This window comes from Strigops habroptila, chromosome W, assembly GCF_004027225.2.
Source record: "Strigops habroptila isolate Jane chromosome W, bStrHab1.2.pri, whole genome shotgun sequence".
NCBI classification, from domain to species: Eukaryota; Metazoa; Chordata; class Aves; order Psittaciformes; family Psittacidae; genus Strigops; species Strigops habroptila.
Window position 1 is genome coordinate 27,535,010 of NC_044301.2, and position 72,089 is coordinate 27,607,098.

Here is a 72,089-nt window from a genome sequence, read left to right on the forward strand (position 1 = left end):
CCCTTCCACTGCCTGGCCACAGTAGAGCAACTTCTGCAGCCCTGAGGCACTGAGGGTTGAGGGTTCTGCTCTTCCCACAGGGGCCAAGTGAGGCCCACAGAAAGGAGCCACTACGAGAGCTTCTGGCCTCAGGGGAAAGCCCTCCTCACCATCACAACAGGTCCACAGCCATTTGCTTCCCACCACAGGCAGAATATAGGGAAACCCCATCCCCCATGCCTCAGCTGGCACCAGCCTGCAACTGCTGCGGAAGGAGCAGCCCAGAAGAGCGGAGCGCAACAGCAAGGAGGCAAGCAGGCGAGGGGGCAAGTAGGTGCGGCCTACAAGACGCTCACTCTAGCTGCCTCAGCAGTGAGAGAAGGATAATAGACCAGCCACCACCCCTTGGCAAGTGTTTATAACAGTCCACAGGGCAACTTGAGACAGTGGAGACAGGAAAAACACTGTAGCACTGCTACAGTTTATTTATTTACCTCACCTACTGGTTGTCTGGGTCCTGAGCATGAGGGCGTATGCACTGTTGCAGCTGCATCACAAGGATGTTGCAAGCTGAGTCACAGTCAGTCAATATAAACTCCTGCCTAGATCATAATAACTAACGGAGTAAACTGGATGGAGGTGAGCCATCTTCACCCTCAGACGTCCATTTCCCAGCATGCACCAAGAGAGTTGCTGCTCTGATCCTGGTGAGCCGTTTCAGAAGTTGAGGCAGAACCAGTGCATCTGCCACTCACTGAACTGGGAAGCACCTTACAACTCATGGATTAAAGTGAGCAGTATACAATGTAAACTATCTCTTGTAGGGCTATAATACTATCTGAGGTTTCATTAATGGCTTTTTCTAATTCTTTTTACATATTTGCAATAGTTCTTTCTAGTTTTTCAATGCCTAACCATGGGAGAAAAGCTCTTACAAACATGTAAAACTTAGTGCCACGCTCTATCAGAGGGTTGTAACGCTTTTTCTCATATATACCAGTAGTTACGAGCTACAGAGGCAGAAAAGATACTGGTTCTAAGCTATGTGGATGGTATTAATGCATTTAGAATACATTTTTCAGCTCAGGTTGAGAGTAAATACTCAAATGTCCTTTCTCCAAATATCCAATATTGCCCTGGTAGTTGTGTCAATACAGTAGTATAATCTTCAAATAAATCTGAATTATGTAAACTATTTCCTGCAAAATGGTTAACGTGCCGGATTTGGTTGTTTAGGTAAACCAGTAAGGCTCAGACCCAGATTAGATGACTCAGAGGGATCAGGATCCTATAGGCTCATAGTGGAAACCAAAATTTTATAATTATCTTTAGTTTAATTATGGCTTCCTACAGAATACCAATTTAATCTATCTGCAACTATCTGCATTGTCTCAGAATCTGCAGAGCCCGATAAACTTCCAGGAACAAATCTACAGTGTGATGGCTTATTATAACAGGTTTTATGCAAAGGCTTTTGGAGAATCTCCCTTTCACACTCGGTGGATATAGTATATAGTAAGATTTTGGAAGAATCTGTGGAGGAATACAGATTGCCTTTAGGCATAGAAATAGATCTATGGAACATTCTAGACATAAGAATCCCCTTTTCATCTATATGGTCCCAAGATCCAAATTTTCCATTTCCATTAATTCTATTAATTTTAAAGATATATTGGCATTTCCAATTCCCAGCCCCTACATAAGGAGTATGCTTGTCAATGGGTTTGCTCTCTAAGCATACCCAGGGGTGTCCTTTCAAACTAGTGACAAACACTTCATGGTGGTATCCTTCCTTTCTTTAGTGAAAATCCATAACATATATGCCCATCCTTGTACCACTTAGAATTCAATGGGACAGATACCCAGGAGAGTAGATTTCTAGTAGAGAATAGGCTTTTAGCACATATCCAACAGTTGGGCCTATTTGCCACTGCTGCTATAGTTTGGACTGTTGCTATGGCCAAATTATGGAATGAATACATATAATCAGTATTCCACCACAGGCTTATAAAAAAGACTATCATATTAAAATCTACGCTTCCAAACCAGTATTAACAGAAAAAACAGACACAAATAGCAAAAATAATTATAACTTGGTTGTATTCTAATTCTAAGTAAGGGTATGGTTCAGTCCATGTGCAACTCATAAGTATCAGATTCCTTTCCACTTTCCTGTTGTTGAATTCTTATGCAAGATCAGTGGTTTCACAGACAATCTACTGGCTTTGTATAAGTTCCCAGCTGCGGGTGAATCAGTCTCTGCAGTGGTGTATGTTCCCTTAGTGGCAGGAGAATTTCCTGCTTCCACTTCCACACCAGCTGCAGCTTTTAGGTGGGAGTGATGGATTCAAGTTGATTTTTCTTCCACCTTTCCTTCTGAGAAAGGTTAGCAATACCAAAAATGGTCCCTCCCACTGAGGAGATGTTATCCTTTCTTTTGTCTACTTTTACCCAAATGTAATTCCCTAGATTGAAGGGGTGCAGAGCCCTCTAGAAAGAGGTACTGGTTGCATTAGCTGTGTCTAGGCCTGATTGTATTTTAATAATTTATGAAACTGTAAAATATACTGGGTCACATTTTCATTTCTTGCTAATAAAATTACATGAGCAGGTACATCACTTCCAGGGAGTTGCATCATAGGGAGACAGTTTTGTTGTTTGTTGAGGTCTTTGTTAAATATTCATTAAGGCTAAAGATAGTGCATGCAAGATGCAGTTATTTATTTGGCTGCAATTAATTCTGCTGCTTGTGCACTCAGCTTCAGACTGAGTGGCGAAGTCTCCACTACTTCATTCACAGTAGTTACTGAATAACCCATAACCAGGTTGCCATTCAGATAATATGAGGACCCATCTACATATAGTTCCAGATAGGGATTTAGAAACAGCACACCTGTTAAACCTTCTTGACTTTTCAGCTTCACAGGTTTTTATTACTCCAGGGAGTTATCTTGAAAAGACTGCACAGACTATTTGTATAGGCTGTATTATTGTTAGACTAAAGTCTTTCAAACACAATGATATAACAGCTGATGATATAACTACCATAGAGGAAACTAAACACAGGAGTAGCTACACATGCCACTGATGCTTAATAGTTTGTCTGCATAGGCAAAAAAAGTGACACACAAAATACCAGACAGACTCTACTTCCCAGAAGCTTTTTCTTTCAAGCAAACTATTTCAAAAAGCTTCAGTATACTGTCAACCCTGACAAAAATATGATATTTGAGGTTAATTCTGGTCATTCATGTAGTCATTCATGCAAAATCTATTGGATCAACATTAATTATAGTGTGGATTCACAGTAATTGCACATTGTCACAATTCTACCAGTCTCATTTACTTCATTAGCTACAGAAATCCTAAAGGAAAAAAAGATGTGTAATCGAGAAAAGATAAAGATTAAATAAAATAATAATAATAAAAACCATATAAGCCAAAACCACCAAAAAAAAACAGACTGACTTTTCAGGTGGAATTTATCTCCAACATTATGTACATTTTTAAGGGGTTGTCATGGAACAAATAAAATGAGGCTAAATGAAATTTTTTGTTCAAACTCAATTAAAGCTCCACCAACATCAACTACAGACCCAGGATGTCACATGGATTCATCACTACACTGCTGATTCTTAAACTTTATGGCCAATGATTCAAAATGCAGTGTCACTCACCTAATAAAGGGAGGGCTCTCAACCTCAAGGAGTTTCCTTGGACAGTGTCCCAACCCAAGGGGAGAGTCCCCGACTATAGGCCTGCTTCTCCAAGGAGGACCAACTCAATGGCTCTCTGGCGGGGCTCCATTTATACCCAAGCTGAATCTGATAGGTGGTCAAATATGGTCACGTAGCCATGACAGGAATTTTTCATGGGCTTTTGTCAGGTCTTTGTCAGGGCAGGTGTACCTGCCACACAATCCACCCTGTGATCACAGTCATGATTCGACTGGTTTCCTTGGAGTGGTGGTAGTCACCTCTTGCCTCCAAAATTAAAAGGGAGTGCAGTCTTGGGGAGTCTTAATGCTCACTGTGGATCATTATTTCTCAATTATTTTACTGCTATCACAACCAACACAGATCTTACCATCGCATGCTTAATACAAATTATAATAGAAACTGCAGAATGTGAACACAAGTCATCTATCAACAGATTCAAAACTCCACATACACCCTTCCTTTTAGTGTTGAGGCTTCCTGCCACACTTCCCACTGGCTTCTTGGGGTGCAGTCCCACTGCTTGTGGGGCATAGATCCTCCTTGAAAATATCTCCATTGAGGAAGGGGGTGAGTGGTGTGTGTAGAGTTGAAATTACATCTTGCATCCTTCACCGAGCTGGCATTCAACATGTCTGATCACCAGGTCCTGGTAGTTCATGCAGGCCACTGGTCCTGCTGCCAGTAGAAACATTAGGGTGATCCATATCACCATGTCCTGCTCTGTAAGGAAACAAAACTAAGCCACAGACCTTTGAGACTGGGTTTCAGGTGTACAAGTCAGGGATTATCCAAAGGGTACTAATACAGTGGGTTTTCCCACTCCCATTTAGGGCTTTCCAGGCATATAAGCCTCTGGGTTTTACCAGGATCATGGACACAATGCCAATAGAGAGCAATTTCACCACGATGTGTTGTCCCACATGTGTTCTCAATGGGAATTGACCCCTTTGATCGTCAGGTATGGGTGTGTCACCCATCAATGGCCCAGTAGAACAAAACTCTTGAATCTTTGGGTTTCCATCATTATCAATAACTGGGGGGGAAATTAAGACTGCTTGTGGCAGTCATACATCCCAATTGTGGCATGGATACATTTGGACATGGGCAAAACACTGAACCAGTCTTGCAGGGATGAAGTACTGTGTGCAGTTCTGGTATCTTCAACATAAGAAGGACATGGAGCTGTTGGAGCAAGTCCAGAGGAGGAGGGCCATGAGGATGATAAGAGGGCTGGAGCACCTCCCATATGAAGACAGGCTGAGAAAGTTGGGGCTGTTCAGCCTGGAGAAGAGAAGGCTGCGTGGAGACCTCATAGCAGCCTTCCAATATCTGAAGGGAGACTACAAGGATGCTGGAGAGGGACTCTTCCTTAGGGACTGTAGCAATAAGACAAGGGGTAATGGATTCAAACTTGAACAGGGGAAGTTCAGGCTAGATATAAGGAAGAAGTTCTTTACTGTGAGGGTGGCAAGGCACTGGAACAGGTTGCCCAAAGAAATGGTAAATGCTCCATCCCTGGCAGTGTTCAAGGCCAGGTTGGACAGAGCCTTGGGCGACATGGTCAAGTGTAAGGTGTCCCTGCCCATGGCAGGGGGGTCGGAACTAGATGATCTTAAGGTCCTTTCCAATCCTAACCATTCGATGATTCTATGGTGACTCCATCACTTCCCAGAGAAGCCTGTTCCAATGCCTGATCACCCTCTGGGTTAAGAAATTCTTCCTAATATCCAGTCTAAACCTCCCCTGGCACAGCTTGAGGCCTATCACTTGTTACTTGGGAGAAGAGACCAGCCACCTCCTCTTGCCATCCTCCTTTCAGGTAGTTGTAGAGAGCGATAAGGTCCCCTGAGCTTTGTCTTCTCCAGACTAAACATCCCCAGTTCCCTCAGCCATTCCTCATAAGACATGTGCTCCAGACCCTTCACCAGCTTTGTTGCCCTTCTCTGGGCCCACTCCAGCAACTCAATATCTGAAATAAACACAGTATTCAAGGCCTCACAAGTGCCAAGTACAGGAGGATGATCACTTCCCTAGTCCTGCTGGTTACGCTATTTCTGATACAAGCCAAAATGCCGTTGGCCTTCTTGGCTGCCTGGGCACAAGCCGGCTCATGTTCAGCCGGCTGTCAATCAGCACCCCCAGGTCCTTTTCTGCTGAGCAGCTTTCCAGCCACTCTTCCCCAAGCCTGTAGCATTGCATGGGGTTGTTGTGGCCCAAATGCAGGACCTGGCACTTTGTCTTGTTGAACCTCATGCAATATGCCACAGCCCATCGATCCAGCCTGACCAGATCCTTCTGCAGAGCCTTCATATCCTCCGGCAGATCAACACTCCCAGCCAACATGGTGTCATCCAGAAGAGGCTGAGCTCTGCCTGCTATCCAGTTGTATTAGCTGACAACAAAAATGGCTACCAAAACCATGATATTTACAGAACATCATTTTCTTTGAAGGGATACAAACATAACCCTGACGATTAATTGCAAGAGTGATGAAGACAGAGACAGTATATGAGAAAATGGCTGTCCTCTGGAAAAAAAAAAGTATCTTCTAATAAGAAATACATTCCTGGCTACTTCAGGACTTACTTACAAATACTAACAAAACCGGATTTCAAGAACTTAAGCACGATTGTTTTATTGTTAGTAAACTGTGAGATTTTGTTTTCAGAGAGAAATGAAATACCAATTTACCCCTTTTTAAAAAACAAACAAAAAGTATACTTTTATTCAAAAATATTATTTAAAAAAACCTTCTTCCCTATTTTTACTAATGCCAATTTACATATTAAAACCAACAGTTTTAAAGTCTGATTTTCTTTTTATTATCTAGACCATCTCCCTTGATTTGAAGCAAAGTGTTAAAATAATGTTAATTTTTCTTATCTCTCTTTTGTATACATTAATGCCTATATAAACATTGCTGTTCACCTACCATTTTTTTTATTAAAAACCCCCAACAACTCACAAATTTTAGATCAATTCTGAACTATTCTTTCAGAAGAATTTTCATAGACAACAGCTGTCCTATAAAGCCACAATCAGTAAGTAAGTTCTTAGAAAAATTACAGTGTTGGAACTAACCTTAAATATTGCTTCATCTCTGTAAGAAGGAAAATTTTTCACTACTAAATATGGTAGTTTCTAAGCACTTTTCTTACTCATTTTAACACAAGTGAGGAAAGAGCCTCCAAACTTCTCTAACAGAACTGTTCAATTTTAATTCAGCATACAATCGCTCTCTTCAATCAAAGGCATAGGGACTTCTGTGTCAGAGTGAAATACATGTCTAACTTGTTCAAGTGTCATGGTGGCATAATACAATGCTCTGGAAATAGGTATTCCTTCAGAAAAACAAAAATAAAATGCTTAGGATCTCATACCATATCTAAAGATCTAATGGAGTGACCTACTACAGATGAGAGCATTCATACTACAACAAAGATTTAAAACTCTATTAACTCTTAAGAACAACCAACTACTTAGCTATCACACTCAAATCATTGCTTAAAACTAACTTTGTGTTTGTATATAGTGTTCCCTTCTATAGATAACAATTTCCAAACTATAAAAAGGAAGAAAGGTACCATGATTGCCGAGGTATCTCCAGAGAGGACGCCTTTAACACCGGAGCGGGGGGAAGCACAGTGTCCAGGAGCCTCAGTTCGGAGCAGCAAGAGCGACCGAGAGAGCCTCAAGTCCTCGACAGGACTTGCCCAGGAGCCGGCAGCTCAGCTGACGCGAGCAGCTGACTCACAGGGGGCGGCGCCAGGAGTGACAGCACCAGCCCTCAGTGGGGAAAAACCCATCCCAGGGAGCGCGAGCGACCAGGGCGTGGCACGTCAGTCAGGGCATGGCGCGGCAGCTCGCGCAGGCAGGGCGAGCGGGCAGCGAGCGGGCAGCGAGCGGGATGGTGAGCACTCGCCTCAGGACCAGGGCCCGCTCTGGGAGCTCTGCCCCGGTGGTGGCCAGCGTAGGCACCCAGACAGAGCCGATGAGAGGGGAGGCTGCGGCGCAGACCTCGGAGTGTAGAAAGTGCCTCGACTGGTCTCTTAAGGCGAGGGTGCGCAATGGGCAGGGCTGCGCTCGGTGCGCCCTGGTGGAGGTCCTCCTGCAGCAGGTGGCTGAGCTGCGGGAGGCTGTTGGAGAGCTAAAAGATGCCAGGGAAGCTGAGAGGAAGCTGGGCTGCTTGCTCCAGGCCCAAACTGCGCAGGGGCTGCAAACGTCCAGCACTGCTCATATAGGAAAGAAGGAGGACAGCAACCCAGGAAGCTGGGAATTAGTCACGAGAAAAACGAACAAAAAAAGGAGGAAGAGGACAATTAACGACAAGGGGCTTCCTCCTAAATCTGATATCCCCACCCAGAACCGCTTTGCAGTTCTGCAGGGGGCTAATGAGAAAGCACCCACCACACCTAATGAGCACCCTGCTGATGCACCAGTAAAGAGGATCACTACTGGTGCCTCCAGGAAAAAGCGGAGGGTCACAGTAGTAGGGGACTCTACTTTGAAAGGCACAGAGGCACTCATCTGCCGGCCTGATCCAGTCTCGAGGGAGGTGTGTTGCCTGCCAGGGGCTCAGATCAGTGATGTTGCTGAGAGGCTGCCTGCTCTAGTAAGTCCTGCTGACTATTACCCCCTTCTAGTGGTCCATGTGGGTGCTAGAGATATAGATAGCAGTAGCCTGGAGAACATTAAGAAGGACTACAGAGCCCTGGGAGAGGTGGTTAGGGGCTCTGGAGCTCAGATGATAGTTTTTTCATCGATTCTCCAGGACAAAGGGGAGGACCTTAAAAAAGCTGGGCGTGTTTGGTAGGTTAATAAATGGTTAGAATGCTGGTGCCATAGTCAGGGGTTTGGCTATTTAGAACATGGGGCTCCATTTGGGAGGCCGGATCTACTGGAGGCTGGTGGAGCTGGTCGGACAAAGAAGGGGAAGAGCTGTTTTGGTAGGAGGCTTGCCAGGCTGGTCAAGAAAGCTTTAAACTAGATGTGTTGGGGGAGGGGAGCATTGATCCATCCCAACATTCCTGGTCAGTTGCCAGCACCTGTAATAAGTGCTTGGAGTGATGTAGAGATGTTCCAGCTGCCCCAGCCGTTGAGTCGGCTGCATTTGGAGCTCGGCTAAGGTGCCTCTATACAAACGCCCGTAGTATGGGGAACAAGCAAGAGGAATTAGAGATGTGTGCAAGGCTACGGGAATATGATGTCATTGGTATCACAGAAACATGGTGGGATGGCTCCTATGACTGGAGTGTCGGAATGGAAGGTTACAGGCTGTTTAGAAAAGACAGGCCAGGCAGACGGGGAGGGGGCGTTGCTATCTATGTCAGTGACAGGCTAGAGAGTATGGAACTCTGTGTGGGGACGGGTGATGAGGTAACAGAGTGTTTGTGGGTCAGGATCAAAGGGAAAACAGCAACGGGGGACATTACGGTGGGGATCTGTTACAGGCTGCCTGATCAAGAGGACTCTGTGGATGAAGCGCTCTACAGACGGATAGGAGCAGCCTCACGCTCGAAGGCCCTTGTCCTCATGGGGGACTTCAACCATCCTGACATCTGTTGGAGTGACGGTATGGCCCGGCACAAGCAATCCAGGAGGTTCCTCGATTGTGTGGAAGACAACTTCCTCTTTCAAGCAGTAGAGGAGCCGACGAGGAGAGGTGCCATGCTGGACCCTGTGCTCACCAACAGGGAGGGTCTGGTTGGAAATATGACACTCCAGGGCAGCCTTGGCTCTAGTGATCACGAGATGGTTGAGTTTGAGATCCTCAGGACAGTGAGAAGAGCATGCAGCAAGCTCACTGCCCTGGACTTCAAGAAAGCAGACTTTGGCCTCTTCAGGAACCTCCTTAGTAAGGTTTCATGGGATACAGTCCTAGAGGGCAGGGGGGCCCAAGACTGCTGGTCGATATTCAAGGATCACCTGCTACGTGCTCAAGAGTGTTGCATCCCGACTAGAAGAAAGTGCAGCAGGAGGGCCAGGAGACCTCCATGGATGGACAAGGAGCTGCTGAGGAAACTTAGAGAGGAAAAAAGAAGCTTATAGAAGGTGGAAGCGAGGACAGGCGACCTGGGAAGAATATAGGAGCATTGCCCGGGAAGCTAGGGACCAGGTTAGGAAAGCTAAGGCCCAGCTAGAATTAAGTTTGGCAAGGGATGTAAAAGATAACAGGAAAGGATTCTATAGATAGGTAGCAAATAAAAGACAGACTAGGGACAATGTGGGCCCTCTCCGGAAGCTATCAGGAGAACTGGCTACCATGGATTTGGAGAAGGCTGAGGTTCTTAATGACTTCTTTGCCTCAGTCTTCACCAGCAAATGCTCTGACCACACCACCCAAGTCTTGGAAAGCAAATGCAGGGACTGTGAGAATGAAGACCTTAGGCCCACTGTAGGAGAGGATCAGGTTCGTGACCATCTTAAGAACCTGAACATGCACAAGTCCACGGGACCTGATGAAATCCATCCACGGGTCCTGAAGGAGCTGGCGAATGAAGTTGCTAAGCCACTGTCCATCATATTCGAAAAATCCTGGCAGTCAGGTGAAGTTCCTGATGACTGGAAGAAGGGTAATATAACCCCCATTTTCAAGAAGGGGAAGGTGGAAGACCCAGGGAACTACAGACCAGTCAGCCTCACCTCTGTGCCTGGCAAAATCTTGGAGCGGATTCTCCTGGAAAGCATGCAAAGGCACATGAGAAAAAAGGTGGTTAGTGACAGCCAACATGGCTTCAGTAAGCAGAAATCCTGTCTGACCAATCTGGTGGCCTTCTATGATGGAGCCACGGAACTGATGGACAGGGGCAGAGCAGTTGACGTCATCTACCTGGACTTGTGCAAAGCGTTCGACACTGTCCCGCACGACATCCTTGTCTCTAAATTGGAGAGACATCAATTTGATAGATGGACCACTCGGTGGATAAAAAACTGGCTCGATGGCCGCACACAAAGAGTTGTGGTAAATGGCTCAATGTCCAGTTGGAAACCTGTAACGAGTGGTGTCCCTCAGGGATCGGTGTTGGGACCGGTCCTGTTCAACATCTTTGTCGGCGACATGGACAGTGGGATTGAGTGCGCCCTCAGCAAGTTTGCCGACGACACCAAGCTGTGTGGTTCGGTTGATACGCTGGAGGGAAGGGATGCCATCCAGAGGGACCTTGACACGCTTGTGAGGTGGGCTGATGCCAACCTTATGAAGTTTAACCAAGCCAAGTGTAAGGTCCTACACCTGGGTCGGGGCAATCCCAGGCACAGCTACAGGTTGGGCAGAGAAGAGATTCAGAGCAGCCCTGCAGAGAAGGACTTGGGGGTGTTGGTTGACGAAAAGCTTAACATGAGCCAGCAGTGTGCACTTGCAGCCCAGAAAGCCAACTGTATCCTGGGCTGCATCAAAAGAAGCGTGACCAGCAGGTCGAAGGAGGTGATCCTGCCCCTCTACTCTGCTCTTGTGAGACCTCACTTGGAGTACTGTGTACAGTTCTGGTGTCCTCAACTTAAAAAGGACATGGAGCTGTTGGAGCAAGTCCAGAGGAGGGCCACAAGGATGATAAGAGGGCTGGAGCACCTCCCGTATGAAGGCAGGCTGAGAGAGTTGGGGCTGTTCAGCCTGGAGAAGAGAAGGCTGCGTGGAGACCTCATAGGAGCCTTCCAGGATCTGAAGGGGGTCTATAAGGGTGCTGGGGAGGGACTCTTCCTTAGGGACTGTAGTGGTAGGACAAGGGGTAATGGGTTCAAACTTAAACAGGGGAAGTTTAGATTAGCTATAAGGAAGAAGTTCTTTACAGTGAGGGTGGTGAGGCACTGGAATGGGTTGCCCAGGGAGGTTGTGGATGCTCCATCCCTGGCAGTGTTCAAGGCCAGGTTGGACAGAGCCTTGGACCATATGGTTTAGGGCACGGTGTCCCTGCCCGTGGCAGGGGGGTTGGAACTAGATGATCTTAAGGTCCTTTCCAACCCTTACTATTCTATGATTCTATGATTCTATGATTGCATGTAATTTTTTTCTCATCTGCTTAACCCTCATATTTCAGCATGGTATTCATGCATACCATGCAAATATAGTCGTGAGTGTAGACCTATGCTTTACCTTAGCTCCTAATCATTGTGCATTTACAAAAAGTACCTTCGTAGAAACTTCCTCTTAGCTTACAATCAAATACAGAAGAATTTCATTAAAACTTCAGTCTAAACCTACAGATGATTTTTTAATGAAATTACAACAGTGAATATTAGAATACTGTTTTCAGAACTATGTTTTGGTTTTTTGTTTTTTTTTTTAAATTTAGTGGAACTGCTTTAATAATACTAGATCAACCCAGAGGATTTTTGGTTTAAGCATGGTTTTCTCATTTATCATGAAAGCACGAAATTTATTTTAAGACAACATGTGAAATAATAGAAGCCATGAACAGATGACTACAGACATTTCTGAAAGTATTTTTAATAGAAAGAAATAATCAAATTAGAGTTACAAATAAGATGTCCACAAAGATATCTAGCTGCTGTCTGCTATGAACTTCTTGGTGTGTGTGTGTATGCGTGCGTGCAACACGAACAACATCATAGAATCATAGAATGGTTAGGGTTGGAAAGGACCTTGAGATCATCAAGTTCCAACCCCCCCTGCCATAGGCAGGGACACCTCACACTTGACCATGTCGCCCAAGGCTCTGTCCAACCTGGCCTTGAACACTGCCAGGGATGGAGCATTTACCATTTCTTTGGGCAACCTGTTCCAGTGCCTTGCCACTCTCACAGTAAAGAACTTCTTCCTTATATCTAATCTAAACTTCCCCTGTTTAAGTTTGAACCCATTACCCCTTGTCCTATCGCTACAGTCCCTGGATGAAGAGTCTCTCACCAGCAACCTTGTAGGCCCCCTTCAGATACTGGAAGGCTGCTATGAGGCCACCACACAGCTTCTCTTCTCCAGGCTGAACAGCCCCAACTTTCTCAGCCCGTCTTCATATGGGAGGTGCTCCAGCCCTCTTATCATCCTTGTGGCCCTCCTCTGGACTTGCTCCAACAGCTCCATGTCCTTCTTATGTTGAAGATACCAGAACTGCACACAGTACTCCAAGTGAGGTCTCACGAGAGCAGAGTAGAGGGGCAGGATCACTTCCTTCGACCTGCTGGTCACACTGCTTCTGATTCGGCCCAGGAGACGGTTGACTTTCTGGGCTGCATGCACACACTGCTGGCTCATGTTCGGTTTCTCATTGACCAGCGCCCCCAAGTCCTTCTCTGCAGAGCTACTTCAAATCACTTCTCCACCAAACCTGTAGCTGTGCCTGGGATTGCCCTGACCCAGGTGTAGGACCTTGTACTTTGCATTCTTGAACTTCATGAGCTTGGCATTGGCCCACCTCTCAAGCGTGTCAAGGTCCCCCTGGATGGCATCCTTCCCTCCAGCGTATCAACCTGTCCTGGGTTCAGCTGTAGCAGTCATTTTTTCTCCTTCTCAGTAGCTGGTGCAGTGCTGTGTTTTTGACTTTCAGCCTGGGAACAACTCTGATAACACTGATTTTTTTAGTTGCTGCTTGTGACGTATGAACGGCACAAACTCAAAGCATCTTCATGCAGCGAATCACTTTATTACCTATTGCTCTAGCTTTTATACCATTCTAGCAAAAGCTATTTTTAGCCTATTGTTCTAACTCTTATACCAAGCTATTTTTAGCACATCATGTTTAGTTCCTGGTTTACAGTTTTGTTTTTTTCAACATTCTTCGTCGTTTCACAAACAGTCCCAAAATAATCAGTTCCTTATCTTTCTGTTCTCCTGCTTCTGTCCAGCTGGGTTGCTCTGCTTGATTGCACAATGTACTTTGTTTCTTCTTTATCTCTTTCTTCTCCAGCCAAGCAGTTACTTCTCTTTGGCAATAATCAAATAGTTTCCATCCTCTCCCACATCTCCCCCTTCTTTATTTATCTATCTGTGGAAGGGGCAAGGTTCGCATATAACTGTGTGACCATAACCTGATTCATACTTCATTCGATTGAAGAAAAAAGACAAGGAAGACATAAGGCAACCATTAATACAGCAATTAGAGCTATTAAAATAAACCCTGTGATATTTTTGACCCACGGTCCAAAATTCCCGAGCCATGAAAACAGACCAAAAGCGTCTCACCCCTGATTTAGCTGCAAGTCTTTGTTTAAATCTTTCAATTTTTGGATACTCTTATGAATCAATTCTGAGTGGTCGCTTAGATTCATGCAACACATCCCATCAAAATCCTCGCACCCATGCTTAAATAACACAGACACAATCACGCACTGGCTCAGCCCCCCCCCCATGTGCGTGCACCTGCTCATTAGTTTTATCTAGATAATATATGAAAGTGAATTGATATATTTTAACATACTTACTTATGTACCAACATTAAAAATAATGTGTCTATTGAAAAACATTTTAAAATTCTATTTTCATAAACCATATTTAGCAGTATTTATTGCTAAAGGTTAGCTTTATATTTATCAATACATATAGTAGATTTTATCAATATAAATGCCGGCTTTAATGAGACACAAAGTGTATTAGTTCTAACAGACACACACAGACACACAGATGCACATAGAGCTCTCTACATAGGTGTGGATCCATATCAGTTTAAATTGGGTAATGACAATGTCATAGCATGTATTTAACAGCATTTACTATTACTATATTTTTTTATAGACACACACTATATTTGCTATAACACACACCACACCGCATATTATCAGAATTTACTAATTGAATATGGCTTTAAAATATATATTTTTAAAGATTTTAGTGTTTTAAAGGGTTTTTTTATGATAAATGCTGTGTATTATGCACACAATTTGTCATAATACATCCATATGCCTGCACACTCTGTGTATCTAGATGTCTATATACTGTTGCATATACATTTATAAATAATATAAATATAAATTCATACAGGATACTTAACAGGCTTTAATAATCTAGGTTTATATTTATCCTGGTTTCAGCTATAGCAGTCATTTTTCTCCTTCTTAGTAGCTGGTGCAGTGCTGTGGTTTTGACTTTCAGCCTGGGAACAACGCTGATAACACTGATGTTTTTAGTTGTTGCTAAGTAATGTTTACTCCGACCAAGGACTTTCTCAGTCTCATGCTTTGCCAGGGAGGAGGGGAAGCCGGGAGGAAGCAGAGACAGGACACCTGACCCAAAGTAGCCAAAGGGGTATTCCATATCACAGCACATCATGCCCAGTATAGAAACCGGGGGGAGTTACCCGGAAGGCCCAGATCACTGCTCTGGTCAGGCTGGGTATCGGTCCGCGGGTGGTGAGCAATTGTATCCTCTCCCCTTGTTATTTCCCTTATCATTATTATTACTGGTAGTAGCAGTAGTGGCTTTGTATTATGCCTTAGTTACTGGACTGTTCTTATCTCAACCTGTCGGACTTAAATTCGTCTGATTCTCCTCCCCATCCCTCCACGAGCAGCTGCATGGTTCCAAGTTACTGGCTGGGCTTAAACCACGACAGTTCTTTGTGGCATCCAACATGGGGCACAAAGGGTTGAGATAATGAAAGATCTGACCAGAGAGTGTCTAATCGTATTTGTGATCAGCATTCATTTTTACTACTCATCACAATGTTGATTTCTTTGCTCTCAGAGTTGTTGTGCTTGATCTCAGAGTTTCAGCATGTTGTACCTTACTTACAGACAGTATTTGCTGTTTTAGTGTTTATCGACTGGGGGGCCTGGGCTAAGGTTCTTGTTTCACTGTACTTCATGGTAATGACTTGTAATACAATAGACTCATTGATCATGAAACTGGTCTGGCTTGCGTTCCCAGCGTGGTCATCATCTTTATACTTTGGGAGGTATATAGTGAAATTTTTTAGCAATTGCATATCTTTATTTTTCTCCTCGGGGGGTCAACCTACGAAGGAGGCATTCCCTTACACCCCCCACTCCCCCACCAGGCTATTTACAACAGCATTTGAGAGTTCCTAAGGTTTTGGATAGCCTTTGAATACCCTTGAGACCTGCCTGCTGATTGTGCTGGGGATCAGAATGTTGGGAAACACAGAGTGTGTTTTACCAACGGCCGTCCCACCCTGGGAACACCCTGTTTCCTCCGATCTCAAAAGTTAAGCAGTATTGGGTTCAAATCTGGTCTAGGGTTAGACGACGATATAGGAGGACCACCAAGAGATTTTCCCCGAGGCTGGACAGTCATGAGTGGCAGGGTGTGTGGGATAGTATGGGCAAGCATCTAGGCCAGTGGGTCCCTCCAGTGCTTTGGAACTTCACCACTGAACAAGTGCAACATCCGGAAAAACTAGTAAAACACTTAAAGTGTGCTGTCGTTCTAGCAATACCAGAGAGGGACAAATCATGGCAACGTGCTGGGGCTTGACCTATGCCTACAGAGCCCTGCTCAACACTATCCAGCACCTTCAAAGGGAAAAAAATGTCTCTGGATCTGATGGCAAAGCAACAGACAACACAGCTACTCCAACTCCAAGCACAGCAGCTACACCAACCCCAGTGACAAGCACAGCAGTTGCTCAAACCCCGACAGCAACAGACAACACAGCTGTTGGTGTTACTCAACCCCCAAGCACAGCAGCTGCACCAACCCCAGCAACAGACACTGCAGCCACTCCAACAACAGTGATTGATGCTGCAGCTAAATCAAATGGCCAATTTGTGACAATATCGGTTGCGCCTGTAAGCAAAAGGAAACGAGAGGCACAAAAAGCAACCCATGCAGTGAAGAAAGATGAAGTCCCAATGCAATTACTACACGGAAGAGGATCTGAACAAGAGTTACGACTACGCGGATCAGAGGAAGAGGAGGAAGAAGAAGAAGTGACTTCTTGACCCCGGACCTCGACAGAGCTGTGGAATATGTGAAAAGATTTCAGCTGTCTTCCAGGGGAGCACATTGTCACCTGGTTGCTCTGATGCTGGGACAATGGGGCCAAAGGTCATGAACTAGAAGGTAGGGAAGCCAAGCAGCTGGGATCACTTGCTAGGGAAGGAGGACTTGACAAAGCGATTGCAAGAGAGAAGCAAGCCCTCAGCCTTTGGAGGCGGCTCTTGGCACCTGTGAAAGAAAGGTTTCCCTACAAGGATGATGTTATGTGCCGCTCAGCCAAGTGGACCACAATAGAGAAAGGCATCCAGACCCTGAGGGAATCAGCCATTCTAGAGATGATCTATCACAGGCCGGATGCTGGGAATGCATCCGTAGATCCAGATGAAGTCGAAGGCACACGACCCATGTGGCAGAAACTTACACAAGTGCACCATCATCATATGCCCCCTCATGGGCATCAATGACCTGGAATGACATAGCACCACCAAGAGCGGATGAAGTGACTCGTCAACTCCGAGAGTTAGAAGATAATCTCACCCCTTCGATAATTTCAGCTGTGGAAAAACTGTCCCAGGAGTTCAAACAATTGAGAGATGATTTATCTGATCTATCCAGCTCCCCACGCGTACCAACCCATCTCTCAGCTATTAACAGAAGGCGCCCTACTGCTCGAGAGAGAAAATATAGGAGGTACATGCCACGGGCCACCCGTTTTTATCTGTGAGATCATGGAGAAGACATGAGAAAGTGGGATGGAAAACCTACCTCAGTTCTGGAGCAACGTGTACGTGAACTGAAGAGGAGAACAATGGTCAAGGATGATCCTCCCGGGAAAGGTGCTGCTCCAGTCTCTGGTGAGCAGTTTCCCAGATGGAGTGGAAGAGCTGATTTTACTCCAGCTCCTGTGATAAGGAATACTAATCCCTTTCTACAAGACATAAGTGGAGAATTTTATGATCACTATTAGAGGGGCCCTGCCTCCAGCCAGGCGGAGGAGAAGGACAATCAGGTTTACTGGACTGTGTGGATCAGATGGCCTGGCACATCAGTCCCACAGGAGTACAAGGCTCTAGTGGATACTGGTGCACATTGTACCCTGATGCCATCAAGGTATCAAGGGGTGGAACCCATTTATGTTTCTGGAGTGACAGGAGGATCCCAAGAGTTGACTGTAGTGGAGGCTGAATCAGCCTGACTGGGAGGAAGTGGCAAAAGCACCCCATTGTGACTGGTCCAGGGGATCCATGCATCCTTGGCATAGACTATCTCAGGAGAGGGTATTTCAAAGACCCAAAAGGGTATAGATGGGCTTTTGGTATCGCTGCCTTGGAGACAGAGGAAATTAAGCAGCTGTCCCCCTTGCCCGGTCTCTCAGAAGATCCTTCTGTTGTGGGGTTGCTGAAGGTCGAAGAACAAGTGCCAATCGCGACCACAACAGTGCACCGGCAGCAATATCGCACCAACCGAGATTCCGTTATTCCCATCCATAAGCTGATCCGTAGACTGGAGAGCCAAGGAGTGATCAGCAGGACCTGCTCACCCTTTAATAGCCCCATATGGCCAGTGCAAAAGTCTAATGGAGAGTGGAGATTAACAGTAGACTATCGTGGCCTGAACGAAGTCACACCACCATTGAGTGCTGCCGTACCGGACATGCTAGAACTTCAATATGAACTGGAGTCAAAGGCAGCCAAGTGGTATGCCACAAGTGATATAGCCAATGCATTTTTCTCAATCCCTTTGGCAGCAGAATGCAGGCCAAAGTTCGCTTTTACTTGGAGGGGCATCCAGTACACTTGGAACAGACTGCCCCAGGGGTGGAAACACAGCCCTACCATGTGCCATGGATTGATCCAGACTGCACCGGAACAGGGGCAAACTCCAGAACACCTGCAATACATTGATGACATCATCGTGTGGGGTGATACAGCGGAAGAAGTTTTTGAGAAAGGGAGGAAGATAATCCAAATCCTGCTGAAGCCCGGTTTTGCCTTAAGACAGATTAAGGTCAAGGGACCTGCCCAGGAGATTCAATTTTTGGGAATAAAATGGCAAGATGGACGCCACCAGATCCACACAGATGTGATCAACAAGATAACAGCAATGTCTCCACCAACTAACAAGAAAGAAACACAAGCTTTCTTAGGTGTTGTGGGGTTCTGGAGAATGCACATCCCAAATTACAGTCTGATTGTAAGCCCTCTCTATCACACGACTCGGAAGAAGAATGATTTCAAATGGGGCCCTGAGCAACAACAAGCCTTTGAGCAAATTAAATGAGAAATAGTTCACACAGCAGCCCTTGGACCAGTCCGGGCCAGGCCAGATGTGAAAAATGTGCTCTATAGTGCAGCCGGGGAGAATGGTCCTACCTGGAGCCTCTGGCAGAAAGCTCCAGGGGAGACACAAGGTCAACCCCTAGGCTTGTGGAGTTGGGGATACAGAGGATCCGAGGCCAGCTACACTCCCACTGAAAAAGAGATACTGGCAGCCTATGAAGGGGTTTGAGCTGCCTCAGAAGTGATTGGAACTGAAGCACAGCTCCTCCTGGCACCCCGGTTGCCTGTGCTGGGCTGGATGTTCAAAGGCAGGGTCTCCTCTACACATCATGCAACTGATGCTACATGGAGTAAGTGGGCTGCACTAATTACACAACCAGCTCGAATGGGAAATCCCAGTCATCCAGGAATTCTAGAAGTCATCATGGACTGGCCAGAGGGCAAAGATTTTGGGATGTCACCAGAGGAGGAGGTAATGTGTGCTGAAGAGGCCCCATGATATAATGAACTGTCAGAGAGGGAAAAGCAATATGCTTTGTTTACTGGTGGGTCCTGCCGTATTGTGGGAAAACATCAGGGATGGAAGGCAGCTGTGTGGATTCCCCTGGGACAAGTTGCAGAAACTGCTGAAGGAGAGGGTGAATCGAGTCAGTTTGCAGAGGTGAAAGCCATCCAGCTGGCCTTAGACATTCCCGAAGGAGAAAAATGGCCAGTACTTTATCTCTCTACTGACTCATGGATGGTGGCAAATGCCCTGTGGGGGTGGTTGCAGCAATGGAAGCAGAGCAACTGGCAACGCAGAAGTAAACCAATCTGGGCTGCTGCACTGTGGCAAGATATCTCTGCTCGGGTGCAGAACCTGGTGGTGAAGGTATGCCACGTAGATGCTCATGTACCCAAGAGTTGGGCCACTGAGGAACATCAGAACAACCAGCAAGTGGATAAAGCTGCTAATATTGAAGTGGCTCAGATGGACTTAGATTGGCACCATAAGGGTGAATTATTTTTAGCCTGGTGGGCCCATGACACCTCAGGCCATCAAGGCAGAAATGCAACATATAGATGGGCTCGTGATCGAGGGGTGGACTTAACAATGGACACTATTGCCCAGGTTATTCATGAATGTGAAACGTGCTGCAATGAAGCAAGCCAAGAGGTTAAAGCTTCTCTGGTATGGAGGACGATGGCTGAAGTACAAGTATGGGGAGGCCTGGCAGATTGAGTAGATCACACTCCCACCGACCTGCCAAGGCAAGCTCTATGTGCTTACCATTGTGGAAGCAACCACCGGATGGCTGGAAACAAATGCTCTGCCCCATGCCACTGCCCCGAACACTCTCCTGGGCCTTGAGAAACAAGTCTTGTGGTGACACGGCACCCCAGAGAGAATTGAGTCAGACAATGGAACTCATTTCCGGAACAACCTTATAGACACTTGGGCCAAAGAGCATGGCATTGAGTGGGTATATCACATCCCCTACCATGCACCAGCCTCTGGGAAAATCGAATGGTACAATGGGCTGTTAAAAACTCCACTGAGAGCAATGGGTGGTGGGACTTTCAAACACTGGGATACACATTTACCAAAAGCCACCTGGTTGGTCAACAGTAGGGGATCTGCCAACAGGGCTGGCCCAGCCCAATCAGAACTTTTACGTACTGTAGAGGGGGATAAAGTTCCTGTGGTGCACATAAAGAATTTGTTGGGGAAGACAGTCTGGGTTATTCCTGCTTCAGGTAAAGGCTAACCCACTCATGGGATTGCTTTTGCTCAGGGACCTGGATATACTTGGTGGGTAATGCGGGAAGATGGGGAAGTCCGATGTGTACCTCAAGGGGATTTAATTTTGGGGGAAAACAGCCAATGAACTCAATTGTATGCTATTGCCTGCTCTGTAACACTTTTATAGCCCACCAACTACACATCTTCAGGTCGCCAGCAAGTGACCCTGACTTCTCTCCGATCATCACCCCGACAAAGAATGAATTTTGGTGAAACCAGACGAGCTCAGCAGTGATCAGATGAGTTCAGCAGTGTCATCAGCAGGCAACAACCCAACACTACACACCGTCCCTCCTGCCTGAAAGACTATTACAAGAGATGGAGCCTGACATGATGGACTGGATGAATTCAGCAACTTTATAGGGATTGGTCCGTGGACTAAGGAATGATATCTCTCTCTTTGTGGGTGTGTATATATATATATATATGAGAGACAAAAGCAATGGTATATTGAAAAATGTGGGATCTGAGCATGACATATATGGTATGGAATAAGGGGTGGATACTGTCCTGGATTCAGCTACAGCAGTCATTTTTTTCTCCTTCTTAGTAGCTGGTGCAGTGCTTTCAGCCTGGGAACAACGCTGAGAACACCCATGTTTTTAGTTTTTGCAGAGGGGGAGACAGAAGGGGGCGCAGGGGGGCAGCTGCTGATAAGGCTTCAGGAGATTTTAGCCCCTCACGAGCATCGGTAGCTTCCTTAGATGTGACGGCATCAGTGGCAGCGCTGGTCTGTACCTGGCGAAGAGTGGCCAGGATCTGGCACCACGTTGCCCAATGTTCCCCTGCTGTGGGCTCCCCCTTTGAAGCAGCATCATGCAGCCATTTACCAACAAGTTGCCAAGCGGGGATTTGGAAAGCGCCGCCAGCTGGACAGTCAGGCACTTAATCACGGATCCATTCTAACTAAGTCACAAGTTGTGGACTGGATATGGGCCGATGCTGAGATTCGAGACGGCGCATTACTTCCAGACTGCACTGCTTATCTTGGGATAGCTTCCCTCCCATGGCTCCCAACCGCTCACCTTCTTAATGATGATGGGTGCACAATATCAAAGTTCCCGCCTGTCCTGGTTCAGTCAGGCTACACCACCGGTTCAGGCTCTGTGAGCCTCCTATTCATGTCCCAGTTCGGGCGCCATTAGTGACATATGAATGGCACAAACTCAAAGCATCTTCATGCAGCGAATCACTTTATTGCCTAGTGCTCTAGCTTTTATACCATTCTAGCAAAAACTATCTTTAGCCTATTGCTCTAACTCTTATACCAAGCTATTTTATCACATCATGTTTAGTTCTTGATTTACAGTTTTGTTTTTTTCAACATTATTTGTCGTTTCACAAACAATCCCAAAATAATCAGTTCCTTATCTTTCTGTTCTCCTGCTTCTGTCCAGCTGGGTTGCTCTGCTTGATTGCACAATGTACTTTGTTTCTTCTTTAACTCTTTCTTCTCCAGCCAAGCAGTTACTTCTCTTTGGCAATAATCAAATATTTTCCATCCTCTCCCACAGTTGCTAAGTAATGTTTACACTGACCAAGGACTTTCTCAGGCTCATGATCTGCCAGGGAGAAGGGGAAGCTGGGAGGAAGCAGAGACAGGACACCTGACCCAAACTAGCCAAAGGGGTATTCCATGCCACAGCATGTCATGCCCAGTATATAAACTGGGGGGAGTTACCCGGAAGGCCCAGATCGCTGCTCAGGTCAGGCTGGTATCAGGCGGCAGGTGGTGAGCATTTGTATTCTCTCCCCTTGTTATTTCCCTTATCATTATTATTATTATTAGTGGTGGTAGTAGCAGTTTTGTATGGTAGCTTAGTTACTGGACTGTTCTTATCTCAACCCATGGGAGTTACATTCTTTTGATTCTCCTCCCCCTCCCTCGGGGAGCAGGGGGAGGAAGAAGAGGGGGGAGTGAGCCAGCTGCTGCGTGGTTCTGAGTTACCAGCTGCTCTTAAACCATGACACCCTTATCACAGGAGTTGGAGTAAAATCAGCTCTTCCACTCCATCTGGGAAGCTGCTCACCAAAGACTGGAGCAACAACTTAGGACTATAATCCTTGTTGTTTTCTGTTTCAATTCACGCAACTGTTCCTCCAGGACTGAAGTAGGTTTTCCATCCTGCTTTCTCATGTCTTCTCTGTGACCCTGCAGATAAAACCATAGGGTGGCCCAGGGCATGTACCTCCTATATCTTCTCTCTTGGGAAAGAGGGCGCCTTCTCTTTATAGATGAGACGCAGGTTGATGCAAGTGGGGAGCTGGATAGATAAGATCATCTTTCAATTGATTCACCTCCTGGGACAGTTTTTCCACAGCTGAAACAATGGAAGGGGTAAGATTGTCTTCGAACTCTCGGAGTTGATGAGTCACTTCATCCACTCCAGGTCATTGATGCCAATGACTGGGCATATGATGATGGCGCTCTCTGTGTAAGTTTCCACCACATGGGTCGTGTACCTTCAACTTCATCTGTATCTACAGGTGAATTCCCAGCATCTGGCGTACAATAGATAATCTCTAGAATGCCTGATTCCCTCAGGGACTGGATGCCTCTCTCTATTGTGGTCCAGTTGGCTCAGAGACTCATAACATCGTCCTTGTAGGGAAACCTTTCCTTGACAGCTGCCAAGAGCCACCTCCAAAGGCTGAGGGCTCGTTTCTCTTTTGCAAGTGCTTTGTCAATTCCTCCTTCCTTAGCAAGTGATCCCAGCTGCTTGGTTTTCCTACCTTCTAGCTTGTGACCATTGGCCCCATTGTCCCAGCATCAGAGCAACCACGAGACGATGTGCTCCCCTGGAAGACGGCTGAAATTTTTTCTCATATTCTGCAGCTCAGTCGAGGTCCAGGACTGAGAAGTTACCTTTCCTCTTCCTATTTCTCTGATTCATGTATTAATAACTCTTGTACAGATGCCATCCCCTGTACTCAGTGCATTGGGTCTTCATCTTTCTTCACTGCATGGGTTGCTTGTTGTGGCTGTCTTTTGCTTTTCCCCTTGCTTACAGGGGCAACCCATATTGGCACGGTTTGATCGTTTGGTTTACCTGCAGCGTCTTTCACTGTAGCTGGAGTGGCTGCAGCGTCTTTCACTGTGGTTGGAGTGGCTGCAGTGTCTGTCACTGAGGTTAGAGTGGCTGCATTGTCTGTTGGGGTTGGTGTAGCTGCTGTGCTTGGGGGTTGAGTAGCTGCATTGTCTGTTGCTTTGCCATCAGATCCAGAGCCATAATTTTCTAAAGATGCTCTGTAGGCATAGGCCAAACCCCAGCACACTGCAGCAAGTTGTCCCTCTTTGGTATTGCCAGAATGACAGCACACCTCTTCTAACTGTTCTGCTATTTTTTCCCAATTTTGCACTTGTTCAGGGGTCAAATTCCAAAGCACTGGAGGGGCCCACTGGCCCAGGTGCTTATCCATATGATCCCACACCCCCTGCCACTCATGACTGTCCAGCCTTGGGGAAGATCTCTTGGTGGTCCTCTTCTATCTTCATCTAACTCTAGACAAGACCCGAGCCTGACCCTGCTTAACTTTTGAGATCAGACAAAAGAGTGTGTTCTCAGGGCGGTATGGCCATGGGTAAAACATACGCTTTATGTGTGGCAAGATGCTGATCCCCAGCAAAAGCAGCAGGCAGGTTTCAAGGGCATCCAAAGGACATCCAAAACTTTTAGAATTCTCAAATGCTGCTGTAAATAGCCTGGTGGGGGAGTGGGGGGTGTGAGGGAATGTCTCCTTCATAGGTTGAGCCCCCAAGGAGAAAAAAAAAAACAAAAAAACAACGCGTAATTGCTAAAAATTCCATTATATTCCTCTCCACACTGAGACCACAAGCCAGACCAGTTTCATGATCCATGATTCAATTGTATTACAAGTCATTACCATGAAGTACAGCAAATCGAGATCCTTAGCCCAGGCCCATCAGCTGATAAACACTAAAACAGCAAATACTGGCTGTAAGTAAGGTACGACATGCTGAAACTCTGAGATCAAGCACAACAACTCTGAGAGCCAATAAATCAGCATTGTGACGAGTGACTATTAATCCCGAAACAATGAATGCTTATCACAAATATGTTTAGACACACTCTGGTCAGATCTGTCGTTATCTCAAACCTTCATGCCCCACGTTGTTCACTACAAAGAACTGTCGTGGTTTAAGCCCAGCCAGTAACTCAGAACCACGCAGCCACTCGCTCACTCCCCCCCTTCTTCCTCCCCCTGCTCCCGGAGGGATGGGGAGGAGAATTGAAAGAATCTAACTCCCATGGGTTAAGATCAGGTCAGTAACTAAGTGCCCTGGGTTCAGCTATAGCAGTCATTTTTCTCCTTCTTAGTAGCTGGTGCAGTGCTGTGTTTTTTAACTTTCAGCCTCGGAACAACACTGATAACACCGATGTTTTTAGTTGTTGCTCAGTAATGCTTACTCTGACCAAGGACTTTCTTAGAAGGAGAAAAAAAATGACTGCTACAGCTGAACCCAGGACACAACTGAACCACATAACTTAATGTCATCAGCAAACTTGCTGAGGGTGCACTCAATCCCCCATCAATGTCACTGACAGTGATGTTGAACAGGATTGGTCCCAACACCGATCACTGAAGGACACCCCTCGTTACCAGTCTCCAGTTGGACATTAAGCTGTTGACCACAACGCATTCTCAGCCTCATATCTGAGGGTAGAAAACATTTTCAATAAGGTATTTTCATTAGATGACATTTTCAAGACTGCCTTTTCCTTCACATCTCCTCCCCAGACCGAGGGGATACTGACAGGAAGCAGCCCCACAGCACACCTCCCATGCCCCATGGGCCCCCTGAGCACCTCAAGCTGGACAGCTCCAGCATAGCCTTCACTTCTGCAGCTGGGCCTTCAGAGGCAGCAAGAAGTGGCACAACCAAAACTACTTCTCCCTTACAGGTACAGGAAAACAGCCGCCAAGGACTCAACAACCCCCAACCAACACCCCTAGCACAGTGCAGGGGAAACCACATACCCCACCACAGGGGAGGCACGTGGGGGGCGGGTGGGGTGGGCTGGGCTGCTGTGCTAGCAGTGCCTTCCTGGGAGCTCCACAAACTAGCTCACAGCTTTACAGTAACATCATTCCCCTCACACGCATTTGCCTTTTCTGGCTGTGCAACAGTTGATAACTCATGCACCAAAAAGGGGGAAAAAAAAAAGTTTTCTAGAAATCTTAAGATATAACGTACAGAAACATGCACCTAAACAGTGAATGCTGCTTACAGAACCCATGCCTTAAGGGCTACATTTCAACCACAGCGGTTTCTGTACATAGCAGTCAGTCTTTAAAAAACAGGCCCCCATAAAGAATAAATTGTTTCAGTTTGTACAATCTGTATTACTAAACTATTTTTGTAGTACAAGTATAATGACTATTGTGCTATCAGTATTCCCCCTACATCCCTCCCCTAGCAGAAAACCCCAGCACAGTCCTCCTCAGGAGACTGGCAGCTTTTCAGCAGTAGGTCAAGTAGGGGAAAGAGGGGTGAGGACAGAGGCAAAGACCCAAACTCACAGCTCCTTTTACAGCAAAATTCCCTTAAGGCTCATATCAGATCATACATGGCTGGTTTTAAGGAAACCTTAAAAAGCCCTACTAAAGCTACAGCAGTGCTCAACTTCTTTGTAAGACTAGGTTTGCTTCTTAAAAGATGCGGATCATTAAAAACAAAAAAACCCCAACCCAACCAACCAAACACCACCACAGTATTCTCTAGTATATTGACATTTATGCAGCTTTCCTCCCCCATAAGATTTAAAAAACACAACCCCACAAACCACCTGCACATACACAATGTAGACATGCATAGATGAAAAAAAAAAAAAAAAAAAAAAAATCCTACACCCATGTTTTTTTCCTAATTCATTTGCATTTTTTTCTAATGCATTTTTCTAGGTTGCCAATTTCTCTATATAACTTATGCTCATGCCTTTCCCAAGGAAGTGCCAATTCACTAGGAAAACTGCCATACTTGTTGCCCTAGACAAAAGCAGGTATTGGGTGTTTTCTAAGGATTGATCTGCTAAGGAGGTCACCTCTTACCTCCTTGACCTTTCCTATTACATTTTAAGTGTAACTCCTTATTGTAACATGAATTACCCCATACAGTTCGAAAAGATGAGAAAACTATAGTGTTCTAGACAACCCCCTCCAAAGTGAAAGAATCCACTTAATCTGGATCGATCACATTCAGATTTATAAATTTTTATTTAGGAAGCGAAATTAAAACCTGTAAACTATAAATACAAATGCCAAGTTATTACATGAAATATCCAGATCTTTTTTTAATTTCTCACAAATATTTCCTATGGAATTCAACAAACAGGGAAACCAAACAATTTTACATTTCATTAATGATATATCAATTGCTATTTTTAACATTGTTCTTTGCATTAAGCAAGCTGTCTAGAACCAGGGCTATTTAACCCACTGTTAACTCAGTGGCATCACAAACTTTTTATTTATATACTGTCACCAATATGTATATATGCATTGCAAAGAGGACCAAAAACTTGCATAAACCTGCCAAAATTCGCACAATGTTTGCATTAGTATTTTTGTACCTTTTCCCTTTTCCCAAATAGCAAAGCTGAGCCACTGTTTTTACACTGTTTCTTTTATTTGCCAAAACCCATGTAACTCCATCTACATTAAAGAAGCAAGCTTAACAGAAACTTTCATTTACACATTTTCTTGGGGGGGTGGGGTGGGGTGTGTGTGCATATCCATTTTAGATATTACCTTATGTATATTTAAAAAAAAAAAAAAAAAAAAAAGACCACCAGTAACAGGTTCACTAAATTTATTTAAAAACCATAAAATATATCTTAAAAAAGAGCATTACATTCTGCACACTGTTCTCAAAGGATGCCAGGGACATGTGGACAACCAGTCTTCTCCCCTCTTCAAAAAAACCAAACAAAAACCAAAAAACAAACCAAAAAAACCCCCCACAACCACAAAAAACAAACAACAAAACAAAAAACAACCAACCACAAACCAACCCCCCACCAAAAAAAAACAACCAAACAACCCCAAAAAACCCAAACACACACAAATAACCAACACCACACCCCCACACCACCCCAAACAAAAACAAAAAAAAAAAACAAACAAAAAAAAAAAAAAAACAACACAAAAAAACCAAACAACAAAAACAACACAACCACCCCAACAACCCAACCCAATGTACATAAAGCGGGGCCTTCACAATAGTTACAGAAAACCCATTATAATTTACCACCACCAACGAACAAAAATAAAATCCACTCTCTGCTGCTGTTTCAAAATCTCAGCGCTAGTCTTTTGTGGCCTTTCCCTCCCTCCCTCAAATATTTGTAATGAATTAAAATATTACATCTGGTGAACAGCAGATTCCACTACATCTCAAATGCAGAACATATATGAAGCAGAGGAATGTTGGCTTTTTAAACAGAAGAAGGTATTTAAGAGAGGGGAAAAAAAATTTTTTTTTAAGAAAAAAAAAAAAAAAAAGGGTGCAGGACTCCTTCAGATCTTCACTAGTCTTAGAAAAACTTTCCAGAATACTGCTTCACACTATAAAAAAGAAAAAATAATCTTGCATTAGAATCCTTCAACATCTGCATACTGCTTCACACTATAAAAGAAAAAGAAAAAAAAGCATGTATTAGAATGATTGACCATACATCTTGCATCAATATTCACAATGGCATTCTTAAACTACAAATTCCCAATATATTTAAAAGTAAAAAAAATTAATGGCTAATAATTACAGGCATATAATTATTTTAAGCATATTTAAATATTAGTAACCAAAAGGCAAACATTCAAGTTAAACATTAACAAATGCTACGATAGCCAACATGTTATTAAAGCAAAACTAAGCAAACTAAGTCCAAAACTGTTAATATTTGTCAGAAGAGAAAGCAATGCCAGCAAGGTATGAAAGCTGCATAACAGCACAAATTGATTTCAACTTGTCCTGTAGAGGCATGGTCTGTGCCATATGGCAGACTGTAATTTGTTGTCAGTTAAGTTATGTAAAAACAACAAAATCACTAGTCTTCCACACAGAACTAGACCAACGTCCACTGAAATCTTCTAAATTTTCTACAGGTTCTATGTAATTTATTACTTTTTTTTTTTTTTTTATTAAAGAAATTTTCACCAGAGAAATGAGAGGACGGCTAGGTTAAAGTGATTTCCATCAAGATTAGTATTGAGGGAAACTTCATTTTAGTTAGAACAGAGAAAAGAGAAGACTCAAGGCAATACTACCCCTGAGAAGTTAGGTTCAATAGTTACTTAAATCCTGCCTTCTAAAAACTATATTGCAGAGAAGAACAGCTTTAGAACGTAGTAGTAGGAAAGTCAGTTTAAAATTGACAGTAAGAATAGTGTTAAGCTTCAACTTGCCTGTTCTGCAGTAAATACTGAGCATTTTGTATCTGGTCCTGTGTTCCTGTAATCGTTATTATTCGGTCTTCTGAGCCTTCTAGTGGTTCATCAATTTTGATTGAAGCTCCTGACTCATGACGTATTTGCTTGATTCGCTGGCCTCCCTTTCCAATAATAGATCCTGCCAACTAGGGGAGAAAACAAAGCATTAATTTCTTGATAGAACTTTCTCTGCAGAAACACAATACTGTTCAAGTAACTTCCATCGATTTAAAAAGTTACAATGAAAGCTTCTTCTTACAGCCTCAAAACATCCTCTGTAATGTTTATTATATAAACACAGGCGGGATAGAGTTGGAAGAACCAGATGCTTATTTGTAAAAACAAGTTATGTAAACCATCTCTATTATTGAATAATGAAGAAAAAAAAAAGTTCAGTGCATCTCTAAAGTGAAGACAAAACAAGCATCTTTAAGAATAATCTTTTGGTGATTTAGAAACACTTGCTGTACATTAAAAGCACTTGAACATCCCAAATGCTTTTGATTTACTTACATAGCCTGAGAAAAGGCTGTGACATTCTATTTATTTATACACAAGTGGAAAGCAAGTCAGCTGCACTTACATCTTTGGGAATCGTTACTTGTGTTGTGATGATGGGTCCACCAAGGTCTCCATATGAACCACGGCCCCCTGTGTAAGAATAGTCTGATTTAAACGTATGCATCAAGCCTCTTACTAACTAAATGAAATGCGTGTCAAAATTCTCTATAAAAACTTACCATATCCAGAGCCACCCTCAAACTATAAGAAAAAGAGAAAGAAAACCCTTAAATAGCAAATAGCCATGATCATTAACATATTTTCATCTCAAGTATCATAATATTAACTTTGAGCCTATTTTATGCAAAAATCCTAGCCCACAACCTTATTAAAGGCAAACTGTGAACTGTGGAACAGGGCAGACCAAGAACAAGGGGGGGGGAAGGAAGTAAGGAATCTCCAATGACAACCTCTTAGCTTGTTCTGTTAAAACCTCTAAGAATAAGTCATCAAGATCGAGACATACCAGTTTACCAAGCAACCTTATCAATTCAGCTGGTAAACAGCTCTTAATGCAGATCTATTCCTGACTTTTGGACTAAACTGACATTCAAATCAAAAGATCAGAGCTCAGCCTTATTACTACTACCTATACAGCTGAGTAGAAATTAAAGTCTCAATTTGGGACAAGATGTTTACCTGGTAACTGTCAACCCTCCTACTCTATCTACATCTTGAGGAAAAACAGAGTAAACCCTAATAGCTTCATAATTGGTCTCTCCATTCAGACTATGCTACAATGTTTTGTATCTTAGAAGGGACAATCATGACAGGTTATTTTCTCCTCTCTCCTTCCAGTCATGGACCATGACATTAGAAGAAATAGATGGACCCAGTCCATTAATACATGGCTCCATCAGTGGTGTCACTGCCACAATTTTGTTGGGTTTTTTTTTGATAATGGGATGGCCTATGTGGCACCAGGATTGCTGATGTCAGATATGATTCGCCTTTTTCAAAGGAGGAAGAGGGTCTTTGCTCATGAGCTAGTGGGGCTCATTGACAGAGCTTTAAACTAGACATGATGGGGGGGGGCAATATCAAGCTTGACCATGACAAGCTGTGGCATGAGATACCAAGGTTAGAGGGGCGGGGTGCTACTGAGGACCTTCAGCCAGTGGCTCCGAGACATGTTGGTCACACTGGAGCACACCTGAAGTCTCACAGAGATAAGGAAGGGGCACCTGAGGAAATAGGAGCCAACAGGGAAACACCAGTGAAACACTTCAGAGGAATCAAGAGGTACTCCTCTAAGGAGATGAGGCCGGCAGCCCAGCTGAAGTGCCTCTACACCAATGCATGCAGCATGGGAAACAAACAGGGAGTTGGAAGCCACCATTAAGCTAGAAAGCTACAACCTGCTGGCCATTACTGAAACTTGGTGGGTGTGTGGCTATCAATGGCTACAGGCTGTTCGGAAGGGATAGGCAAGGAAGGAAGGGTGGAGGGGTTGCCCTCTACATCAAGAGATGGACAGAGCATGAAGAGTTGTCTCTGAAGAATAGCTACAAGCAGGTTGAAAGCTTATGGGTAAGAATCAGAGATCAAGGCAACAAAGGGGACCTTGTGGTTGGTGTCTATTACAGGCTGCCCAATCAGAGGGAGACTATTGATGAAGCCTTCTTACTCCAGCTATAGGAGGCATTGCACTCTCAGGCTCTTGTCCTGCTAGGGGACTTCAACCACCCTGACACCTGCTGGAAAAGTGAGCTGTAGTCAATCCAAGAGACTCCTGGAGTGCACTGAGGATAGCTTCTTAAACCAGGTAATAGACAGCCCTACCAGGGGGGATGAGAGAGTGCACCTGATGGTCACCAATGCAAGTGAACTAATTGGTGACATCAAGACTGGAAGCAGCCTAGGCTGCCGTGATCATGCACTCATGGAGTTTGCAGTCCTGAGGAAGGTGAGACAGTCAAAGAATAGCCAGGACCTTGAATTTTAGGAAAGACAACTTCCAGCTCTTCAAGAAGTTAGTCAATAGGACCCCCGGGGAAACTGCCCTCAGGGAGAAGGGAGCAGAACAGACATAGCAGATCTTCAAGGACGTTTTCCACAAAGCACAAGAGCTCGCAATTCCCCGGTGTAAGAAATTGAGTAAAGAAGGCAAGAGGCTGGCATGGCCGAGTCAAGAGCTGCTGATCAAACAAAAGGGCAAGAAGGAAATGCACAGGCAGCAGAAGCAGGGACAGGTATCCTGGGAAGAGTATAGGGACACTGCCTGGTTGTGCAGAGATGAGGTCAGGAAGGTCAAGGCACAGCTGGAGCTGATCTTGGCAAGGGATGCAAAGAACAACAAAAAGAGCTTCTATGGGTATGTCAACCAGAAGAAGGTCAAAGAAAGTGTGCCCCCCCCCCCCAATGAGCAAGACTGGTAAACTGGTAACAATGGACAAGGCGGCTGAGGTACTCAACATTTCTGCCTCAGTCTTCACTGGCAGGCTCTCTCCCCACACCTCTCGAGTGGATGAACTGCAAGGTGGGAACTGGAGGAGCAAAGTCCCTCCCACTGTAAGTGAAGATCAGGTTTGTGACCATTTGAGGAACCTGAACATACACAAATCTATGGGACCTGATGAGATCCATCCCAGAGTGCTGAGGGAATTGGCTGATGCAGTTGCCAAGCCACTCTCCATGATATTTGAGAAGTCATGGCAGTCAGGTGAGGTCCCTGGTGACTGGAAAAATGGCAACATCACACCCATTTTTAAAAAGGCTAGAAAGGAGGACCCCAGGAACTACTGACCTGTCAGCCTCACCTCTGTGCCTGGGAAGATCATGGAACAGATCCTCCTAGGAGCCATGCTAAGGCACATAGTGGACAGGGAGGTGATTTGAGATGGCCAGCATGGCTTCACCAAGGGCAAGTCCTGCCTGACCAACCTAGTGGCCTTCTATGATGGAGTAACTACATCAGTGGACAAAGGAAGGGCTATGGATGTTGTCTATCTGGACTTCTGTAAAGCCTTTGACACAGTCCCCCCACAACATCCTTCTCTCTAAACTGGAGAGAGATGGATTTGATGGGTGGACTGTTCAGTGGATGAGGAATTGGCTGGATGGTTGCATCCAGAAGGTAGTAGCTAATGGCTCAATGTCTGGATGGACACCAATGACAAGTGGCGGCCCTCAGGGGTCTGCATTGGGACCAGTACTCTTTAATATCTTCAACGACATAGTGGGATTGAGTACACCATCAGCAAGCTTGCAGATGACACCAAGCTGAGTGATGCAGTTGACATGTCCAAGGGACGGGATGTCATCTAGAGGGACTTGGACAAGCTCAAGAACTGGGCCCATGGAAACCTCATGAGGCTCAAAGAGGCCAAATGCAGGGTCCTGCACCTGTGTCGGGGCAACCCCTGGTATCAATACAGGCTGGGGGATGAAGGGATTGACAGTATCCCTGACTTAGGGGTACTGGTGGATGAAAGATTGGACATGAGCTGGCAATGCGTGCTTGCAGCCCGGAAGGCAAATCATATCTTGGGCTGCATCCAAAGAAGTGTGGCCAGCAGATCAAGTGAGGTGATTCTGCCCGTCTACTATGCTCTAGTGAGACCCCACCTGGAGTACTACGTCCAGCTCTGGAGTCCTCAGTACAGTAAAGATATGGACATGTTGGAGAGGATCCAGAGGAGGGCCACAAAAACAATCAGAGGGATGGAGCACCTCTCCTATGAGGAACAGCTGAGAGAGTTAGGGTTGTTCAGCCTGGAGAAAACTCCAGGGAGACCTTATTGCAGCCTTTCAGTACTTAAAAGGGGCCTGTAAGAAAGATGGGGACAGACTTTTTAGCAGGGCCTGTTGCGATAAGACGAGGGGCAATGGTTTTAAACCAAAAGAGGGGAGATTCAGGCTAGACGCAAGGAAGAAATTTTTTACAAGGAGGGTGGTAGAACACTGGCCCAGGCTGCCCAGAGAGGTGGTGGATGCACCATCCCTGGAGACATTCAAGGCCAGGCTGGATGTGGTTCTGGGCAACCTGATCTAGTTGAAGGTGTCCCTGCTCATTGCAGGGGGGTTGGACTAGATGACCTTTGAAGGTCCCTTCTAACCCATACTATTCTATGACACTAATTACAGCTATTCTGCTAAAATACCACATACCAAATTCAAATCACTGCAATGCAGCACTCCTGAGTGTTTTATGTTCAGGATTTGTAGACTGGCACTTGATATCAAGTACTTAATTTCATCCAGTGCCTTCTAAATACACAAACACCTGTTTTAATATCTTCCTGTAGAAGCAGAGAATAGATGTGCACACTTCTCTAGAATTCAACTTATATCACTGAAATATAGGAATTTGTGTGAATTACTTGTTTGCAGATGTTGCAATGCAACAACTTTGTCCAAAAAACTACCTGCTAGCTTTTTGAAACCGCATCAAAATGATAGCTATTCAGAAAAAAATTGTTCAGCTGATCATCTGGTTTCTAAGCAACCCATATTGTGTAATCATGTTGCTTAGCAATACAGACCATAATACAACATAATAGAGCTCATAGTGGAGTGCAAAATACAAAATAATGAAGGACACTGCTTAGAACTTAATTCAGAGGTTGATCAGAGCTGCATATTCCACACACATACTCTTCTGCCTATTTCTGCTGATATTTTGCACAGGGAAATCCTTTTTCAGGCTAACTTGTTTCAGTGAGCAATCCTTTTCTTGACCTTTTCTGTTGATTCTCCTCCCCAGACTACAAGACAGCAAATGAGTAATTATAACTGCAGTGGTCATGTAAGCTAGGAACTAACATTTAATATTTGGCAGCACTTTGCCATCTTCTAGATGGCATGAACACTTGCTGACACCCTTTGAACTTTCCTTCCTGAAACCATTAAGATTAAGAAGTCTGATAAACACAAATCAAATGGAATACTTTCAAATATTTAGATAGGTAACACATAATAGTTTATCTACAACTATAAGATTTTTTTTTTAATATTCCTTGTTTGAAAGAGGCAATACAACAGAAAAACTTCTCTTGGCTGTGCTGCTGCATACTTCCATTGTGGAACATTAGCTACCTGCATAGGATTCACTGTTCAGGACATAAACTGCCAATAACATGAGTTAGGAGAACAGCTTCAAGGATTTTTCAATAGGTGCAAGATGCCACTGACTACATTCAATCTCAAGAAATTCCAGTTATCACTTAACCAATTAAAATGATTTTTCTCAAAAATCAACTATTAAACCAGTCAAATAAAAGCATGAGCACACTCACCAACTCTGGTGGCTGCATGTCATCGCAGGCATCCACATGACACTGCATCATCTTCCAGATACAACATAATAGGAGGAAAAGAGGAAATAAATCTAAATTAAGTCCATGTCATGGAGGCTTATAGCTAACTTGGCAAGGAAACACATACCAATATAGAGATACATTTTCCTGCACTACTTAAAATACTACAAAGACTCAAAAGTACATGATATAGACTAGTTACAAGATTCACTCCCTTTTACTTTCACTGCAAGGGAACTCTAACTGGTCATATCTTTCTTCCTTGTTTCTGTGGTGTAAAAAGATTTTCCTCTTACAAAGAGCATCAGACAGCTAAGGGGAGAACAAAGGTTGAGCAGTTTGTTTTTTAAACACTTCTGAGTACTAAAACTACTATATACTAAAAGATGCTACTCTCAGATACCAAAACCTTCTCTTTCTCTCATGCATTAAAAAAAAAAAAAACAATAAAAAAAAACCCAAACCAACCAACCAAAAAAACCCCAAACAAACAAAAAAACCAACCACAAGAAAAAACCCCACAAAACAAACAAACCCCCAAACCAAACAAAAACAAACAAAAAAACCCACACACCAGAAAAGGAATTTAATAAAACAAGTAATTGTCATTGATATATCTATGTCAACAGCAGGTCAAGCAGGAAGGACATGGCTTCTCATTTTATTATTTCCATATACCTCATATAAGCCACTAGCTAAACTAACAATCTACTACTGCCTAATTATATTTGAAAATTAACTAGTTTTTAATTTACTTTAAATTACTATTAAGGCAAAAGCCTTTGCTGGGTTAAAACATGCAACACAACATGAATAGCACATTAATAGCACATTAAAATATAAATGCTCATTTAAAAAGTTCCTAAATTATCCTGCACCTAGTATTTTAAGATACATAACAGAATTTTCTTATCTACAGACTCATTTGTGCTAGCTACTACTGGTAACCAAAGGAAGTGAAATAGAAACCAAATGAAACACTGACTGGATAAGACAAAGCACATAGTACTGATAAGAATTTATTGACTTTTATATCTAGAAAGAATACGCATGCAATATTAACTGATGGCAAATTCCTTATTGTAACTTTCCCTTCTTTTAAAGGGACTGGCCCAGAAGAGTGAAATTTTGTTTATTTCTTTTAGTATTTATACAGATAAATAAGATGTGTCAAACATCTTCACTGATTTTTTTTTTACATGCTCCTTAATGTCTTAAACATGAAGTACTTTTAATATTTTTAGCGCATGTACCTTTACTGAAGTGCTTATACAGACATGTGTATACACACATAGAATCATATATGATGTTAAGAAATATCTAGAAATAGGAATCATTTGAACAAGCAAAACCAGATTAGATTTCTGAACATACACTATTTTTAAACAGACATTCTGATTTAGTTCTCAATTAACTCAAATTTAAAGATACTTTGAAAGCAAAGGAACTGACCATTAAAAAAGGGGGGGGATTAAATGGCTTTATATGCGCTTCTCCGCTTTGGTATGCTTTTGTGTATTTGCATATCTAAAGCACCCATGGGGATAGGAGTGTTAAAGAAATAGTGCAAACACATTCATGCTTTCTCAGCTATCAAAATAGCCATTAGATTTGGAGTAATTACAGCCTAAAATATATACCTCTGTAATAAGAGAAACAATGCATGTATGTCCATCAGTAAAATGCCTCAGAATAGAGATTTTTATATATATATATATATAAAAATATTTTTTTCCCCTCCCATCTTAGAATTAAGGCTGTCAGTATTGTCACATCTCAGAAAATTCAAGTTTCACCATCCAGTCTTAGTTCACTATCTTACAAGTCTTGAACTACTGAACTTTTCCACCTTTAGCAGAGAAGGGAATCAGCAGAAAATTAGGATTTCCGTAGATTCAACAACTCCAAGATTTCGGTCTGAAAAGAGAATCTATTCTTGCCTTTTAATAGATTTATGTAAAATGTCAATCCTGCTCTCTGAAAGTAGCATTTCCCATGCATTACTTTACAAACCACAACAATGCCAGTTTACTCCAAGTTTAAATGTTTTGCTAGAGAATGGTTTCTATATGAAATGCATAGTAGCAAGACCACCTTATATTTCTGGCATGATACTTCCAGCTTCAGCCTCTCAATCCATGGAAAGACTTAGCATCTGCTTATACAGTTAAGGATACTGGGATTATGGCCAGCTAGAACTAGAAATTAAGTACAATTTGTCTGTGCCTCATTGTAGACAGCCTATGAAACTTGTGCATAAAGCAGCAAAAGCTGTATGGAAAATGAACAGAGATAACTCCCACTTATTTGTAGAAACTCATGTCAAGAACGCAAAGTTCGACCTGTTCAAAGTCAGACTAAATAGAGTTCAAATAGATTTTCTATTTTAAATTAAATGGAACAGAACTAGAACACACTATTTCCCAAGCTAAAGATTCCATTCAACCAAAAACCAAAGGGCAGGCTGTTCTGTTTATATACTGACACTGGTTTTACCAGCTGCAAATTTGAAAACACAAAAACTGAGCTCTGAAAACATAATACAAATAAAGGATCTTAGAGGTACAGTACATAACTCTTCTAGTTTCTTAAGATCCAGAGTAGCATAGGCATCTTGGTGTTTTTGGTGGTGTTTGTTGGTTGTGGGTTTTTTTTGGTTTTTTTTGTTTTTGTTTTTTTTTGTTAGGTTTTTTTGTTTGTGTTTTTTTTGGGGGGGGGGAATAGGGCTTTTTTGTTAATTTTTAGCAATTTTAAGTGTCTTTCAATATTTCCACTAGGCTTCTGGTGCCCCAATTTTGACATTCTTGTAACATGTACTTCCAGTATGTATTACTGGAAGCAACTGCCTCTTCCTCCCAGAAGGAGGCAGTGTGTAAATCTCATTTAGGTAGCCCATTTCATATCTCCTCTCGACTTCTTCCTATTCCATTCATTTAAACAAATGAAAAATAAACAAACAAAAAACCAACAAAAAACCCACCAACAAACAAACAAAAAAAACCCAAAAAACCCAACAAAACCAAAAAAACCCCAAACCCACCTAACCTGTCATCTTAAGGAATGTACCAAACAGAACCAGAGGAGAAATATTGTTAATCAAAGATTTACCTCCCAGATGCCTATGATTTCTCTTCCCAGGAAAGAGGATACAACAGTACATGACTACCAGGAAGTCACATTTCAGAGTACAACATGCAAGAGTATCCTTAAGCCTTTTTTAATTCTCCTAACCCCCCAACGTGGTTGAATGTACCTAATTTCATTTAAAAATCAACTTATCAGTGGCCTTGGCTCCATAACATTTTGAATTACAGTAGATTTTTTTTTGCAGACATAGAAATTGGCATAAAGACAAGAAATGATTTGAAAAAGTAATCATCTGCCAGACTAGCTAGAGCTCTTTATAGATATTATTCATGTTCTCTCAATTCTGCTAACATCTGTTGGAAAACATTGTTTTGACATGCTTGCTTGATCTGAAAAGCCTCCCAACTCCTATTTCTGTCATCCCAATTAAAAAGAAAAAGTTTAAAAGAAGGTCCATGTAATAAAACCTGCAGGGACTGTGCTCCACCAGCTTTTATTCCATTGTTGATAGCAGTTAGGGAGAACCAGCCAAGAAAAAACCCACAACCAAAACCCAAACCCCAACAAAAAAAACCCAGAAACAAACAAACAAAAAAAACACCAAAAAACCACAAAAAAGAAAACAAAAACAAAAAAAACCCAGAAACAAAAAACAAATAAAAAAACTCCCCACACCCACAAACCAAACCTACACAGCAGATCACATACCAAATACCCTTTACACCCCAAACAGTCATCATCTTGGAAGAACCATTTGTATGGCCAAAACGTTTTGGCGGTATCAAAGTTTATCAGAAGCATACATGCCCCACACTTAAAATGTATGTATTCAAGAACAGTTTCCTCAGCTATTTGAAGTGCTGACTGTATTTAACTAAACAAAACAATATGAATTTTAACTCCTACCATTCCATCGTAACGGTCTCCAGGTCTACCCCTTCGGTCATAAGACATAAGATCTCTAAAATGAGAAAAAGCAGCAGCACATGACTCAAGTTATAAACTAGTTTATATATTCCAACTCAAATTTTCATGATTTGCACACAACTATAAATTTCTGAATGCTTTAGCCAAGTTCTGAATAACATAAAATAAAGTTACAAAACTACTCACTACAGTCCTGATGGACTGTTACACTGCAGAAATAACTGAATTCAAATACTTTCTCAAATTCTCTGGTGCAGTATACACTCAATCCTGCATAATCACTACCAACATGGAATGTGAAACAAGTCCTGGCAACATGAACACAATTCAGCAAATTTTACTCAACTTGAGTTTTGTACAATGCATTTATGCAACAACTTACCCGCCACGAGGAGGTGGTGGAGGAGGAAGAGGAAGATTACGAGCTCTGCTGCCACCTCTGCCACCATGACCTGGTGGAGGTGGTGGAGGTCCTCTACGAGGGCTCATATCATCATAATCTCTTCTTGATGGAGGCATAGGTCGTCCACCACGACCAGGAGGCATTCGATCAAAGCCTCCTCTTCCACGCATTGGAAAGCCTACTGGACGTCCCCTTCTATCATCAAACATCATTGTGAAGCCACCATAGTCATATGTTTCATCATAGAAATTGGGATCATAAGGCTGGGCCCGTCCTTTAATTGGAGACTAAGACACACACACAAAAAAACCCAAAACCAACAACACCAGTCCCCCCAGTTAGCACTGACTGTTAAAATTACATTAAATTACTATATTAAATTTATATGAATTTATATGTTCCAAACTGATCTCTTGAGGCAAGGGTGCACAATGGGCAGGGCTGCACTCAGCGCACCCTGGTGGAGGTAGTCCTGCAGCAGGTGGCTGAACTGCAGGAGACTGTCAATAAGCTAAAAGATGTCAGGGAAGCTGAGAGGGGGCTGGACTGCTTGCCCCAGGCCCAAACTGTGCAGGGGCCACAAGCGTCCATCATAGCACATACAGAAAAGGAGAGCACTAATCCAGGAAGCCGGGAGCTATTAAAAAAAAAAAAAAAAAAAACAACACCCAAAAAAAAAAAACCCACCAACAAAAAAAGGAGGAAGAGAACAATTAAAAGCAAGGGGCTTCCTCCAAAATCTGACATCCCCACCCAGAACTGCTTTGCAGTTCTGCAGGGAGCTGATGAGGAAACACCCACTGCACCAAATGAACAACCGGATGATGCACCAGTAAAGAGGATTACTACTAGTGCTTTCAGGAGAAAGCAGCTGGTCATAGTAGTAGGTGACTCTACTATGAAAGGTACAGAGGCACCCATCTGTCAGCCTGACCCAGTCTCAAGGGAGGCGTGTTGCCTGCCAGGGGCTCAGATCAGGGATGTTGCTGAGGGGCTGCCTGATCTTGTAAGTCCCGCTGACTGTTTCCCACTTCCAGTGGTCCATGTGGGTGCTAGAGATATAGATAGCAGTAGCCTGGAGAACATTAAGAAGGACTACAGACCCTGGGAGAGATGGTTAGGGGCTCTGGGGCTCAGACAGTTTTTCATCAATCCTCCAGGTTAAAGGGGAGGACCTTAAAAAGGCCAGGTGGATTTGACAGGTTAATAAATGGTTAGAAGGGTGGTGCCATGGTCAGGGGTTTGGTTATTTAGAACATGGGACTCAATTTGGGAGGCCAGGTCTACTGGAGGCTGGTGGAGCTGGTCTGACAAAGAAGGGGAAGAGCTGTTTTGGTAAGAGGCTTGCCAGGCCGGTCAGGAAAGCTTTAAACTAGATGTGTTGGGGGAGTGAGCCTATAACCTTCCATCCCAACACTCCCAGTCAGTTGCCAGCACCTGTAATAAATGCTTGGAGCAATGCAGAGATATTTCAGCTGCTCCAGCCAATGAGTCTGCTTCATTTGGAACTCTACTCAGATGCCTCTATACAAACGCCCGTAGCACGGGGAATAAACAAGACGAATTAGAGATGCGTGCATGGCTACAGGGATATGATATCACTGGCATCACAGAAACATGTTGGAATGGAAGGTTACAGGCTCTTTAGAAAAGACAGTCCAGGCAGATGGGGAGGGGGAGTAGCTATTTATGTCAGTGATAGGCTGGAAAGTATGGAACTCTGTCTGGGGACAGGTGATGAGTCAAGAGAAAGCTTGTGGATCAGTGTCAAAGGGAAAACAGCGATGGGGGACATGACTGTGGGGATCTGTTACAGGCTGCCTGATCAAGAGGACTCTGTGGATGAAGCGCTCTATAGACAGATAAGAGTAGCCTCACGCTCGCAGGCCCTTGTCCTCATGGGGGACTTCAACCATCCTGATATCTGTTGGAGGGACGGTACGGACCAGCACAAGCAATACAGGAAGTTCCTCGACTGTGTGGAAGACAACTTCCTCTTGCAAATAATAGAAGAGCTGACAAGGAGAGGTGCCATGCTTGACCTCGTGCTCACCAACAGGGAAGGGCTGGTTGGGAAAGTGATGCTCCAGTGAAGCCTTGGCTATAGCAATCATGAGATAGTCGAGTTCGAGATCCTCAGCGCAGTGAGAAAGGCACGCAGCAAGCTCGCTGCCCTGGACTTAAGGAGAACAGACTTCGGCCTCTTCGGGAACCTGCTTAGTAAGGTTGCATGGGACAAAGCCCTAGAGGGCAGGGGGGCCCAAGACTGCTGGTTGATATTCAAGGATCACCTGCTCCAAGCTCAGGAGTGTTGCATCCCGACAAGAAGGAAATACGGCAGGAGGGCCAGGAGATCTCCATGGATGGATAAAGAGCTGCTCAGGAAACTTAGAGGGAGAAAAGCAGCTTATAAAAGGTGGAAGCGAGGACAGGCAGCCTGGGAAGAATACAGGGATGTTGTCCAAGAAGCTAGGGACCAGGTCAGGAAAGGTAACGCCCAGATAGAATTAAATCTGGCAAGGGATGTGAAAGATAACAGGAAAGGATTCTATAGGCATGAAGCAAAAAAAAGACAGAGTGGGGATAATGGGGGCTCTCTCCAGAGGCTATCAGAGCTGGCTACCCTGGAATTAGACAAGACTGAGGTTCTCAATGACTTCTTTACCTCAGTCTTCACTGGCAAGTGCTCTGACCACACCACTCAAGTCTTGGAAGGCAGATGCAGGGACTGGGAGAATGAAGACCTTTGGCCCACTGTAGGAGAGGATCAGGTTCGAGACCATCTTAAGAACCTGAACGTGCACAAGTCCATGGGACCTGATGAAATCCATCCACGGGTCCTGAAGGAGCTGGTGAATGAAGTTGCTAAACCACTGTCCATCATATTTGAAAAATCATGGCAGTCAGGTGAAGTTCCTGATGACTGGAAGAAGGGTAATATAACGCCCCATTTTCAAGAAGGGGAAGGTGGAAGACCCGGGGAACTACAGACCAGTCAGTCTCACCTCTGTGCCTGGCAAAATCTTGGAGCGCTTTCTCCTGAAAAGCATGCTAAGGCACATGAAAAACAACGAGGTGGTTGGTGACAGCCAACATGGCTTCACTAAGGGGAAATCCTGCCTGACCAATTTGGTTGCCTTCTATGATGGGGCTACAGAACTGATGGATAGGGGCAGAGCAGTTGATGTCATCTACCTGGATTGTGCAAAGCGTTCGACATTGTCCCCCACAACATCCTTGTCTCTAAATTAAAGAGACATCAATTTGATTGATGGACCACTCGGTGGATAAAGAATTGGCTGGATGGCCACGTGCAAAGAGTTGTGGTCAATGGCTCAATGTCCAGTTGGAGACCAGTAACGAGTGGTGTCCCTCGGGTCAGTGTTGGGACCGATCTTGTTCAACATCTTTGTTGACATGGACATTGGGACTGAGCACACCCTCGGCAAGTTTGCCAACAACACTAAGTTATGTGGTCCATTTGATATGCTGGAGGGAAGGGATGCCATCCAGAGGGACCTTGACATGCTTGTGAGGTGGGCCAAGGCCAACCTCATGAAGTTTAACCAAGCCAAGTGCAAGGTCCTACACCTGGGTCAGGGCAATCCCAGGCACAGCTACAGGTTGGGCGGAGAAGAGATTCAGGGCAGCCCTGCGGAGAAGCACTTGGGGGTGTTGGTTGATGAGAAACTTAACATGAGCCAGCAGTATGCACTCGCAGCCCAGAAAGCCAACATTATCCTGGGCTGCATCAAAAGAAGCGTGACCAGCAGGTCAAAGGAGGTGATCCTGCCCCTCTACTCTGCTCTCGTGAGACCTCACTTGGAGTACTGTGTACAGTTCTGGTGTCCTCAACATAAAAAGGACATGGAGCTATTGGAGCAAGTCCAGAGGAGTGCCACAAGGATGATAAGAGGGCTGGAGCATCTCCTGTATGAAGAGAGGCTGAGAAAGTTGGGGCTGTTCAGCCTGGAGAAGAGAAGGCTGCATGGAAACCTCATAGCAGCCTTCCAGTATCTGAAGAGGTCTGACAAGGATGCTGGAGAGGGACTCTTCATTAGGGACTGTAGTGACAGAACAAGGGGTAATGGGTTCAAACTTAAACAGGGGAAGTTTAGGTTAGATATAAAGAAGTTCTTTACAGTGAGGGTGGTGAAGCACTGGAACAGGTTGCCGAAGGAAGTTGTCAATGTTCCATCCCTGGCAGTGTTCAAGGCCAGGTTGGACAGAGCCTTGGGTGACATGGTCTAGGGTGAGGCATCCCTGCCCATGGCAGGGGGGTTGGAACTAGATGGTCTTCAGGTCCTTTCCAACCCTCACTATTCTATGATTCCTCAATGTTGACAAGGCAGGCATAGATGTTACTGATGGGTGGCACATACATTTGTCTCACTTCCTCCCCAATTTAAAATTTCTTCGTTTTACTTATATGTAAAGCATGACTAGCAGTCCACTGGTACCAAAAATGGCTTCCATCTCTCATAAGCTACACCCCAATTCTAGGAAACAGGAATAATTTCAAGGGTGATAATAGTCTAACACTTATTTTGTTACTGAAGAGGAGGCACTGAATTCAAAATATAAATGGAAAGATATAATTTTTCATGCTAATAATCCCGACTTTCATGAATACCAATGAAAGAATAAATTTAAGACACATTACCTCAGAGATAAGATCCAAGATAATCTTTATACATTCCACAACTCTATCAGGTTTTCCACCAATAAGCACCACTCTATCAGTGGAATGAGGACAACACTCTTGGAAGAGCTTAATGGTGGTCTGAGTGTTCTGTTGAAGAGAAGAAAAAAAACCCCAATCTTCCAAAAGAAGGAATTCAACACAATTTCATAAACTTAATGAAAACAAAACAGGTAAGATAAAGACTAAAACATTTTAAAAGAAACAAAGAAACCAGACCATTAAACTTCAAGACATTTTAAGTGAATGCCTGCTTCTTAGTTCTTGCAACAAATTTAATTTTATGATACTATATTTTTTAAGACCTGCAATGACATCAGTTCGTATGAAAAGCTAGCGAACATGAAAAAGTTTTTAACCTTTCAGTTATGGATCATCTACATGGTCATTTAAATCAAATATTAGCAAAAGGACCAGATATCCATTATAAGCTTATGGGTTCTATAAGCCTCCATATGCCATAAAAACATGCTTTGGATACAAGATAGCAGCATTGCCAGGATTATGTCTAGTCATCTTGCCTTATTCAGTCCACACAAATAGTAGCTTACACCTAAACTGACCTTTAATTGCCTTTGACACAATGCCAGGAAAGGACAGAAATTAACACTCTAGATTCAGAGACCACTAGCTTTTTAGAACAAAACATGACTCCTTCACAAGGAATAGTCCTTCACAAAGTAAACAGTGGTATTGGAGGAAGCAGAACTTAAAACCCCACCCCATGCCACCTTTCTATAGCAATATTCAAACATCTATTAAATTATCATTTTTAGAGTTTATGGAAGTTCATCCACACTAAACCATTTCCCATGTCCAACACCACCAATATAGTCATCATTCAGCAGTTCATTTCAGAAGGAGTGATGAATGGCATTTTAATTTTAAAAAATATCCTTTATTTATCAAGATTACTGTTAATATGCTTAAAAGCTTTATTAAGTCCTAGGCTCTATTACCAACAGCCACTTTATTTCTGACTTTTTGCAAGAAAGTTGTAATAAGTAACTCAGATTGATCTCAGAACACATAAATTGTATATGAAATATGTTCTGAAGGAATTATTGCACATATGATGCTTGTACTCACTGTTTATGAACCCTAATCTGTTTATAGAATAAAAGTAGAATGTGAAAAGAATAGGAAACAGTACCTCTCTGAGTTCTTTGATTTTAGCACCCTTGACACCAATAATTCCTCCTGCTAGACTTTGGTGAATTAGAAGCCTTAATTCACAGTCAAAGTCACTACCTTTGTAGTGTTGATACTGTAAGAAAGATACATACAAGGAAAGAATAAAATATTAGTCAAGGGAAAATAACAATTGAAAGCATCAAAATTCTGGGGGAGGGGGGGTGTTGTTAAGTTTTTTTTCTCCAAGCACCATGGTTTAACTTAATTTGTTGCTGAACTGTAATGCTGTATTTGCTATGATAGAATCACACCTATTTAAGTACTTTGCCTCAACATGAAGTGATGTCAATTAGTTTTCCTTATTTCTTTTATCATTATTATTGTATAAAATTTTAAGGTATCAAACAGCACAACACACTTGCTTACAAAAGCCAAGGCAGGATGGAAATTACAATACAGCTACTTCAAACTGGAGACTAAATAAGCTAGGAGACAAGTGTTTTGAAGGGGAGGAGACTGTTCCAAATATTAATTTTCTAAGAAGAGATTATCTCCATCAAAAAAAAAAAAAAAAAAATTGTTTTAAAATCTAAATTTATACTTCTAAAGAAGAAACAAGCCTAAGGGACATACCTCTTCTAAAGTAGGGATAATCTTCTTCAAGATTTCTCCAATTGTCTCTGTATCTGCACTTATACTCAAGATGCTGTTAGAGGCCATAGTGTCAGAAAAGTAGTTTAGTATTCATAATCATATGCAAAATTCTAACAAGATTGACTACACAGAAGAATTTACAATTAATATTCCCCATTTAAAGTAAACCTGTTCACTGGATTTACAACACATGCATCTTTGTTTATGCCCAACATATACGCATGATGAATGTAAGATTAGGTAGGTCTTGCAGAAAGAGTGAGAGAGCATGAGCAAGCGAGAGCTTTTGGAAGGCTCAAATTAAGTGGGCAAGAAATCTAAGCAGAACTGGAAGTAGAAGTGAATATTCATGTTCTCCACCACCACTAATTTAGTGTACCCTTGCCATTACATTGGTAAAACTGGCACACCTTCTTGTAGAAAAAGTGGGGATATTCAAGTGGTCAACATTATATCTGGAGTAAGGCTGAAAGACTGGTTGGAAATTAGATTACTAATGGGCTCTGCAGAAAAGGAATATAAATGGGGGGGGGAGAACAAAACAACCTCTAAACAAAAACATAACACAAATGAGAAGCGAAGGAAAGTGAACTATAGTATTTCATCAGAAATAATTATGAACAATATTGGGGGGAGCAAAGTGGACCACAAAGAGCAAGAGACTCTTGAAACAATTTGAGTTATAATGCAGCGAATATGCAACACCTGAACCTGTGCTCCTTCCATTGAAATAAAATTAGTGGTTTGTTTGGGTGGCCAACTCATGTAAAAGTTCAGTGACAAAAAGACTTAATGGGGAAAATAAGACAGAAAACAAACAAAAAAAAAAAAAAAAAAAAACAAACCACAATTTCAAAACAATACATTGTCTATAAGGAGATACTATTTAATTATATAAAAGGTAATAAAATACATTTCTCTCTTTCTAATCAGGCAGTGATGCATAAACTGTTGGGACATACCGCTCGGGGCCACTGCTGTCTGGGACTGAAACACTTGCATTGTACTGCATTGGTCATTGACGTTCGTGGATGTTGGCATTGGGCATGGGCATTCAATCAGAAGTTGTCAAGTATGGTACCCATTTGGCAATGGGCACATTTTTGGGCATAGCCAACCGGGGTTTTCACATTAGCGTTCAGGGGCGGATGGGCCAACGTCATGGTGGGCAACGCAGGGGCAAGTCGATCCAGTACATGGGTAACAGAGATACATGGCCAAAAAACAAGGAGAGGGAAAAGGTGGAAAAGCAATAAATTTTAATTTAATATAAACTATACTCATTACTCTCAGTTAACGAAACAAGCTTAAATTATTCTGAAGACTAACACAATAAAGAATTGCTACACTGACTGTGGCTTAACAGTATGGATATTAATGAGTTACTTTATCTGACTAAACTACTTTTTTAACATACTGATGTTTCAGTAGCAGGCTGGCTCATGAATGTAGACACAAAAACTGTTCAGATCCATATTACTGAAACCTTGGGCAAGTTGGGAAAGTTAGTATTCCAGACCAGTCAAACCATCTAGGCTTAGGCGATGTATTTATTTACTTAAAACAAACACACTAGCTGCCAAAGTTAGCAAGTGTATGTATGATTCCAGACCATTTCAGCTTAAACCTCAATTCTAGATACTATAGTTTGTGAACTTAGATGGAACCGATTCTGTAATGATATATTAGCAAATAATGTTGAACAGAGTCTTGCTTGAAAAAATTTGCTGAATTGTAGCTGATGATACAAGAGTGTAAACAAATGTAATTTAAGAAGCATTGCTAAGTTTTATAAATACATAACATTTATCCTGAACATGTGTCTAATCACAAGAGTCAACTCCCTATAAAATATGAATAGGTAAATAAGTCATGACCATTTCAAAATGCTTCCGAGTAACAGAATAAAATGTTTCTTTACTGTTCTACACCCATAATTAAACCATTCAACCTTAACATGAATGTCTTTGTGCTTTATGTCCAAGCTATTAAAGTAAAAACAAAAGGACCATTATTTTTGTTGTTGAGGTTTGCTTTTTTTTTTTTTTTTTAAAGGAAGTTTAAGAATTCCTCTATCACTGGGTTAAACCAGCCACCTGCAATAGTTTTCAGTAGTACTATAACTGATTCACACATATGGGAAATGGTACAGTTAAGAATTTTAAGCTTTGCCAATATTTCTAATTAGAGATGTTAACTCATCTGAAGTGTGTAATTTAGTAAAACTCTGTTTGAAAGCAAAGAGATTTAATATAAGCCTCTCCTCCCACATAATTTAAGCTGAGTTTTAATTACAACACAAATGGAAAACAAAGTTATCTCTTCAAGTAATTATTATAAATGACTTATAATTATTGTTGTCTAGATTTGAATTTCTCAATTTCTAGAAATGTATGCAATCAATTTTTCAATGTGGTGCTCTGAAAGAATTGGTGTTAAACTAATTCAAACTCATACATACTCACATCTGTACGAAGTGCCTTAATATTTTTGCCACCTTTTCCAATCACTGCTCCAGCATTCTGGAAAATAGTTTTCAGAAGTTACGTTATTTTAATACAGCACAGACTACATATTTGAACTGAAGACTAAGAACAATGCATCTATTTCAGCATTACCTTGTGAGGTGCATTTAGGGGTGAGGCTTGTTTTGCTTTTGAAAGGTTCAAACTAAATCAAAACATAAACTGACATGGTTTTACCATGGGGGGGGGGTAGGGGGTGGGGGGGGGTGTGTGTGTGTCAAAACAGCTCTTACCATTTAACTTTGGAAAGAGATAAAAATACCCAATAATATTATTTCAATTTCAAATTTAAGTTTCTAGGTAATTCTGCCTGCGTTAAAACTATCTCATAGTTAGAGTATGACTGAAAAAATGCCTTATGGGATTCCATGCATATTATGTAGGTCAAGGATTTTCCTATTTAATATATTTACAAATTTCACTTTCACACTCCATACATTTGATAATTTCAAATGCTACTTTTGATTTAAACCTAGGTAACCCAACTGACCACTCAAGTAGGCACAGTCTGAAGCATGTAAAGCCAATATAAAGAATCACTATTCACCAGTTGCTAAAATTAACAGGAATAAACTCAGATATTCAAGAGGGGCAATTGTAAAACTACATCTTTACCAGGCTATTTCAAGAACTACATGCAAAATTATCGCTTTCATTATGCAGTTCACACATGATGCTACCACCACCACAAACATTTTGCGGCACTCTACATAACTTTACTATTCATCAGAAATGCCATGCAGAGTTAAGGTAACATTCCCCTGCCCTGACACAAAAGACTGAGTTACTTCAGACAGTACAAACGTGTAGTGACTGGAAACACTAAAGAGGTTTCATAAACAGCAATTTTACTGTGACAATTTATACTAGTCAATGAAGTGATTGCAATCCCTGAAACATTACTCCCATATTTACTCCTGTTGATACATATAGATTTAGTAAACCTGTGAAAATTACCAAAATCCTGAGGAAGTCCTCATCTTGCCTTTCATGTTTAATTTACAATCATAAGCTGATCATTCTCTAAAGACTAATACACAGTCTTTCCCCTGGGAACAAATATGTTCCACTCAAACATAAGAAAAGTGGCTTATAATTTCTATTGCTTTATTTTTTCAATTAGTACTCCTTTAAAAAAAAAAAACAAACAAAAAACAAAGTAGTCCCATAGATCATTAAAGACTCATCCTCGACAAAATTTAGTGAATATCATCGCAATACACTACTATCATTCACGCAGACTTACAAATATTCCCAAGTTATTTTAAATAAAGCACACGTTCTTTATAAATGTACACCACAACATACACTTTGTCACCACCGTCTTAAGTAATGGTATGAGCAAGAACATTGCAATACTGAAAAAGCATACTTTGCTTTGAAGCAAGATGCGCAACTCAACCATCTCATCTGTATTCCGAGATCTTTTGAAGGCCTGTTCTTCTTCCATATCTTCTGCAGGGCGTTTGCCTGTAGACAGGTCCATGGAGGGAGGGGGGAAACACAGGATGGATGGACACAAACATATACTTAACTTTCTAAGGCACAATAAAATTGTATATTAAGCTAATGCACTGTATTCCTAATGAAGCATTCCCTCCTATTAGCCCAACGCTAACTTCTGACATCTACCCTGAGAATCTGTAGCACAGGAACAGGTTTTTACTTCATCAGTCTACATTTCGATTCACTATTGAAGACTCATTCCAAATCTATCAACTACAGTTGAAATGAGAATTTTGCAAACTTAGTGGAAAATTTACAATGTTGTTTAAATCAGTGCTGAATCACCTACCTGGTATTTCTTTTATGATTGGGAAAACCTTAAAGCCTGAAAGATCAAAAGTAGTTTGTCCAGTACTGAAATACTGGTGGGACAATAGGAAAGCAGTATTTTAAATAGCTTTGCAAAATTGGCATGAATCAACTCAATGCTAATGCCCTAACTATTCTTCACTAATTACATCAAAAAAAAAATTCATTTAGCTAATAAAGATATTTCACATATATATACATTCCTTCAAACGACTGCAATGAATACAGTAATAGATATGCCTGACAGTATTTTTACATGACCACACTGTCCAGATGAGCAGTGAGTATTTAGCTATTAAATATTTTCAAATCCTTAGTTATAACTTTGAGTTACTTATGCCATGCCTAAAATGCCCCCAAAGAAAAAAAATATGTATTTGTGATACAAAACCCATGTAAAACCATACAGCACACTTAAAAATTAAAATATTAAATGCAAAAATACTGCAAATATAAACATTTGATACAGTTAAAGCATTCTGAAATAGCTGGAAACACCAAGACTTAAAAAGGTGTCCCAACCCCCATAAACGAGCCCTTTAAATAAATTACCATTTGTCTCTGTGTTGGTAAAGGTCTCCTCCTGTTGTTCAGTCTCCATTACCTCTTATTCTTAGGTGTGCAGATAAAACCTGTTGCAGAACAAAAAAGAGACAGTACACCTATTTTGGGCATGCGTGTGGGGTGTAAACTGTACATTGCACTGAAGGGAAAAAACAAAAAGATATACCCACTTCTAGAACTTACCAGTTTTATATATGCTTGCAGAGCAAAACTCAAGTGTTCTGGGCAGGATCAAAACCCAACAGCCTACTGCTTCAGAAGCCTATGAAAACAGCATATACCAGGCTCTGTTCACTTACAGGTCTGATTCTCGCTATAACTAAAAATGGGGGTTTGACCCAAGTTTTTGCTGCAAAGCTTTTCTTTATAAATGAGAAAACATAACAAGGCCAAACACATCACTAAGAGAAGAAATAACAATAAAGTCTGTAAACTTACAGATAAACAATCACAGTTTGAACAACTAGGGACTTGCTCAGTTTTCAAATATTTGCTAGTTTTAAGCAATCACGTTTACTGATGATTTTCAGGTATTTAATGTGAACAATTATCTAGTTCCCATTTTTATAATGTTATATAATACATATCTTGAATTTCCTTTTTCAGAGACACTGTATCAATCTGCTTATTGTTTAAACAATTTAGAGTAAAATTATTATAATCACCAGCATTAATTTTATAAGTTCTTTATCAACTCACTAGCAGACATTCTATCATGCCTTCCATTCAATATAACTTATGAACAAAAAGAAATTACACAAACCAAACTAGAAAAATTCTGTTAAAATACCACACTGCAGTTATGTATAACCTCTGCATACATGCACAAAGAATCTCAAAAGCAACTGAACTTTTTTGATTTTGTGAAACAGGTACCTCTTTCAAGATCTATTTTTTTTTTAAGTTTACATGAGAATATTTGTAAAACACATTACAAATCCAAGCAAAAAAAATTTGCACCTTATTCTCTTAAAGAAAAAAAAAATCATTTGCACAGATAACAGCCAAAGAATGCTATTTTCCCCCTTGGATTCTGGAAGTATTCAAAAAACACGTACGAGGCCCTCAGTGACATGGTTTAGTGGTGGTCTTGGCAGTCCTGGGGTAATGGTTGGACTTTATGATCTTAAAGGTCTTTTCCAACCTAGTTAATTCTATAGGACAAGACGCTCTCAGTTACCGCGCTGTTGTGTAAATCGAGTTTGCAGAATTAAATTGACTAACGTAATGATTTTAAAAACATCGAAAATATAAAACGGCCATAGACATGAATAGAGGGCTAGGAGATGACGGCGCGTCTCTAACCCACTCCCTCCGGGACGAACGGCCCTTTCCACCTGGACACCTCCCCTTCCACAGCCTACGCGCAAGTCGCGCCACGGTCTGCTCGGACTCACGTTTACCTTTATTTCTTGCACGGCTTCCACCGCCCGCTACCGCAGAGCGCTCGGAAACCCAGCTCATACCCTAGGCGGACGGGGCAGCGTTACATAACCCCCGCAGGCCGAGGCCCACCTCTGCGGTGGCGGGGACCAGGGGAAATGGCGGCTGTTGTAATGGCGCCTACCCACTGCTAGGCGGAGCTGGGAGCCGAAAAACCACCACGCGGTCACCAGATTTCCCCCGCTTTACCCAGATAGACACAAAGGAGGCACTCGGTGGCCCCGACCCGAGCTCAAGTGGGGCCGACAGAGAGCAACGGCCCCGCCACAAGAACTCCGCCATTGCCCCTAAAAGCAGGCCCTACTGCAGAGCGCTCCCCAGTTGGTTTGGCACGGCTGCTTCTGCACAGGCAGAAGCTGAGAGCGCCCTCCCTCCTCTTCTTCCTCTCTGCTCACCATAATTCCAAAAACTCGCCCCATGCAGTTACCCATTCACCCGGCCTTAGCACGTATCCGACAGTGCAGCCGGCCTTCACCACATCTCCACTCCGGGGGCCGCATCGTTTGGGCCACCATGCCCGCAATAAGGTCGCTGAGGTACGATGGTTGCTTGCAGAGACACAGATCACCCTTTTCGCCCTTCTCCTGAGAACAGATGGGCCCTCTTGGGCCCACAAGTTGCGCCAAGCCACTCTACATTAGCTAAGGAGTCACTCCCGGCCCCCTCCTTCTCCACACAGCAGTTCCACCCCCCCCCCCGCCAGCAGGGAAGAGCGCTGTCCCTACGGGAGCCCACAAAAATCCTGAGGCCTATCAGCGACTCAGGCCTCCCACGTTACTATGTCACCGCAGCATCGAGAGGGGCGCGATCAACAGCTCCGCTTCCCTCGGCCCAACTTAGCCCCCCCCCAGCACGCACACAACACATCCCATCAGCTACGCGCGCAAACCGCGCTTACCTACACCCACCACGTATGAAAGAAAAAAGTGAACAGTTCCTACCGCCAACACACACACCTCCCAGCACCTCCAGATGACTGGCCCAGCCACCTCCTCTCCTCCCCCTCGTGGGGACCCACTGCAGCCCCATTGGGCAAGACAGCTGCCTGTCAGGACAGAGATAGCCTCTAGTTCGCCCCGCCCTCCGTGTGGACCATAGTAAGACAAGGCCTCAGTATAATGGGGGGGGGGGGGAAGAGCGATTTCTCCTGCATTGCTACAGTGTGCTTAAGTTGGTTATTTGTTTTACTTGCCTGATAGGAGCTACGAGAAGAGGGGTAACAACAGTGGAGACAATGGAAGGCGGTAAAGGAGAGCGAGAGGGACTGCAAGGCTTGTTTGTGTGTGTGTGTGTGTGTGTGTGAAAATGGCGTCTGCGAGCACTGCGCCTTGTGCTTGTATCCTAACATTGGAGAAGGCGGGGCAGGATTCTTGCAGTGCTTAAAGGCGTACGTGGTTCCACGCTGCCTATTGGCTGTTGGGTTGTGTAGGGGTTTTGGGGGACTGTGTCCAGAGAACAGATGTATTTTTTTCTTCCTTCCCACCCACAACTTGGGTGAGCGGAGGCGGGTTGCCCTGCTGGTTCTACCAGTTCATTTAGCACCACCCCTGTCCTGAGGGTAGGGTGCGGGGGAAGGGGCTTGGGCTCTAGTCAGCTTGTTTGAGGAGTAGGGAGGTATGCGTCCCCTACCTGATGTGACTCTGGTGGGGCGGGCCATTTCCCCTCGGCGTCCATCGCTGTCTCCACTGCAGCTAGTCGGTGCCTGCAGGGATGCGGGGCGACAGCTGGCCTCGCTGCCCCCGGGGGTCATGGCACAGGATAGCAGCACGAAGCGGTTGACAGGCTGCGCAGCCGAGATGAGAAACTTCTAATAAACAGCGTGATGTTCTGGTCCTTACCTTATAGGAGGCCCACGGATTTAGACCTATCGATGAGTAAACAAATGGATTATTTCTCTTAAGTAACTGTATGTGTTTTTTTCTAAATGGTGGAGTTTTGGGGAGAACTTTAAGGCACGGTATTTTTTCTTAGCTGCAGGTTATACCATCAGAAGACAAGCCTTGTGTTTCTTAACTATTCTTACAGTAATTTTTCTTTGGTGTAATTCTGAAGGGAGGTTGAGCTCCATGCTCATCCCCCTTAAGGGCATAAACAGGTTCCAAATGCAGTTACACAAACGTGTATAGCTACTTCCAAAACTAACAAGGAGCTAGAGCTTATTAACCACTGATGTTCTTAAGAAAGTGACCATGAAAACTTGGTACTATTGCAGCCAAACCACGGACTGGATTTCTTGATAACACTGATGTTTCAGGCTAGCCTTCTGTTGTCAGTTCCAAAGCTTTAATTGTGTTAAAGTGTAAAAATTGCCCCTGCATACAAATACTTACAGATCCCAACTTGTTTGTATTGTAAATAGGGCTTCTCACTTGTGTTCTTAACAGTGCTAATGAGATGGGAGAATAACTTCTTGGGTCAATTTCTAAAGTAGACTGGGTATGAAAAACAGCACTGATGGGAATAAAAAAAAAAAAAAACACCACAAAAAAAACCCCCGAAAAACATTGGAGAAGAGCCTTTCTTCTTCTAGTTATTATATGTTCTCTTTTCATCCACAGCTGTCATGGTTTAAGCCTAGCTGGCAATTAAGTACCATGCAGCCACTGGCTCACTTCCCCTGCTGCCAGTGGGATGGGGAGGAGAATTGGATGTGGGGAACCTGGGTTGAGATCAGAACAGTTTTATAGTTGAAATAAAGTAACACATAATAATAAAAGGAAATAAAGAGGGAGAAAGGAATACCACCACCACCCCTCCCAAAAAAACCCCAAAAAACCTCCCACAAAAACACCCCCCCCCAAAAACCCCCCACAACCAACCCCCCCCAAAAAAAACCAAAAAAAAAAACCCAAAAAAACCCAAAACAAAAACAAACAAACAAAAAAAAAAAAAACCCCAAACAACAAACCAAATGACAAGTGATGCTGACTGATGCCCAACCTGTCCCCAAGAAGCAGTCAGCCCCTTCTGGCTAAATTCCCGCGAGTTTATATACTGAGCATGATGTTCTATGGTATGGAATATCCCTTTAGCCAGTTTAGGTCAGCTGCTCTGGCTCCCTTGCGGCTTCTTGTGCACCTCCTCACTGGAGAGCATGAGAGACTGGAAAGTCCTTGGCTAGGGTAAGCACTGCTTAGCAACAACTAAAACATCGGTGTGTTATCAGCATTATTTTAAGACTAAAGCCAAAACACAGCACTGCACCAGCTACTAAGAAGGAGAAAAATGACTGCTACAGCTGAACCCAGGACAACAGCAAAAGGATTTCAGATCTATACTTCCAATTGAATTAACAGGAAAAGATGAAAAAAGAATGCTTGTAACATACAGGAAATCTATTTTTTGGCATGTTAATAATTACTAATTGTTTTGAACCCACAGCCAACCTTATTCATTATCTCTTAATGTTTACTAGTCTAACCTGGTAAATACTACAACATAGTCAAATACTTGTATTCCAAATATGTTGTGCATGTATACTTATGTTTGCCTTAATTTAGATGGTTTTAATTTTTGCTTTTAGAATGACAAAGTATAAATAAATGAAAACTTGATCCCCCCCCAATAATGTAAAATTGGTAGTTGAAAGAGGAGGGGGTTTTGATTGGACTGTCAGTATCATCTTTTCTTCATACAAATAATAGCTGTTAGACCATGGAGAACTTCTCTAAGAGACTTTCATTATTGTCATCCCCCCCCCCCAGTACCTCCCATTTTAGTATCATCAGCAAACTTGACAATAGTGCATTCAACTCCTGCATCCAGATCATTGATAAATATATTGAACAGAACTGGCCCTAGAATTGAGCCCTGAGGAATGGCACTGGTGACCACTCACCAGCCAGATGGAGCCCCATTCACTACGACCCTTGGAGCCCTGCCCTTCAGTCAAGTATTCGCCCAGTGCAATGTGTACCTGCTCATCTCACAGTTGGACAGCTACATCCACTGTGGCTTCAGACCCATATACCTACAGAGGATACCACTGAGTCTGAAGCACCTTGGACCCTGGTGACTCAGAAAACCAGGGTTCCAACTTGACCTCCACCCTCCAGATCAATAACAGATATGATGCTTTAAAGGCTTTAGCTATCCATGAGTAAGGACAACAAGGAGAACTTGTACCAGCAGTGCATTGTGGTTACCATAAAAAGAAATGTCGAGTGATCATAGTGGGCAACTGTAATGAACGGGAACCTAGCTGAGAGTTGATTCCCTCTCATGACTGAGAGACATAACAAAGTATATTTTTTGTCAAAGTGTATTTTGTAGAGTATATATGTTTATGTACATCATGACTGTTTTTCGGAAAGAGACAGGAAAACATAGGTGTGCAGCTGTTCTATGACCTTCATACTTTGCTGCAGTGGGGCACCTGGCCAACACTCAGTGTGGACAACAGTGAGATCATGAGAAACTGGGCCCTACGAGTAAACAATGACAGATCTGGCATAAAGCCATTTGTTTTTCTAAGGGTATAAAAGCAGGACCCTCTTGTGGCTGAATCCGAAGTCACATGGCTGGACACACTGTGTAGGAACTTTCCCAGTTACCTGAGACTCCTGGCATCGGCTGCAACGGGGCTTCCCAGCTTGAAGTGTGGGCCTGGATGATGATTCAGTGGTAATTGGTGATGTGTTTCTTCTTAATCTGTTCTCTCTATGCAGTGATGATTTGATGAATAGCTAATTTTCCTCTGTACTTTACAAAAAAGCGAATCAGAGATATAAGTACTTATTTACTATATATAGAGAGATATAGACCTGATTCACATTAGTGTGCTTGTTTGCTTTGGTGTGCTTATTCACTTCAGTGTTCTTGTTTAATAAACTGTGCATGTTATACAGCTAGTGTGTGGTTGTTTTGTGGCATACCCTGCCTGTCAGCAGAACAGTGACTCTCTGTTAAGGGGCACTGAGGCACCTGTCCGCTGGCCTGAGAGTTAGAAGTATGCTGCCTACTGGGGGCTAGGATCTGTGGTGTTGCCAAGAGGGTTCCCTGGCTTGTCAGGAGCACAGAGTACTACCCACTTGCTTTTTCATGTGAGTACAAATGACACAAGCCGAGAAATAGGTAACATCAAGGAAGACTATAGAGCCCTGGTGAGGCAGGTGAAAAACATTGGTGCCCAAGTCATCTTCTCATCTATCCTAGTGGTTAGTGAAATGGGGACAGCCAGAAGCAGATGCATAGTGCAGATCAATGACTGGCTTCGTGGCTGGTGTCGTCAAGGTTTTGGCTTTTATGACAATGGGTTGGGCTTTAGTGATTGTAGACTGTTAGGGAGGGATGGGATCCACCTGTCTAAAAAGGGCAAGAGAATTTTTGGCTGCAGGCTGATCAATTTGGTGAGATGGTCTTTAAACTGAGGACTTGGGGGGTGATGTCCAAAGTGGCAATGCTCATGCTGTTGCTTCCTCTGGGGGAGTAGGTCATACCAACCTGTGCAGTGACAGATGTTCCATGACTGCCTTTCAAAATGAGGAATGAAGGGCTAACCACATCGAGGTTGTTTATGGTGAATCCTCTCGCACCCCTTCCAGGGAACCTGGTTGTGAAACTACCTCTCTGATGTGCCTGTATATGGGAAATAAACAGGATGAGCTGGAAATCTATGTGCAGTCACAGGGCCATGATCTCATTGCAGTTACTGAGACGTGGTGGGATAGCTCACATGGCTGGAATGTTGTCATGGCTATGTACTTTTTAGAAAGGACAGGTTAGAGAGGTGAGGTGGTGGAGTTGCTCTTTATGTGAGAGAGCAACTGGAATGTATTGAGCTCTACCCAAGGACAGATGAATGAATTGAAAGTCTATGGGTGAGCATTAAGGGACAAGCTAATATGGGTGACACTATTGTGGGTGTTTATTATAGGATCAGGAGGAGGAACTTGATGAGGCTTTCTATGTGCAGCTGGAAATAGCCTTGTGGTCACAGGCCCTGGTTCTCCTGGGGGACTTCAACTACCCAGATATTTGTTGGAGGGAAAACACGGCCAAGCACACGCAGTCCAGGAAGTTTCTACAGATAACTGAAGTTAACTTTTTGTTATAAGTGGTGGAGGAGCCAACCAGGAAAGGTGTGTTGATGGACCTTGTACTAACAAACCAGGAAGGACTGGTTGAAGACGTAAAGGTTGGGGGCAGCCTTGGCTGTAGCAATCACAGTGGAACTCAGGGTTCTCTGTGAGGGAAGCAAAAGAGTAACCAGGACTAGAATCCTAAACTTGCAGAGAGAGAAATTCAACCTCTTCAAAGACCTACTTAGTGGAATCCCATGGGATAGGGCTCTAGAAGGGAAGGGAGTCCAAGAGAGCTGGTCAATATTTCAGCACCACTTCCTCCAAGCCCAAGACCAGTGCATCGCCATGATGAAGAAATCAGGCAAAAGGGGCATGAGACCTGCATGGATAAGCAGGGAGCTCCTAGTAAATCTTAAACTCAAGAAGGAAATTTATGGAGGCGGAAAAAGGGCCAGGCCAAGTGGGAGGATTATAGGAACATCATCAGGGTATGCAGAGATGCAAGAAGGAAGGCAAAGGCCCACTTGTAATTGAGTCTGGCAAAGGACATCAAGGACAACAAGAAGGGCTTCTACAAGTGTATCAATGGCAAAAGGAAGATTAGGGAAACTGTGGGGCCGCTGCTGAATCGGATGGGTGCCCTGGTAACAGAAAACACAGAGAAAGTGGAATTACTGAACACCTTCTTTACGTCAGTCTTTACCTCTAAGAATGGCCCTCGGGAGTCCCAGACCTCAGAGGTTAGAGATAAAGGCCAGAGAAAGGAAGACTTCCCCCTGGTTGTAGAGGGTTTGGTTAGGGATAGGCTAGACAGACTTATCACCCTGTCGTGGTTTAAGCCTAGCCGGTAACTCGGAACCATGCAGCTGCTCACTCACTCCCCCCCTTCTTCCTCCCCCCACTCCTGGAGGGATGGGGAGGAGAATCAAAAGAACGTAACTCCCACAGGTTGAGATAAGAACAGTCCAGTAACTAAGGTATAATACAAAACCACTACTACTACCACAAATAATAATAATGATAAGGGAAATAACAAGGGGAGAGGATAGAACTGCTCACCACCCGCCGACCGATACCCAGGCAACCCGAGCAGTGATCTGGGCCTTCCGGGTAACTCCCCGCAGTTTATATACTGGCCATGACATGCTGTGGTATGGAATACCCCTTTGGCTAGTTTGGGTTAGGTGTCCTGTCTCTGCTTCCTCCTGGCTTCCCCTCCTCCCTGGCAGAGCATGAGAGACTGAGAAAGTCCTTGGTTGGAGTAAACATTACTTAGCAACAACTAAAAACATCAGTGTTCTCAGCGTTGTTCCCAGGCTGAAAGTGAAAACCACAGCACTGCACCAGCTACTAAGAAGGAGAAAAAATGACTGCTATAGCTGAACCCAGGACAGTATCCACCCCTTATTCCATACCATATATGTTATGCTCAGATCACACATTTTTCAATATTCCATCGATTTTGTCTCATATATATATACACTCACACCCACACACAAAGAGAGAGATATCATTCCTTAGTCCATGGACCAATCCCTGTAAAGTTGCTGAATTCATCCAGTCCATGATGTCAGGCTCCATCTCTTGTAATAGTCTTTCAGGGCAGGAGGGATGGTGTGTAGTGTTGGGTTGTTGCCTGCTGATGACACCGCTGAACTCGTCTGGTCACTGCTGAGCTCATCTGGTTTCCTCAAAATTCATTCTTTGTTGAGGTGATGATCGGAGGGAAGTCAGGGTCAGTTGCTGGTGACCTGAAGATATCTAGCTGGTGGGCTATAAAAGTGTTATAGAGCAGGCAACAGCATACAATTGAGTTCATTGGCTGTTTTCCCCCAAAATCAAATCCCCTTGAGGTACACATCGGACTTCCCCATCTTCCCGCATTACCCAGCAAGTATATCCAGGTCCCTGAGCGAAAGCAACCCCACGAGTGGGTTAGCCTTTACCTGAAGCAGGAATAACCCAGACTGTCTTCCCAAACAAATTCTTTATGTGCACCACAGGAACTTTATCCCCCTCTAGAGTATATAAAAGATCCCCTCGTGTTGACCAACCAGGTGGCTTTTGGTAAATGTGTATCCCAGTGTTTGAAAGTCCCACCACCCATTGCTCTCAGTGTAGTTTTTAACAGTCCATTGTACCTTTCAATTTTCCCAGAGGCTGGTGCATGGTAGGGGATGTGATATACCCACTCAATGCCATGCTCTTTGGCCCAAGTGTCTATGAGGTTGTTCCGGAAATGAGTCCCATTGTCTGACTCAATTCTCTCTGGGGTGCCATGTCACCACAAGACTTGTTTCTCAAGGCCCAGGAGAGTGTTTGGGGCAGTGGTGTGGGGCACAGCATATGTTTCCAGCCATCCAGTGGTTGCTTCCAACACGGTAAGAACATGGCACTTGCCTTGGCGGGTTGGTGGGAGTGTGATCTAGTCAGTCTGCCAGGCCTGCCCGTATTTGTACTTCAGCCATCGTCCTCCATACCAGAGAGGCTTTAACTGCTTGGCTTGCTTAATTGCAGCACATGTTTCACATTCGTGAATAACCTGGGGAATAGTGTCCATTGTTAAGTCCACCCTGACGAGACGGACAATATCGGACTCCAAGCAACTCTATAAGAGTTATAGTTGAAGACCTTTATTTGAATCATCTGCTCCAATATATATCCTTAAGCCCTTTTATCACACGCCTTAAGCATAGCTGATCGGTTACATTTGCTTTCCATGCACCATTCACGCGCTCTAAGCTATACATGATTGGTTGGCTAGCTGTACTGCGTTACCGCCCACTTCCTGGTTATTGCAATTGTCCATCCTGTTTTTGTTCTTGCTTCGTTGCTTATCTTCCTCATTCCACGTCCTTATCTTCCTCATTCCACGTCCTCAAGTGTCTTTAGATGCGCTTCAGGGTCGGGCCTATGTGACTTCTGTCAAGTACATGACTCTTGCACAGGGTCTACTCCATTTCCATATAAGCATGCCCATTTTCTTCTAGAAAGGATCCCACACTTCCCCCTTTTTGTTTATCTTGCAGTAACCAGACTGTCTTTATGACTTGTTGCATTTTTTGTACAGCACATTGGATTATGCATGGTATAATAATGATCACCATCAATAACACACCCAGAATGATGATACTTTGCTTAAGCAACTCTTTGAGCCATCCTGTTATGCCCCATTTTCCTAGCCATTCATCCCATGGTGAACTTTGGACCTGTAGTAATTTCATGTTGTCACATAAATTTTGTAAGCTTTTATGTATAGATTCTGAATGATCCGATAAGTTCATACAACACATTCCTTCAAAATCTTCACACCCATGTCCATGGGCCAATAACAGAAAATCAATAGCAGCCCGATTTTGTAATGTGGCGTGTCGAACACTATCCACATCAACGACTAGACTAGATAAAATGGCCGACGTTATGTTAAGTTGGATGGAAGCCCAACAAGCCAAACGGTGTATGTCAGCCAGAGCCTTTCCTGCAGCTAATTGAGGCCATAAAAAGGCAGCTAAGAATCTGGCTGTATGGTCCCATATATGTAGGTTAGGGTTACAGTTTGGTCCTAACTGAGTAAGGGATCGTTTACCGCAAAGACCTATCGTAGAACTATTTTTTATATCCTTTAATAAATTTTTCATAGTTGGGCTAAATAATGTCAATTTTCCCAAATAACACGGACCCCCAAATGCCATGGCTGGTATTCCTGGCCATGCACGATCTCCACATATGAGAAAGTAGCCCGGAGGCAGTTTTCTGTGGTTCGTATCATAGTACGGGCCATTAAAAACGCTGCCATTGCAATAGGCCGTGACATTTTGATAAATGTCCGAGTTTGATGACACAGTGGTAGCGGGATGATTGGGGTCGGAAAATGATGCGAAAGTCACACATCCTGATGAGTTGTCAGAACCCAAGATTTGCAATTCCTGAAAAGGGATACTGGATTGGTTCAGATTTTTTATAAACAAAAGATTGAGTATGCTAAAATTGCTACAGGGAGAGGACCCACACGTTGAATGCTCTGAACTGGATATAGTGCTAAGCCCTGAATCGAGTGCAGTGCTATTTAATAATGCCTCGTTTCCCACAAATCCCTTGAAATCCGAAGGTATGAAGTATGGGATTCCAATAAGACATGTGTGAAATGGGTTCCCTACTTGCGTTAATGCTAAGCAAAACTCCATATTACCTGTTTGATTAGCCCATGTTAGCCACATATTTTGGTGTGTGTCAAAGGCTATATGCAAACTTGCTACTAGCGGCGCCACAAGCATCGTTATCACAATCATAGTCGATATGATTTTCATTTTGTCTTTCGTTTCCACGCAAATCTTTTTATACACTTAATTTTGGTCTGTTCCCATCTATCGGACGGAACTTCCCCTATGTATGGAACCAATAACGGATGGGAGCATTCAATGCCCCGTACAGTTATTAATTCTTTATTTTGATCCCTCGCCTGTCGTCGTAATTGTAACTCTGCATTATAGTAACGGTGGTTGGGGTATGGCTCGTGGCCTGTAACTAACAGTAATCGTGCTAACTGTCTTACTTGCTGTTGCAATTGTTCTTCACATCTCCCACAATGGCTTCGACTTAGGGACGCACGAACCCAAGCCTTATGTTTACATTTGACACATTCATAAAGAATCCATGGTTCACACGTTTGACATGTAGGACAAGTCTTACGATTAAGTTGGGGATTCATCAACAGCGTCTGTTGTTTGCTTCCATGGCTTTACCCACTTTGCTGGCACCCAGCGAGTTCCTTTATCTGTAATGACACAAGCGTAACCCCTTCCCCACGTTAGTAATCGCACAGGACCTTCCCATTGTCCTGTGTATAGATCTTTTATTTGTACCTTCACTTCTGCTTCTTGGCCTATTTGACCAACATCTGATTGAAGACCTCTTAGGTGTTTTATTATAGGAGGAATGTCCTCATCTCTGGGTAAACTTAAAAAATTTAAGACATATACTGCCTTTTGTATTCTTTCATGTGGTGTTAATCCTTCTTCTCCCCCTTTTTGTTTAGCAAGTTGGCGTTTGAGGGTTTGATTCGTTCGTTCTATGATGGCTTGTCCTGTTGGGGAGTGTGGGATACCTGTGATATGCTTAATACCCCAAGTTTGAAAAAACTCTGCCATGGATTTGCTAACATATCCTGGGCCATTGTCTGTTTTCACTTCTTTTGGCACTCCCAGCGCCATAAAGGCAGATCGGAGGTGTCGTTTAACATGTCTAGATGTTTCCCCGGTTTGAGCAGTTGCCCAGACCGCATGAGAAAAGCAATCAATAGAGACATGAACATATTTCAATCTTCCAAATTCAGAAACATGGGTTACTTCCATTTGCCAAAGATGGAGGGCGTGAATGCCTCTAGGATTTATTGTTCCAACCATAACAGGCCCCAGTTGTCGACAATCTGGGCACGATTGAACAATTCCTTTCACATCTGTCAATGAAATTTGATATTGTTTGGATAAAACTTTTGCTGACTGATGAAAAAAGTGATGGGACTGTACTGCTTGTCCCCTGCGATCTGGCAATGGGCCTGCCCAAACTGGTGCAACCAGTTTGTCTGCCATCAGATTGCCTTGGCTTAATTCTCCCGGTAAGGTAGTATGACTTCGTATATGTGTGATATAATAAGGTTCTGTACGCTGTTCTAATAGGTGCCAGAGAGTTTTAAATTGTTGGTATAAGTCTTCCTGATTAACATGCCTCAACGTTGCTCTTTCCATACGGCGTACTACTCTTACCACATATAATGAATCAGAAACCACATTCGATGGCTTAGTTGCCCACCATTTAAAGGCTTCAATGACCACCTGTAATTCAATTTTCTGAACCGACCCTTCCTTTTTGATCATTATATGTTTCCATGTTCCATCTTCTTTCCATACGACCGCACCTTTCCCAGAGCGACCACCACCGTCCATGAACACTGTACAACCCAGCATGGGCTTCTCACTGCACTTTGGTTTTTCTTCCAAACCCCATTCATATAGGAAGGTAAATAACTTATGTGGTGGATAATGTACTTTTATATCACCCGGAAAGCCTTGTAACGCTAGTTGAATGGTTAAAGAGTTTTGAATTGCCCAATTCAAATAGTCCATTTGTAATGGTATTAAGATTGTCCCTGGTTCTTGGCCGCTGATTTCCACTATTCTTGCTCTGCCTTATATTATTACATTTCCAATACTTTCCAATGGGGTACTTATTGTTTTTCGTGGTTGAGAGGGTAAAAAAATCCATTCTAAAATTTTTAGCGGTTCCTTTTCCTCTGTTATCCATTGCATAATGACTCCATATGGTTGCTCTTGTTGATTAATGATCGCCAATATAATTGGTTCCAAATAGACTCGTCTATCGGCATGCGAAGTTGTAACTCTTCTCATTATGGCCTGTAACACCTCCCCTAGCTCTCATAGTCAATTGCCTTGGGGCGTTGATATCACCTGGGCCCCTCAACAATTCTATTAATGGGGCAAGGTCTTCACTTGAAATTCCACATATAGTACGAATCCAATTTAAATCTCCCACTAATTTCTGAACATCATTGAGGGTCCTTATTTCAGTTCTAATTTTCAAGTTTTGTGGATTAATTTGAGTTTTTGTTATTTCTCACCCTAAATATTTCCACGGTTCTGTCTCCTGTACCTTTTCGGGTGCTATTTGCAATCCTTTCTTTTCCATTGAGCTAATAAGATCCCTTTTAATAGTTTCTTTGTCCATATCCTTCCCCGCTATTAAAATGTCATCCATATAATGGTAAATAATAAGTTGGGGCCAGCGTAGTCTAATGGGCTGTAAGGCCCATGCTACATATATTTGGCACATTGTTGGCGAGTTTTTCATGCCTTGCGGCAAGACAGTCCAGTGATACCTTTTCATTGGTTCTGCTTTGTTGACACTTGGGACTGAGAATGCAAATCGTTCTGCATCCTCTGGGTCTAAAGGGATTGTGAAGAAGCAATCCTTGAGATCAATTATGATGATATCCCAGTTTTTTGGAATCATGCTGGGGGAGGGCAGACCTGGCTGCAGCGCCCCCATATTTTTAATGACTTCATTCACCTTCCTTAAATCATGTAATAATCTCCATTTCTCATTCTTTTCCGGAATCACAAAAACTGGGGTATTCCAGGGGCTTGTAGTTGGCCGAATATGGCCTAGTTGTAATTGTTCCTGCACTAATTCTTGTAGTTTTGTGACCTTTTCCTGAGTGAGTGGCCATTGATCAACCCAAACAGGATCGTTTGTTTTCCAGTGCAGTTTGAGTATTGGTCGCTCATCAATGGCCGTTATTAAAAATCCTCATTAATTCTTTCGGTGAAGATTTTTACATTTAGCTGGCTTAAGACATCTCTTCCTAGTAAATTGAGTGGAATTGGTGCTACATATGGCCTTACTGTACAACAATTACCATCCTTATCGGCACAAGATATTATCTCTGTGCTTTGTCGGACTCTGGATAGTCCTCCGACTCCCATGACTCCCTGCGCTGGACAATAGAGAGGCCATTGTTGAGGCCAAGAGGATTCTGAAAAGATCGTTACATCGGCACCTGTGTCAAGAAGCATATCCTTAATATATGTACGATCGGGTTCCTTAGGATTCCAAATTTTAATCTTTACTATAGGCTTTCGCCGTCCTATGTCCATAGCCAAATAGATTTCAGGTTGCCCTGTAGATCCGAATCCTTTTTCTCCCCTCATCTCATTTTTGTCAAGTTTGACTTGTGCTTTAAATGGCACTAACTGTGCGATTTTACTATTTGCTGGTATGTTGACTGGAGGGGAAGGTGTCCATACCGTAATTTGAATTTGACCTTTAAAGTCACTATCAATTACTCCTGGTAGGACAAAGATTCCCCTTTTTGTTGTCGATGATCTACCTAATAATAATGTGCTTAACCCATAGCCTAATGGTCCATGTGTAGTTGATTTAATACATTGGACCGTCGTACACCACAACGTTGTTTCTATTGCTGTTTCCACGTCCACTCCGGCACTTCCTGTGGTGCTGGCGCAGAGGTGAGCCAAGCAGCCTGATTCTCCCGTCCCATTTGTATCTTGGCGCGGGACGTCGGCGCGCTCTGCTGATAGTTTCCCAGCAGCGTCCCATCTTTGCTAAATTTGGATCGGCATTCATTTGCCCGATGGCCTGGCTTACCGCATTTATAACATTCCATGGCTGCTTGGTTCCCCTTTGGGGCCTCTTTTAGGGGCTTGCCGGCTCCCCGTTTACTCTTACACTGTGCTTTAAATGACCAGCTTTCCCACACAAGAAACATCTCTTGTCTGCACTACCTCTGACCAGCGACCTGATTGCCGCCTCAAAGGCCTGTGCTTGAAGTTCTGCATTGTGCTCGGCAGTACCAACACGATTGCACGCTTCTACCATTTGCACTAGAGATACATCACGAGGCAATGTTAATAATATCCGCTTACACGGCCCATTCGCGTTTTCTACTGCTAAGTTCATTAACAATGCTGATTTCGCATCCGCGTTAGTTAGTACCTTATCTAACGCCTCCCGCAAGCGATCTATAAAGGCCATATAAGGTTCCTCTTTCCCCTGCCTAATTTGTGTATAGGAGGGCTGTACCTTCCCCTCCTGAGGAATGGTTTTTAGCACTGCAAGTGCTAGCTTGGCCGTCAGCTGCAGGGCTTCTACTGGTAAATGAGCTTGCAATTGAACACTAATAAATGGCCCCTGTCCTGTAAGCTGTTCGTAAGTGATCATCCTTAACGGATCTCCATCCTGTCTTTCCAGATTCTTTAAACCTTCCACTTCACAATGTCTATGCCATCTATCTTGCCACAGCAATTTCTGTGTGGGTGTTAGAATCATCTCAACTAACTGTCTGCAATCTCCCGGGGTTAAGATGTTTCCCGTAAAAACATTATCAAGCAGAGCTTGGGTAAATGGCGCTTGCAAACCATAGGTTTGGACCGACTTTCTGATCTCCTTTATCAAATCCCAATGAAAGGACGTCCATTGATTTGGTCCATTCGCAACCAATGTTACTGGATATGCAGACATTATCGGTCCGGGATCAAGAATCTCCCCCTCGCGCCATGCGGCCGCATATACCTCCTCCCATCTTTTCCACGGGTTCCACCCCCCTTTATTCCCCGATTCCCTACCACCCCCTGGACTCTCTGAATCGCTCCCAGAACTTCCCCAGTCATCGTCATCCGGTAAAGGTGGATACGAATCGGGTCGGTCGTTCTTTGCAGCTGACAGCTTCTTATCGCCTCCTTCCCTGGTTGCCTTCTTCCGGGGAGCGGACAGTTGTGGCGCCTCTTGCTTTTGTGCAGGTCCACATGGGCAACGAGTACTGCAATTCTGGCATACAGTTGGGCAATCCTTTAAAACCATCTCTTGCAGCATTTCTAAGAGCAGTCTGTCAGGTTGTTTCACCAATTCCGACAGATGTTTCAAGTCCCCTTCTCCAATTTCTTCATCTTGTGATTCTGTATGGGGTTCCTCCGGCGGTGCAGTTGGGATTATATCGGTCTCATTTTTACTATTCTCCTCTTCCCGTCGCTCATTAGTGGACTCGACAATTGGGGCAAATATGGTCGGGATGGTAATAAATGAGTTAGAGTCGCCTGGCCTCTGAATTGGTGGTGGAGCTAGAGCATCGTTCATACTTTCGGCCGCTTTCCACTCGGCTTTCATAGCTGTTAGAGTTTGTGTGACTAATCGCCAGGCTGTGGCGATCTCGGCAGCGACTTTGTCACCCTTACCTGTTGCATCCCAAATCTTCTTGCCCACGTCAGTCCAAGTCTCCGGCTTAAATGCCAGTGCAGGGTCGGGGGCAAAACCCTGATTCCGACACCACCGCAATAGTCTTCTTAAGGTGGTTTCCTCATATTTTATCCCTCTCTTAGAGAGTATATGTAGCAAGATCCTAACAATTGCTCCCTCTTCTTGACTCAAATTCTGACCTATGCTACCCTGGCTGCTCACCTTTCAGGCGAGAATTCCATTGCAACGATTCCTTCTCTGTCTAGGTCGCCGTCCGACCCCCTGCCATGGTCCAGCCGTGCAGCTCCCAGCCAGTCCCGTCTCGCCTCCGCAGCTGATTGCTCTCGTCATGGATCACGTCGGGGTCACCACTTGATGAGACGGACAATATTGGACTCCAAGCAACTCTATAAGAGTTATAGTTGAAGACCTTTATTTGAATCATCTGCTCCAATATATATCCTTAAGCCCTTTTATCACACGCCTTAAGCATAGCTGATCAGTTACATTTGCTTTCCACGCGCCATTCACGCGCTCTAAGCTAATACATGATTGGTTGGCTAGCTATACTGCGTTACCGCCCACTTCCTGGTTATCGCAATTGTCCATCCTGTTTTTGTTCTTGCTTCGTTGCTTATCTTCCTCATTCCACGTCCTTATCTTCCTCATTCCACGTCCTCAAGTGTCTTTAGATGCGCTTCAGGGTCGGGCCTATGTGACTTCTGTCAAGTACATGACTCTTGCACAGGGTCTACTCCATTTCCATATAAGCATGCCCATTTTCTTCTAGAAAGGATCCCACACCACCTCTCAATCATGAGCCCATCTATATGTTGCATCTCTGCCTTAATGACCTGAGGTGTCATGGGCCCACCAGGCTAAAAATAATTCACCCTTATGTTGCCAATCTAAGTCCATCTGAGCCACTTCAATATTAGCAGCTTTATCTACCTGTTGGTTGTTCTGGTGTTCCTCAGTGGCTCGACTCTTGGGTACATGAGCATCTACGTGGCGTACCTTCACCACCAGGTTCTGCACCCGAGCAGAGATATCTTGCCACAGTGCAGCAGCCCAGATGGGTTTACCTCTGTGTTGCCAGTTGCTCTGCTTCCATTGCTGCAACCACCCCCACAGGGCATTTGCCACCATCCATGAGTCAGTAGAGAGATAAAGTACTGGCCATTTTTCTCCTTCGGGAATGTCTAAGGCCAGCTGGATGGCTTTCACCTCTGCAAAATGACTAGATTCACCCTCTCCTTCAGCAGTTTCTGCAACTTGTCTCAGGGGACTCCACACAGCTGCCTTCCATCTCTGATGCTTTCCCACATTATGGCAGGACCCATCAGAAAAAAAGGCATATTGCTTTTCACTCTCTCACAGTTCATTATGTGGCGGGGCCACTTCAGCACGCATCACGTCCTCCTCTGGTGACATCCCAAAATCTTTGCCCTCTGGCCAGTCCATGATGACTTCTAGAATTCCTGGACGACTGGGATTTCCTATTCGAGCTCGTTGTGTAATTAGTGCGGCCCACTTACTCCATGTAGCATCAGTTACATGATGTGTAGAGGAGACTCTGCCTTTGAACATCCAGCCCAGCACAGGCAACCGGGGTGCCAGGAGGAGCTGTGCTTCAGTTCCAATCTCTTCTGAGGCAGCTCGAACCCCTTCATAGGCTGCCAGTATCTCTTTTTCAGTGGGAGTGTAGCTGGCCTCGGATCCTCTGTATCCCCAACAACACAAGCCAAGGGGTTGACCTTGAGTCTCCCCTGGAGCTTTCTGCCAGAGGCTCCAGGTAGGACCATTCTCCCCGGCTGTGGTATAGAGCACATTTTTCACATCTGGCCTGGCCCGGACTGGTCCAAGTGCTACTGCATGAACTCTCTCTCGTTTAATTTCGTAGAATCATAGAATCATAGAATAGAATCATAGAATCATAGAATAGTAAGGGTTGGAAAGGACCTTAAGATCATCTAGTTCCAACCCCCCTGCCATGGGCAGGGACACCTTGCCCTAAACCACATGGTCCAAGGCTCTGTCCAACCTGGCCTTGAACACCGCCAGGGATGGAGCATCCACAACCTCCCTGGGCAACCCATTCCAGTGCTTCACCACCCTCACTGTAAAGAACTTCTTCCTTATATCTAATCTAAATTTCCCCTGTTTAAGTTTGAAGCCATTACCCCTTGTCCTACCACTACAGTCCCTAAGGAAGAGTCCCTCCCCAGAATCCTTGTAGACCCCCTTCAGATACTGGAAGGCTGCTAGGAGGTCTCCACATAGCCTTCTCTTCTCCAGGCTGAACAGCCCCAACTCTCTCAGCCTGCCTTCATACGGGAGGTGCTCCAGCCCTCTTATCATCCTCATGGCCCTCCTCTGGACTCGCTCCAACAGCTCCATGTCCTTTTTATGTTGAGGACACCAGAACTGTACGCAGTACTCCAAGTGAGGTCTCACAAGAGCAGAGTAGAGGGGCAGGATCACCTCCTTTGACCTGCTGGTCACGCTTCTTTTGATGCAGCCCAGGATACGGTCGGCTTTCTGGGCTCCAAGCGCACACTGCTGGCTCATGTTAAGCTTCTCGTCAACCAACACCCCCAAGTCCTTCTCCGCAGGGCTGCTCTGAATCTCTTCTCTGCCCAACCTGTAGCAGTGCCTGGGATTGCCCCGACCCAGGTGTAGGACCTTGCACTTGGCTTGGTTAAACTTCATAAGGTTGGCATCGGCCCACCTCTCAAGCGTGTCAAGGTCCCTCTGGATGGCATCCCTTCCCTCCAGCGTATCAACCGAACCACACAGCTTGGTGTCGTCGGCAAACTTGCTGAGGGCGCACTCAATCCCACTGTCCATGTTGCCGACAAAGATGTTGAACAAGACCGGTCCCAACACCGATCCCTGAGGGACACCACTCGTTACAGGTTTCCAACTGGACATCGAGCCATTTACCACAACTCTTTGCGTGCGGCCATCGAGCCAGTTTTTTATCCACCGAGTGGTCCATCTATCAAATTGATGTCTCTCCAATTTAGAGACAAGGATGTCATGCGGGACAGTGTCGAACGCTTTGCACAAGTCCAGGTAGATGACGTCAACTGCTCTGCCCCTGTCCATCAGTTCCGTGGCTCCATCATAGAAGGCCACCAGATTGGTCAGGCAGGATTTCCCCTTAGTGTAGCCATGTTGGCTGTCACTAACCACCTTGTTGTTTTTCATGTGCCTTAGAATGTTTTCCAGGAGAAACTGTTCCAAGATTTTGCCAGGCACAGAGGTGAGACTGACTGGTCTGTAGTTCCCCGGGTCTTCCACCTTCCCCTTCTTGAAAATGGGGGTTATATTACCCTTCTTCCAGTCATCGGGAACTTCACCTGACTGCCAGGATTTTTTGAATATGATGGACAGTGGTTTAGCAACTTTATTCGCCAGCTCCTTCAGGACCCGTGGATGGATTTCATCAGGTCCCATGGACTTGTGCACGTTCAGGTTCTTACGATGGTCTCGAACCTGATCCTCTCCTACAGTGGGCCTAAGGTATTCGTTCTCACAGTCCCTGCATTTGCTTTCCAAGACTTGGGTGGTGTGGTCAGAGCATTTGCTGGTGAAGATGGAGGCAAAGAAGTCATTAAGAACCTCAGCCTTCTCCAAATCCATGGTAGCCAGTTCTCCTGATGGCTTCCGGAGAGGGCCCACATTGTCCCTAGTCTGTCTTTTATTTGCTACCTATCTATAGAATCCTTTCCTGTTATCTTTTACATCCCTTGCCAAACTTAATTCTAGCTGGGCCTTAGCTTTCCTAACCTGGTCCCTAGCTTCCCGGGCAATGCTCCTATATTCTTCCCAGGCTGCCTGTCCTCACTTCCACCTTCTATAAGCTTCTTTTTTCCCCTCTAAGTTTCCTCAGCAGCTCCTTGTCCATCTATGGAGGTCTCCTGGCCCTCCTGCTGCACTTTCTTCTAGTCGGGATGCAACACTCTTGAGCACGTAGCAGGTGATCCTTGAATATCAACCAGCAGTCTTGGGCCCCCCTGCCCTCTAGGACTGTATCCCATGAAACCTTACTAAGGAGGTTCCTGAAGAGGCCAAAGTCTGCTTTCTTGAAGTCCAGGGCAGTGAGCTTGCTGCATGCTCTTCTCACTGTCCTGAGGATCTCAAACTCAACCATCTCGTGATCAC

The 72,089-nt window shown here is 43.8% G+C and overlaps 1 protein-coding gene across 7 annotated transcripts; it reads right to left on the reverse strand.

Moving 5' to 3' along the window:
* Positions 1 to 28,041: 28,041 nt before the first annotated feature.
* Positions 28,042 to 53,178, reverse strand: LOC115619134 (heterogeneous nuclear ribonucleoprotein K-like). Of its 7 annotated transcripts, none has more exons than XM_030511185.1 (16): positions 52,092 to 52,755; positions 50,872 to 50,950; positions 50,677 to 50,756; positions 49,682 to 49,779; positions 48,250 to 48,306; positions 46,747 to 46,790; positions 45,764 to 45,836; positions 45,150 to 45,263; positions 43,958 to 44,086; positions 39,274 to 39,581; positions 38,871 to 38,925; positions 34,857 to 34,907; positions 29,799 to 29,820; positions 29,642 to 29,709; positions 29,035 to 29,204; positions 28,042 to 28,255 (listed from the first exon to the last, which is right to left on the reverse strand). In XM_030511185.1, the coding sequence occupies exons 3-16, from the start codon at positions 50,723 to 50,725 to the stop codon at positions 28,222 to 28,224; spliced, it is 1,272 nt and encodes a 423-aa protein (XP_030367045.1). In that variant the 5' UTR covers positions 50,726 to 50,756; positions 50,872 to 50,950; positions 52,092 to 52,755; the 3' UTR covers positions 28,042 to 28,221. The 7 variants fall into 7 exon arrangements, with proteins under 7 accessions (XP_030367045.1, XP_030367044.1, XP_030367041.1 ...); XM_030511184.1 differs by having other exon boundaries at positions 28,042 to 28,194; positions 29,642 to 29,724; positions 52,092 to 52,752; XM_030511181.1 differs by having other exon boundaries at positions 29,642 to 29,724; positions 52,092 to 52,751.
* Between the last annotated feature and the right edge of the window lie 18,911 nt (positions 53,179 to 72,089).

Bases quoted from the DNA above. Each gene is read 5' to 3' on its own strand.
- LOC115619134 (XM_030511183.1), bottom strand. From the start codon at position 50,725: ATGGAGACTGAACAACAGGAGGAGACCTTTACCAACACAGAGACAAAT. The intron at 48,307-49,681 runs GTATGCTTTTTC...ACTATTTTCCAG, and splicing joins GCATCTTGCTTCAAAGCAAA to AATGCTGGAGCAGTGATTGG. The intron at 44,087-45,149 runs GTACTGTTTCCT...TCTCTTCAACAG, and splicing joins AAATCAAAGAACTCAGAGAG to AACACTCAGACCACCATTAA.